The following is a 72,089-nucleotide window of genomic DNA, read 5'->3' as shown; positions in this document are numbered from 1 at the left end:
GACATGTGAAGCTAGAGACACCGGCAACCATAGTCAATTGTCTTCCAGGGCCCAGAGCAGGCGACATTGAAGGAAATTTAAAACTGCTGGCTAAGGGTAAACGTAAATACAGTAAGATCATAATTCACGTCGGCAGTAATGACACCCGTTCGCCAATCGGAGGTCACTAAAATCAATATTGAATCGGTGTGTAACTTTGCCAAAACAATGTCGGACTCTGTAGTTTTCTCTGGTCCCTCCCAATCAGACCAGGAGTGACATGTTTAGCTGCATGTTCTCCTTACATTGCTGGCTGTCTGAGTGGTGTCCCAGAAACGATGTGGGCTTCATAGATAATTGGCAAACCTTCTGGAGGAAACCTGGTCTTGTTAGGAGGCGGCATCCATCCCACTTTGGATGGAGCAGCTCTCATTTCTAGAAATATGGACCAATTTATTAAAGCCCCCAAAATATGACTATCCAGAGTTGGGACCAGGAAGCAGAGTTGCAGTCTTACACGCCTCTCTGCAGCTTCTCTCCTCCTGCTACCCCCCCAAAAACCCATCTCCATTGAGACTGTGTCAGCTCCCAAAAAGACAAAAAAGAAACTAAAAACCAGCAATAAACAACTTAAACATAAAAAAATCACAAAGAAAGAACAATACAGTATCCACATCTGAACCAAAGAGTAAAACAGTGAAATGTGGATTATTAAATATTAGGTCTCTTGATCTTTTTGTTGTTGAATCGATTGATCAACAAATCGATTTACTCTGCCTTACAGAAACCTGGTTGCAGCAGGATGAGTATGTTAGTTTAAATGAATCAACACCCCTGAGTCATTCTAACTACCAGAAATCTCGAAGCACAGGCCGAGGGGCGGTGTGGCAGCAATTTTTCACACCAGTCTATTAATTAACGAAAGACCAAGACAGACTTTTAATTCATTTGAAAGCCTGATGCTTAGCCTCGTCCACCCCAGCTGTAAAACTAAGAAACCAGTCTTACTTGTTATTATCTATCGTCCACCTGGGCCTTACACAGAGTTTCTCTCTGATTTCTCAGACTTTTTATCCGATTTAGTGCTCAGCTCAGATAAAATAATTATTGTGGGTGATTTTAACATCCATGTAGATGCTAAAAAATGACAGCCTCAACATGGCATTTAATCTGTTATTAGACTCAATTGGCTTCTCTCAAAATGTAAAAGAACCCACCCACCACTTTAATCACACTCTAGATCTTGTTTTAGCATATGGCATAGAAACTGAACATTTAACAGTGTTTCCTGAAAACCCTCTGCTGTCTGATCATTTCCTGATAACATTTACATTTACAATAATTGATTACACAGCAGTGGACTTTATCAAAGTAGATGTCTTTCTGAAAGTGCTGTAACTAAGTTTAAGAATATAATCCACCCACTGTTATCATCTTCAATGCCCTGTACCAACATAGAGCAGAGCAGCTATCTGAACGCTACTCCAACAGAGGTCGATTATCTTGTTAATAATTTTACCTCCTCACTACGTACGACTCTGGATACTGTAGCTCCTGTGAAAACTCATCATTTAGCCTGGGGAAATAGTTTGCTGCTTTATAAGAAAGCCCTCCGCAAAGCCAGAACATCTTACTATTCGTCACTGACTGAAGAAAATAAGAACAACCCCAGGTTTCTCTTCAGCATTGTAGCCAGGCTGACAAAAAGTCAGAGCTCTACTCAGCCAACAATCCCTTTAACGTTAACTAGTAATGACTTCATGAACTTCTTCACAAATAAAATTTTTATCATTAGAGAAAAAAATTACCAATAATCATCCCACAGATGTAATATCGTCTGCAGCTACTTTTAGTACCATCGATGTTAAGTTAGACTCTTTTTCTCCAATTGATCTTTCTGAGTTAACTTCAATAATTAATTCCTCCAATCCATCAACGTGTTTTTTAGACCCCATTCCTACAAAACTGCTCAAAGAAGTCCTGCCATTAATTAATTCTTCGATCTTAAATATGATCAACCTGTCTCTAATAATCGGCTATGTACCACAGGCCTTCAAGGTGGCTGTAGTTAAACCTTTACTTTAAAAGCCATCTCTAGACCCAGCTGTCTTAGCTAATTATACGCCAATCTCCAACCTTCCTTTCATATCAAACATCCTTGAAAGAACAGTTGTCAAACAGCTAACAGATCATCTGCAGAGCAATGGCTTATTTGAAGCGTTTCAGTCAGGTTTCAGAGCTCATCACAGCACAGAAACAGCTTTAGTGAAGGTTACAAATGATCTTCTTATGGCCTCTGACAGTGGACTCATCTCTGTGCTTGTCCTGCTAGACCTCAGTGCTGCGTTCGATACTGTTGACCATAATATCCTATTAGAGCGATTAGAACATGCTGTAGGTATTACAGGTACTGCACTGCAGTGGTTTGTATCATATCTATCTAATAGACTCCAATTTGTACATGTAAATGGAGAGTCCTCTTCACCCACTAAGGTCAATTATGGTGTTCCACAGGGTTCAGTGCTAGGACCAATTCTATTTACATTATACATGCTTCCCTTAGGCAACATCATTAGAAGACAGAGCATAAATTTTCACTGCTATGCAGATGACACGCAGCTCTATCTATCCATGAAGCCAGGTGTCACAGACCAATTAGTTAAACTGCAGGAATGTCTTAAAGACATAAAGACCTGGATGGCCGCTAACTTTCTGCTTCTTAATTCAGATCAAACTGAGGTTATTGTACTCGGCCCTGAAAATCTTAGAAATATGGTGTCTAACCAGATTCTTACTCTGGATGGCATTACCTTGGCCTCCAGTAATGCTGTGAGGAATCTTGGAGTCATTTTTGACCAGGACATGTCCTTCAATGCACATATTAAACAAATATGTAAGACTGTTTTCTTCCATTTGCGCAACATCTCTAAAATTAGAAATATCCTGTCTTAGAGTGACGCTGAAAAACTAGTTCTTGCATTTATTACTTCCAGGCTGGACTACTGTAATTCATAATTATCAGGATGTCCTAAAAACTCGCTGAAAAGCCTTCAGCTGATCCAAAATGCTGCAGCAAGAGTCCTGACAGGGACTAGAAAGAGAGAGCATATTTCTCCTGTTTTGGCTTCCCTTCATTGGCTTCCTGTTAAATCCAGAATTGAATTCAAAATCCTGCTCCTCACATACAAGGTCTTAAATAATCAGGCCCCATCTTATCTTAATGACCTTGTAGTACCATATCACCCTATTAGAGCACTTCGCTCTCGCACTGCAGGCCTACTTGTTGTTCCTAGAGTATTTAAAAGTAGAATGGGAGGCAGAGCTTTCAGTTTTCAGGCCCCTCTTCTGTGGAACCAGCTTCCAGTTTGGATTCGGGAGACAGACACTATCTCTACTTTCAAGATTAGGCTTAAAACTTTCCTTTTTGTTAAAGCATATAGTTAGGGCTGGACCAGGTGACCCTGAATGCTCCCTTAGTTATGCTGCAATAGATGTAGGCTGCCGGGGATTCCCATGATGCATTGAGTTTTTCCTTTCCAGTCACCTTTCTCACTCACTATATGTTAATAGACCTCTCTGCATCGAATGATATCTGTTATTAATCTCTGTCTCTCTTCCACAGCACGTCTTTCATCCTGTTTTCCTTCTCTCACCCCAACCGGTCGCAGCAGATGGCCGCCCCTCCCTGAGCCTGATTCTGCCGGAGGTTTCTTCCTGTTAAAAGGGAGTTTTTCCTTCCCACTGTCGCCAAAGTGCTTGCTCATAGGGGGTCATATGATTGTTGGGTTTTTCTCTGTATTTATTATTTTGCTATCTACTGTACAATATAAAGCGCCTTGAGGCGACTTTTGTTGTGATTTGGCGCTATATAAATAAAATTGAATTGAATTGAATTTTGAATTGAATTGAATTGAATTATTAATAGTATCACATCCTCACTCTGTATGACTCTTGATTCAGTGGCTCTTCTGAAAAAGAAACCCTCAAAACAGAAGCACAACTCTCAAACGCACACCTTAAAGCAGAAGACATAAGCTGGAGAGGAAATGGTACGTCACTAATTCAGAAGATGTTCATTGAGCTTGGAAAAAGAGTTTGTTGCTCTATGAAAACACTCTCAGTAAAGCTAGAACATCTTACTATTTATCAATGATAAGAAAGTAAGACAAGAAAATAAGAACATCTCCAGGGTTTTTCTTCACTGCTGTAGACATCCTGACAGAGTCAGAGCACTTTTGAACAAACTATTCCTAGGTAGTAATGAATTCATAAATTTCAGAAGCCGCATCGGTGAAAGTTAGAAATGATCTTATGGCCTCTGACAGTGGACTCATCTCCTGCCTCAGTGCAGGATTCAATACTGTTGACCATAATATTGTATTACAGATATTAGAGCATGCTGTAGGTAGGTATTAAATGTACTGTACAGTAGTGGTTTGAATAATATATATCTAATAAGCTCCGATTTTTGGTTTTTACCACATTATAAGCTTAATTATGGAATTCCACAGGGTCCAATGCCCGGACCAATTCTATTTACATCATACATGGAGTATGCAACTTAGGCAGAATCAGTAGAAGGCATGCTATGTAGTTGATACCCAGGTTTATCTGTCCATGAAACCAGATGACACACACCAATTAGTTATTACTCATTACTACTACAGAACACATAAAGACCTGGGTGACTTCTAATTTCCTGCTTCAAAATTCATATAAGACTGAGGTTATTGTACTCTCCTCTTAAACTCTTGGTTTGTGAAAAGAATACAATGATGTCTAACCATGGTATCTAGTTACTCTGGATGGCATTGCATTGATCTCCATTAATATTGTAAGCAATCTTGGACTAATTTTTGACCAGAGTGTGTGCTTGCTGTCACGCTGTCCTTGTTGGCTGTGTTTCTCTGTGCTTTCTCGTTCCTGGTTTTTTCCTGGCAAGTTTTTGTATGTTTTAGTTTGAGTGTTTAATGCTAGAGCAATAACGCTGCCTCACTGAGTTCATCCCCCTCTCTCTGAGTCCTGCATGTAGGTCCTGTATTGCCTGCCACACAGCCGGATATGACAAAAAATGGTGTTCCACAGGGTTCGGTGCTAGGACCAATTCTGTTTACATTATACATGCTTCCCCTAGGCAGCATCATTAGAAGACAGCATAAATTTTCACTGCTATGCAGATGACACCCAGCTCTATCTATCCATGAAGCCAGGTAACACACACCAATTAGTTAAACTGCAGGAATGTCTTAAAGACATAAAGACCTGGATGGCCGCTAACTTTCTGCTTCTTAATTCAGATAAAACTGAGGTTATTGTACTCGGCCCTGAAAATCTTAGAAATATGGTATCTCACCAGATTCTTACACTGGATGGCATTACCTTGGCCTCCAGTAATGCTGTGAGGAACCTTGAGTCATTTTGACCAGGACATGTCCTTCAACGCACATATTAAACAAATATGTAAGGCTGTTTTCTTCCATTTGCGCAACATCTCTAAAATTAGAAATATCCTGTCTCAGAGTGACGCTGAAAAACTAGTTCATGCATTTATTACTTCCAGGCTGGACTACTGTAATTCATAATTATCAGGATGTCCTAAAAACTCGCTGAAAAGCCTTCAGCTGATCCAAAATGCTGCAGCAAGAGTCCTGACAGGGACTAGAAAGAGAGAGCATATTTCTCCTGTTTTGGCTTCCCTTCATTGGCTTCCTGTTAAATCCAGAATTGAATTCAAAATCCTGCTCCTCACATACAAGGTCTTAAATAATCAGGCCCCATCTTATCTTAATGACCTTGTAGTACCATATTACCCTATTAGAGCACTTCGCTCTCGCACTGCAGGCCTACTTCTTGTTCCTAGAGTATTTAAAAGTAGAATCGGAGGGACAGCCTTCAGTTTTCAGGCCCCTCTTCTGTGGAACCAGCTTCCAGTTTGGATTCGGGAGACAGACACTATCTCTACTTTCACGATTAGGCTTAAAACTTTCCTTTTTGTTAAAGCATATAGTTAGGGCTGGACCAGGCGACCCTGAATGCTCCCTTAGTTATGCTGCAATAGACGTGAGCTGCCGGGATTCCCATGATGCATTGAGTTTTTCCCTTCCAGTCACCTTTCTCACTCACTATGTGCTAATAGACCTCTCTGCATCGAATCATATCTGTTATTAATCTCTGTCTCTCTTCCACAGCATGTCTTTCATCCTGTTTTCCTTCTTTCACCCCAACCGGTCGCAGCAGATGGCCGCCCCCCTGAGCCTGGTTCTGCCGGAGGTTTCTTCCTGTTAAAGGGAGTTTTCCTTCCCACTGTCGCCAAAGTGCTTGCTCATAGGGGTCATATGATTGTTGGGTTTTCTCTGTATTTATTATTGTGCTATCTACTGTACAATATAAAAGCGCCTTGAGGCGACTTTTGTTGTGATTTGGCGCTATATAAATAAAATTGAATTGAATTGAATTGAATTCCCAGGCATGGTGTCAGGCCAGGTGGGGTTCTCCCTGATTATTGACAGAGCATCTCGATTACTTGAGCTGCCCTACCAAAGGTCCCTGTTAAAGGAACCTCAAGGATTGATGATGTCATGCAGCCAAAGCACCTTCAATTGCAGGTGCAGCTGCTGCCTGATTTTCAAGGCGTGGTATGCAGTTCGGGGCTCCTGCCACCCTGCACAAACCGATATAGCAAAATTGGTATGGCCCCGATCTGGCCCATACAATGTGCTTCCACATGGCCCACATACCGCAAAGAATGACGGCCCTTTGGTGGCCCAGATCTGGTTTCCCAGATGTGGCCCACACATGGGCCAGCATAAGGCCAGTTGCAGGCACACTGGTGGTCCTGTGCTGGCCCATGTGTTGCTTACCTCTGGCAAACCTGATCTGGACCAGCAAAGGGCCGTCTTTCTTTGCGGTATGTGAGCCATGTGTAAGTTGTGTGCAGCCACGGGCCAGTTGCAGACACAGTGGTGGCCCAGTGCTGGCACAGATGTCAGCCTAATGTGTACCTTAATCAAGCCATGTAATAACAACATGTGCCGGAACATAATAGTGCAAAAGTAACATGACCGAACTTTGTTCAGATAGTGAATGGACTGACTCTTTTATAGCACTTCTCTACTCCCCAGTTTACTCACTGTGCTCTATACAACATGCCAGATTCACCCAATCAGACACTTTCTTTAAACTGAGTGCTTCCTAACTACATTTATACTCTTGACATGCAGACTGGAGGAACCAGGGGTCGAACCACTAACCTTCCAATCAGTAGATGACCTGCTCTACCGCCTGAGTTACAGCCACCCAGTGGCAAAGGCGAGTAAATTGTCACGAGGTTTTGGATAAAGTGTACACTCACAAACCTGTCAAATCTGCATTTGAAACGTTAGCTACTATAGCAGCATAGTATTGCAACATGGCATTTGGGTCTTCTAACTAAAATAGGGAAATAGGAACATAAATACTGCCATCATTGCTAGACCTGGCCCATATCTGGTTGACATACACCCTGCCATGACACCAGTCAGTCAGAAGTGCCAGTTTGATGCCAGATCCAGGGAAGACCTGTTTTCTATGACCCTGGGCCACATAACCCAAATTGAAATCGGGCCAGATGCGGCATGCCATCACGTAGACAGTGCCATCTATGCCAGGCCTGGCCCACATCTGGATGACATACGTCTTGTCATGCCAGACGTCAACCAGCAGTGCTGACTTGATACCAGATCCGGGCCAGACCTGCTTGCTATGTAGGAATGGTCCGCTGCCTGAACACGGTTTACTGCCATGCATGGCTGGGAGCAGATTGCCTGTGGCCCCCTCCACCCTGGCCCCTCTGGACACCCCCTTGGGCTCCCTCCTGGGGAGGGCTGCATGTCCTAACAGGGATGTTAAGGTGATGAACCTGTTTGCAAAGCTGCACAGGGCCATGGCAACCCAGGCTTGTATATAAAAAGAATAGAACAAAATGTACATCTGTCACCATACATATGTACGATGAGTGTGAGTGTATGTGAGTTCATGGTGGTTATGGCTTTTGGGAAGAAACTGTTCTTGAGTCTGTTGGTCTTTGTGCTGATGCACCTGTAGTGCCTCCCTGAGGGAAGCAGTTTGAACAGGTCAAAACCAGGGCGGGAGCTGTTCTTGGTGATGTTTGTTGCTCTGCTAAAGCAGCGAGAGGAATAAATGTCCATCAGGGAGGGGACAGGGCAGCCCGTGATCTTCTGGTCTGTGATGGTGATGTTGTCTGTCCAGGAGATGTCAGTGGAGGTGTAAGGTGTGGACCCTCTCCACACACTCCCTGCTGATGTCTGCCTGTCAGTCTGTCTGTTCAACTCGACGGCCATCTTGTTACTTTACTTGCGGCACTTGGCTTGTCAGTTGCAGGCAAGCTCTGGGGACCTAGACGGTGCAGGGGAGCTACTGACTGCTTCCTTGCACCCACCCTCACTCATGAAGGAGCAAGCCATATCTAACAGTGCTCCTTAGCCTCATTCTGGGTGGCATGTCACCACCTCTGGCTGTCCTTGTCCTGGCTCCGGCAGGATGACCGGGACTGCCTAATGAGGCTGCTGGTTGACCGTACAGCCAAGTTGGGCCTAGGGGCAGCTGATACTCCATACATATGGAATATGTATTGGAGTGGAGAGAAAGTCTCAACATGATAGAGAATATATGGTTACACTGTATCCTTGGTTATCTGAGTGAGAGACTTCTGGCTGCTCGGCCAATCAGACTATCACCGGTTTCATGTCTGCACAGCTGTTTTATACGTAAGCTGTGGGGCATGGCCGGCTAGCCGAAGTGTCTTAAGGAAGTATCCACATGCTACGACCAAGCATGTCAGGTATGTATCGGAGTGGAGAGACAGTCTCTCACTCAGAGAACAAAGGTAACAGTGCAGTACCAGTACAATGGCTAAGGAATTATCTTCTATTTTTCATTAACCAATATTCATGAATATTGGTCCATAGCGCCAAATCACAATAACATTCGCCTCAAGGTGCTTTATATTGTACAGTAGATTGTACAATAAGAAATACAGAGAAAAACCCAGTGTTACGAAATAAATATATATTCTTAGTGCTTATTTTCTGTTTATATTGTTTTATACAGGCCAGTGTAGGAAAACGCCCCTGTGAGTTAGAATGTGTGCCAAAAGTCACAGAGTACTAACAGATATGATTTAATGCAGAGAGGTCTATTAACACATAGTGAGTGAGAAAGGTGACTGGAAAGGAAAAACTCAATGCATCATGGGAATCCCCCGGCAGCCTACGTCTATTGCAACATAACTAAGGGAGGATTCAGGGTCACCTGGTCCAGCCCTAAGTATATGCTTTACCAAAAGCATATAGTTAGTTATAGTTAGTTAGCTGTGGCTCAGGTGGTAGAGCAGATCAGCTACTAATTGGAAGGTTGGTGGTTCGATTCCTTCCTCCAGTCTGCATGCCAAATATCCTCGGGCAAGATACTAACCCCAAATTGCCCTCCGATGAGTTCATCGGAATGTGTGTGAATGCTTATTAGTTGCACTTGAGTTTAGAAGTGCTTATATGATTGGGTGAATGAGGCATGTTCTATAGAGCACTTTGAGTACTCTGGGAGAGTAGAAAAGCACTATATAAGAATCAGTCCATTTACCAAAAAGGAAAGTTTTAAGCCTAATCTTAAAAGTAGAGATAGTGTCTGTCTCCTGAATCCAAACTGGAAGCTAGTTCTACAGAAGAGGGGCCTGAAAACTGAAGGCTCTCCCTCCCATTCTACTTTTAAATACTCTAGGAACAACAAGTAAGCCTGCAGTGTGAGAGCGAAGTGCTCTAATAGGTTGATATGGTACTAAAGGGTCATTAAGATAAAATGGGGCCTGATTATTTAAGACCTTGTATGCGAGGAGCACGATTTTGAATTAATCTTGATGCATTCTCAATCATCCAGGAAAATAAATCTCCAAAAGTTGATTCTGTTCATCTGGATGTAGCGTTTTGTGGGAGAAACGTTTCGTCACTCATCCAAGTGACTTCTTCAGTCTCAGCTGACTGCAGGTTTCCCCAATCTTATAAACAGTACATTTGCATAATGACTGAAACCAGCCCACTGAAAGAACAATGTCTGAAGCAGTTAGAACAAGACAAGGCTATTGACCGGACCTCATACCACAGGCTATACCCAGGGGAGTCTACACCAAGTCTGTATGGTTTACCGAAAATACATAAACAGGGTGCACCTTTAAGACCAATTGTCTGCATGATCAACTCTGTCACCTATAACATCTCCAAGTTTCTGGTTTCGATCCTCAACCCACTGGTGGGCAGCTCTGAACACCACATCCAGAACACCCTGGATTTTGTTGAGAAGGTTAGAGATGTCATTATGGAGGCAGATGAAACCATGGTCTCGTACAACGTTACATCTCTCTTCACTTGCATCCCAGTCACGGAAGCGTTGGAGGTAGTCCGTAAGAGATTACAGGATGACACCAACCTCAGCAACAGGACCACTCTCAGCATTGACCAAGTGTGTTTGCTTTTGGAACTGTGTCTTCATTCCACCTACTTCACATACAAGGGTCAGTTCTACAGGCAGAAACATGGGTGTGCCATGGGCTCCCCAGTTTCACCCATCGTGGCCAATTTGTACATGGAAGAAGTGGAAAAGAGGGCTTTGCTATCCTACCCTGGAACACCACCAAGCCATTGGTTCAGATATGTGGATGACACCTGGGTGAAAATCACATCTCAGGACATACTACATTTCACGGATCACATTAACTCGGTGGACCAACACATCAAATTCACCAGAGAGGATATGAAAAGTGGCAGGTTAGCCTTCTTAGACTGTGAGATTTCCATCAGTAATGGGGGACATCTAAAAGCTGACATGTACCGTAAACCTACAAATACGGATCAGTACCTAAGGTTTGACTCTCATCATCCACTGGAGCACAAACTGGGCATCATCAGGACGCTACAACACAGAGCGAACACCATCCCCACAGACACAGCGGCCAGGGAGGCAGAAGAACAGCACATCAAGAAGGCCCTGAGTAAATGTGGTTATCCCAGCTGGACTTTTGTCAAAGCTAGAAAGGCTCCTAAAGAAAGCTCCAGCCAATTCAGGAGAGAAGGACAACCGCTGCCCAAGCGAAACCTGTAGTGATCCCATATGTGTCAGGAGTATCGGAACAGTTGAGACGCATTTTTTCTAAACACCGGGTCTCTGTGGCTTTTAAACCCCAAAACACGCTGCGCCAAAAATTGGTCAACCCAAGGATCGGGTCCCCCGACACAAACAGAGTAACATAGTGTATGCTGTTAAGTGCCAGGAGGATTGCCAGGATTTATACATCGGGGAAACCAAACAACCACTGGCGAAGCGGATGGCACAACACAAAAGAGCTACCTTGTCAGGCCAGGACTCTGCTGTCTATTTACACCTACAGGCCAGTGGACACTCTTTCAATGATGAGGATGTACACATCCTGGACAGGGAAGAATGCTGGTTTGCGCGCAGAGTCAAGGAGGCCATTTACGTGAAAAGGGAAAGACCATCACTGAATCGAGGAGGGGACCTAAGGATACATATATTGCCATCTTACAGTGCTGTGATTGCAGCCATTCCCCAACTCTCTGTGAATAGTGCTCATTGCCATTGATCAGTGGTCTTTGATCAGTGGATTTTGGTCAGTAGTTGTTGATCAACTATCATGAGAATTTGCATAATTATGATTAAGGAACTGACCTCCCAGCCCATTGTTCTTTCAGTGGGCTGGTTTCAGTCATTATGCAAATGTACTGTTTATAAGATCTGGGGAAACCTGCAGTCAGCTGAGACTGAAGAAGTCATTTGGATGAGTGACGAAACGTTTCTCCCACAAAACGCTACGTCCAGATGAACAGAATCAAGTTTTGGAGATTTTGATTTCAATTCTGGATTTAACAGGAAGCCAGTAAAGGGAAGCCAATAAGGGAGAAATCTGCTTTCTTTTTCTAGTCCCTGTCAGTACTCTTCCTGCAGCATTGTGCATTAACTGAAGGCCTTTCAGTGAGTTTTTAGGACATCCTGATAATAACGAATTACAGTAGTCCAGCCTGGAAGTAATAAATGCATGAACTAGTTTTTCAACATCACTCTGAGACAGGATATTTCTCATTTTAGAGATGTTGTGCAAATGGAAGAAAGCGGTCTTACATATTTGTTTAATATGTGCATTGAAGGACATGTCTTGGTCAAAAATGACTCCAAGGTTCCTCACAGTGTTACTGGAGGGCAAGGTAATGCCATCCAGAGTAAGAATCTGGTTAGATACCATATTTCTAAGATTTTCAGGGCCAAGTACAATAACCTCAGTTTGATCTGAATTAAGAAGCAGAAAGTTAGCGGCCATCCAGGTCTTTATGTCTTTAAGGCATTCCTGCAGTTTAACTAATTGGTGTGTGTTATCTGGCTTCATGGATAGATAGAGCTGGGTGTCATCCAAATAGCAGTGAAAATGTATGCTATGTCTTCTAATGATACTGCCTAAGAGAAGCATGTATAATGTAAACAGAATTGGTCCTAGCACTGAACCCTGTGGAACTCCATAATTAATCTCAACGTGGGAAGAGGACTCTCCATTTACATGCACAAATTGGAGTCTATTATATAGATATGATACAAACCACTGCAGCACAGTACTTGTAATACCTACAGCATGTTCTTATCGCTCTAATAGGATATTATGGTCGACAGTATCGAACGCTGCACTGAGATGTAGCAGGACAAGCAGAGATGAGTCCACTGTCAGAGGCCATAAGAAGATCATTTGTAACCTTCACTAAAGCTGTTTCTGTGCTGTGATGAGCTCTGAAACCTGACTGAAACTCTTCCAATAAGCCATTCCTCTGCAGATGATCTGTTAGCTGTTTGACAACTGTTCTTTCAAGGATGTTTGATATGAAAGGAAGGTTGGAGATTGGCGTATAATTAGCTAAGACAGCTGGGTCTAGAGATGGCTTTTAAAGTAAAGGATTAACTACAGCCAGCTTGAAGGCCTGTGGTACATACCTGATTATTAGAGATAGGTTGATCATATTTAAGATCGAAGCATTAATTAATGGCAGGACTTCTTTGAGCAGTTTTGTAGGAATGGGGTCTAAAAGACACGTTGATGGATTGGAGGAAGTAATTATTGAAGTTAACTCAGAAAGATCAATTGGAGAAAAAGAGGCTAAATGAATATCAATGGTACTGAAAGCAGCTGTAGATAATACTTTTTCTCTAATGATAAAAATTTTATTTGTGAAGAAGTTCATGAAGTCATTACTAGTTAACGTTAAAGGGATGGTTGGCTCAAAAGAGCTCTGAGTTTGTCAGCCTGGCTACAGTGCTGAAGAGAAACCTAGGGTTGTTCATATTTTCTTCAATCAGTGACGAATAGTAAGATGTTCTGGCTTTGCGGAGGGCTTTCTTATAAAGCAGCAAACTATTTCTCCAGGCTAAATGATGATCTTCTAAATTTGTGACACGCCATTTCCTCTCCAGCTTACAAGTTATCTGTTTTCGGCTACATGTTTGAGAATTATACCACGGAGTCAGGTACTTCGGATTTGAGGCCTTAGTTTTCACAGGAGCTACAGTATCCAGAGTCGTACGTAGTGAGGAGGTAAAATTTTTAGATAATCGACCTCTGTTGGAGTACCGTTCAGGTAGCTGCTCTGCTCTATGTTGGTACAGGGCATTGAAGATGATAACAGTGGGTGGATTATATTCTTAAACTTAGTTACAGCGCTTTCAGAAAGACATCTACTGTGATAAAGTCTACTCCCCACTGCTGAATAAACAATTATTGTAAAGTCTCACTTTGTATACTTTAACACAATCATATTTTGGCGTACCCTCCGTATCCATCTCCTCTTCCTTCTTGTTTTCTCTTTTGATGTAGCTTATTATCCCAGCAATGGTCCCCATGTTGGAAGTTCCAGATGTAGTTCACAAGGAGAACCAACAAATAGGTCTGGTTGGGGTGGCTGTAGTGTGGAGATCAGGGAAATATTTTGCTGCTATTGTTCATAATCATCATCATTACCATTGCATTAATAACATAATCTACAGCATTGATATTGTATTCAGATTAAACATACTGGCATCATATTAACCTTTATTACAGGTGCAGTGATAACCACTTTAAACTGTTGAGTTGAATTTATAATCTTAAACGCTTTTGAATGCTTTTTATAATCTTAAATGTGTATATGCTGATTAGGTTGGGTTATAAAAGAAAGGCTCAACTCTGTGTATAGCTCATGCCGAAGTCCTGACAGGAAACGCATGCTTTTGCAGAGCGTGCTTGTGAAAGTGAAACTAAAGCAGAGTGTAAGTGTAAGTTATTTTGAGGAGCTGTTTGAATGATGCTATTTGAATAACCAGGTTATTCATTTATATCTTTTGATTAAGCTTTTAGTAGAGGTTCTTTATTAAAACATTTATTCAACATATTACATATATATAGTTTTAGTTAGGTTGTTAGGTACATGAGAATTGGCCTCTCTTCTCACAAGACAGAGTTCGTGTGAGGTCGAGACACCCCCCCCCCCACACACACACACAGTAGATAGACTCATTTATAGGTGAAAGTTTAATCCTATTTTGCTTGTGACTGCAAAATTGTGCCTGCAAAAGAACAGTTTGTTGCAGAACTGCGCCTGATGTTCCGGGCGATAAGCGGGTGTCCGGCAGCGACAGGAAGCACCTGGCGTGTAGACGGAGAAAATGTTCTTTTCTAACTGTGTTAAAAGTTGTCAACAGAACATTTGTGGTTTTGAAACTGATGCATGTGATGACGTATGAGGGGGCGTCAGTAAACATACCCTGATGATATAAAACCATTCCTGTGTAATTACTGGGCGGAGATCTACAGCTGATGTTTTGCAGTGTACATCTCCCCACGCTGCGTGTGTTCATTAAAATCAATTGTTTGACCAAGATCTTCTGGACTTCGTTGTTTTGTTCTCATCCTCAATATTCTGAACACATGACAGTTTTGGTGACCCGACGTGATATTGAGGAGGGGATTTTGGAGGTGTAGACAGAGAATTCCGGGGTCCAAAGTGGTCAAACGGGCAGGCATGATCCGGCAATCGAACTGAGTGGATAGGCGCCTTTATAAAAGAGGTAGGCACAGGCCCGTTGATTTTATCTGAAGTGTGCTGAATTGGACGATAAAATTAAATGTCTATTCAGTAAAAGTTGCCGGTAAATGTCTGTTTTGATTTTTGGTGAAAATCTCATGAGAATTTAAGTTGAAGTAATGACAATGAAACGTTGAAAGTGACAGTACTGAGTTAAAGAGATAAAGAAATGAGAAGAGAAAACAGAGAAATGTTTAAGAGAATATAGAGTAATAGGTAATTGGTGAAGTGTTTGTGACTGTAAAGTCTCAATTGAATATGAAGCCGGGCTTGGACATCAATAGAATAGCTTGTGTGATTTTATGGGGTGTCTTCAAAGTAATTAAATTATTTTAGGACGGAACTCGGGGAGTTCTAGGAAGCGCATTGCCCAGAGGTAATGCTTGCCAATGCCACGGACGCGTAGGCATTGTCCTCTACGAGGGATAGTCAGTTGGTCACTGTGGAGCTTGGGGCACTCCAGAATAGCTAGTGATTTGATCACTTTTTAGTGTCTGGGACAGTAGGTTGCGCTTTTTTGGTCAGTAGAAACCGGGTTTTGGGCGTCTAACCTTAACTTAGAACTTCGGGAAAGCCTTGGCTGTCGAAGGCCAAAATAGAGCTTCAGGCAAAGTTTGGGTTGGTTGATGCTTTTAAATTGTGTTAGGGCAGTAGATATGAGGCCACGGTCCGGGACCGAGACTGGTGTAATTGATCGTAAAAAACCTGGGGTTTATCCGCTGGGCGGTTATCGTAAATTTGTCGAAATTGTGTAGGTGTTAAAAGCCCTGATACTGCAGTTGTAATTAAAAGACATCTGTGTAATATAAAAAGAGACTGTGTGTGTGTGTGTGTGTGTGTGTGTGTGTGTGTGTGAGAGAAAACGCAAATTAGGAAGCTGTGAACTGCTTAAACCACCGTTGGTTTCACGAATACTGCTGCAAACAGGGTTGAATGCATGTGCTTAAGACACCATTTATGTTTATTAGAGGGCTATAAATAAAGTTTTGAGTTGCTGTAGTGGATGTATAGTAATTGATTGAGTTTTGATATATATATATTGAGTGCATTGTATATACCTAGGATTAACATATTACTTTCAGTAGTAACCTCTCTTGAGCAATAAATGCTGGTGTGTTTTATTTTTTTCCATTTTATGTGTGTGCTGTGAGAATTAGTAGAGGTTTCAATTGTTTTTCTTAGACTTGCTCTTTCTGATTATGAAAAGCATGTCTAAAATACTCTTAGGAAAGAGTATTTTGAGTTATTTTAAGTGTGTGAATGCTGTGAGTAGTAGGTTTTGAGTGATTGGGTGAGATTTGTACAAAAATAATAAATAAGTAATAATAACACTACGACGGTTCATAGTAGAGTGAGTGAAAAAGTGGAAATCTAAGAGAAAAGGTGGTGTGTGTGAGACGATTCCTGATGTCTGAAAGACTGTGATGTGAATGTTGACAAATGCAAAGAATTTAGTATAGTTAAAAGTGTGTGTGCGTGAAATTAAGGTGTATTGTTTTTAGATCAAGACTTAGTAGAACTAAAGAGGGTTTGTAGACTGTAAATACAAAGAAAAAACAAGAGCTTGATTTGCCTGTAAAACAGGAAAGATAGAAACAGAAAATATGGCTCTGAGTAGCTGTGTGTGTGACAGGAAGGTGTGTGTGTGACAGGAACTTTACATGCCCATAAAAGGAACTGACTGTGTCAAGGGAGCACCCAGAGAGACAAACAGACGAGTTAAACTCTAGGCATATGAAGCAAATGGAGGTTTTAAGAAAAGAAATGAAAAGGATATTAATTGTATGTTTTAGTGTGTCAATACAGGTGGACTTCTCTCAACATGGAACCTTGAGTACAGCGGCAAAAGGATAGATTAACAGAATTGGGAGGAAAACAGGCCAGGTTTTGGCTAAAATTTTACAGCTTGACCTCTCACTTTGTCCCTACCCTGAGAAGAAGCTCAAAGGACAGTTAATCTCCTGATGAAGACCGACAGAACATCGTGGACTTGAAGAATTAACAGCAGGCAAAAGACAGTGCAACTGAAACATAACACTGACGATTCCAGAAGCAGCATGAAAGAAAGCACGTGATGAAAACATGCACTGTGAATTACAGGCTGGGCAGTTGAACAGTGGGATAAAGAACTGTGGAAAAGCACTGGACACTGAGCTTCATATTTGCCATTGTCAGGAGATTTCCTGTATTGCAACTCAGGTCAGAATAAAAACGCTCAGACAGGTTTAACGTGTACACGGGTGAGATTCAGGGAGACTCGCACCCTGCAGTAAAAGAAGCCTTTATTCATAGCTATTTGTCATAGCACGTACAGGAAGAGATAAAATAGAACTGTGCTGCGTGCAGGCTTCCTGTGGACTCTGCACAGAGTGTAACTTCCCCATTTAAGCTGAATACTGAAAGAGCAAACACATTTAGATAATGAAATGTACTTTTAAGCATAACATAATAAAAATCCCAAAATCCTGAAATCCTTTGACATTCCCACCTGTTGTTTGATCTTTCCTTCTATATATGTACATAGCAACCACTAACATTGTATCAGTCTATGGCCACTTGTAAACATTTTTAGCCAAGACATCATAAAATAGTGGGTTTTGTAAGCATGTTATATCCAAGTGTCTATCTCATTTTCTTCATTCTGTGATAGGGTGATGTAAGCATGAATTGAAGCAGTTACCATTTTTGATACCATGTTCTTCAAACAAGGTATGACACATGAAGTGAAAAGACACAATAACAGTAAAAGAACACCAACAAAAACAAGTCCTTTAATCAGCAGGGACTTCCATGAGCCGCTTAAAAGACACGTAAGCCAGTCTTCTGTGTTTGTGGCATAGTCCCGTTGTTGTGCATCCCGAAGTTGCCTGAGTGTTTTCAGAGCATCAGTCATGTTCGGTGAGTGCACATTATCTGGAATGTATGTGCAACATGTGTTGTTAAAGAGGACACATAGTCCTCCTTTCTCGGCGACAATCATGTCCAATGCTACCCTGTGTTGCATTACTGCAATGCGCAGAGCGTCAATTTCCTGATCCTGTTCGTCGTCGATTTTACATGAAGCATTCAGAAAAAGCCCAAAACGGTAGTTTAGAGTCTCTATCCTTAAAGCGTGTTTTCCTACCCCCACTCATGGGAAGAGTGCGTGAGTAACTTTTTGTCTGTCAGTCCAAAGTTTGAATTCCTCTGGGACATCGGAACCCCACACGGAATCATGCTGCTTGAGGTCTGGGGTGCTTCGTCTTTTCCTTGTTGTTGACGTTGAAGTTGACGTGGCGTCCATGGTTATCTTGAAAGTGTGGTCAGATATGAAAATGGGAGCGCACTGACCTGTCCAATTCCCAGGAAGGATAAAATAGGCCCATTGGCCACAGATCCAGGTCATCCCTTGCACCCAGAAGGTGCCATTTGAGATGTTGTTGCTCTTCACGGCCCCTCCAGGAGCGTGTGTCTGTACTGCTTTGCAGTTGGTGGTGTTTCCCATTGGCGTGGATCCGTTCTCTTGGCGGTAGCATAGGCTGTGGCTTAAATTCCCATTGTTTTCAAGAAAGACTGGGAATGATTTGGCCTTACTTCTGTGCTTCACTTTCAGGTCAACCCAGAACCATTCGTCACATGTGCCATTTTGTAGTCCTATCTGGAGAGGTTCCTCATGGTTGACCACGATTCCCTGGAATTGATACCCAAGGCTGGCGTAGCTTGTGGCACACTTTGCCTGAATTATGTCCATTGCCTTGTCGTTGGGGGCATATAGGAGCAAACATAGCAGTCTTTTCTGGGTGTGCTGTCATGTATATATCGATACCATGCGTTGTTCATCCATGGGTGAATGTGGTCTTGTGTCATGTCACGAAGATGTGAGTTGTCATGTGTCCATCTTGTCTGCAGGTGGTGTTGTTCATCTTTTTCTTTCGGTGAGTGTTAATAAACTCACCAGGAGTGCAACATTAGCCACTAGGAGGACGAGTGTCTTCATGATGACCAGACACACCTGTGACCTCTGATGAGTAGACTACCGGCAAGAAGAAGAAGGCGGGTGTACCGATCAGCCCTCCTCCACCAATAGATCACCAGGAGTTAGGTGTGTCGGCGTCTAAACGTTTAGGTTGTCACTCACTTTTTGCAGTGGCTTTGATGGATCCAAGACGGTATTTCTGCTATTTTGCAGGCAGTAGGTGTTTAGAACAATCTCTTTATTCTCAAGTAATTTGGTCATCCATTCGGCTAGTGTAGTTCTAATTCAAAAGGTGTGAGTTTCTGAGAACTTTGTGTCAGTCTCATCCGCAATTTTACCAGGCCTATACACTCAGGTCTCCCTGTTTCTTCCATGCATTTTCTCAGTCTCTGTTTTATTGTGCCGTTAGTTCTTTCCACTAGTCCAGCACTTCGCACTTCCAACAGTGCACAGTGATGTTTGATGCTAAATCCTAGTGCTTCAGAGACCTTACTGATTACTTCATTAACAAAATGTGTCCCATTGTCTGATCTTATCAGAGTGGGGATGCCATATGTTGGAATGAATAGAATAGAATAGAATAGAATAGAATAGAATTCAACTTTATTGTCATTGCACATGCACAGGTACAGGGCAACGAAATGCAGTTTGCATCCATCCAGAAGTGCTTTAGTGATATAGATATATTACAATATATATTAGCAATAATATAGATATGCAAGTATATTACAGAAATGGGTCTATTGTGGTATGTTATAATGTACACGGTATGAAGTATGTTGTGAATATTCTATAACTATAGGTATGTACAGGCTGTAGTGAGTACAAGCTATGTACAGGATATGAACAGGATATAAATATGAAAAACTATACAGAATATGAAATAAATAACTTTACAGAAATATGAGATATACAGTTATACAGAAATGGGAACTATGCAAGTTGTAAACAGTTGTAAGGTTAAAATTATTGTATGTACAGAATGATTATTTACACAGAGCTATACAGTAGTGCAGTTAAGATAAGTGAGGGTGTGGATAATTTCTACAGAGGCTGTCAGATGTCAGGAGGCAGAGTTCAGGAGTCTGACAGCTGTGGGGAAGAAGCTGTTCCGGTACCTGGTGGTCTTAGTCCGGGGCTCCTGTAGCGCCTCCCAGAGGGCAGGAGGGTGAAGAGTCCATGTGATGGGTGACTGGGGTCTCTGATGATTTTCCCAGCCCTTTTCAGACACCGCTTCCTGTAGATGTCTTTTATGGCAGGAAGTGGTGCTCCGGCGATGCGCTGGGCAGTTTTCACGACCCTCTGCAACGCCTTCCGGTCCGAGGCAGAGCAGTTCCGTACCAGACTGTTATACAGTTGGTCAGGATGCTCTCGATGGTGCAGCGATAGAAGTTCACCAGGATGTCTGAGGAAAGGTGGTTCTTCCTCAGAGTCCTCAAGAAGAAGAGGCGCTGGTGAGCCTTCTTGACCAGCTTGGAGCAGTTGGTCGTCCAGGTGAGATCCTGTGGACTCCCAGGAACTTGAAGCTGCTCACACGCTCCACAGCCGTCCCCTTAATGTGGATGGGTGGATGTGGGTCAGCATTCCTCCTGTAGTCCACGATGAGCTCCTTGGTCTTCTCGGTGTTAAGCAGCAGGTTGTTTGTGTCGCACCACTCAGCCAGACGATCCACCTCCTCCCTGTAGGCGAAGGAGAAATGGTTGCACAAACATTTTGCTACTGAGATGGTGTCTGCTTTTTTTACTGGATAGAGTTCTGGCCATTTTGAGAATACGTCTATGATCACTAGAGCGTATTTTGAGCCTTGGAATTCATTTAGCTCAATAAAATCCATGTGGATTGTATGAAAAAGATGAGGTGGTGTGGGAAAGTTACCTCTTCTCGGTCTGAGGTTTCCCTGTGCATTATGTTTTTGGCAAATCATGCATGTTCTGACAAATATTTTTGCTGAAGTTTCGAAATCTTGGGTGTAGAAATGTTTAGAGAGTATATCTACCATTCCTCCTGTCGACACATGAGTAGAACCGTGTGTCACTAATGCTGCTGTTTTGTGTAGGGATTTTGGTAGTACTGGTTTGCCATTACAAGTCATCAAATCATTTTCTAGCCGTGCTCCACATTTTAACCACTTCTTTTGTTCTCTAGTTGGTGCGGCTTTCTGTCATTATTTTGCCTTCTTTTGTTTATGACATGGCGGACATCTCTAAACAATCATGAGTTCAGCCTTCAGTTTCAACCCAATTATACCCTGTATTCTCTTTTCGCACTTTCCCAATTAATCTATGCTTTTGACGCTGTACTCAAGGTTCCAGGTTGAGAGAAATCCACCTGTATTGACACACTAAAGCATACAATTAATATCATTATCATTACTTTTCATAAAACCTTCATTCGCTTCATCTTCTTAGAGTTTAACTCGTCTGTTTCTCTCTGTCTTGACACACCACAGGCACACATATTTCCTGTTCCTGCAGACTAATCGAACTCTTTTGTTTTTCTTTGTATTCATAGTCTATAAACCCTCTTTAGTTCTACTAAATCTTGATCTAAAACCAATACACCTTTATGTCACGCTCACACTTCTAAATAGAGCCCTTTCAGACATCAGGAATCATCACACACACTGCCTTTTCTCTCAAACTTCCACTTGTTCACTCACTCTACTATGAACCTTTGTAGTGTTATTATTACTTTTTTTTTATTATTATTTTTGTACAAATCACACCGAATCACTCAAAACCTACTACTCACAGCATTTACACAGTTAGAATCACTCAAAATATGCTTTCATATTGTAATGAATTCAAACTCTATTTATACAATTGTAGTGAGCAAAACCAGCATCTCAGTCACAGGCATTTAGCAACATTTGCAAACAATAGTTATAAAGCTCAATAGCACTCTAAACCGAAAGCAACAATCTCCATGCACGTCACCGCTCCTCATTAGCTTGGTAGTGTCCACATATTTAATTCAGCTTCTCAATCTTGTAGCTTTAGCTGTTGTATACAGGGTTTGGCTCATTAGTTGATAGTATAGGTTTGCTCTTCATCTTAACAAAGTCTCATCTAAGGTGACAGGTTTACAAGCAGGTCAAGTGTCTCTATGCACCTGATTAGTTATTTAGTAGTTATTTTCCTTATTTTCTTCATCTCATATATCATTGTACTGAGTTTGAGCAAACTTGATACTTTTAACAATCATCCACCTCACATCATAACTGACTGAGGTGCCTCTTCTTATTAATAGTATGTCATTATTAATGTTATCATTGTATTGTTTTTCCTTTTTTATAACAGCAATAGTATATTACAATACACTACTTTACTACTAATATACAATAGTATATTAGTTTATATTTTATTATGTATCCATCACGGGTCTGTTTGAATCTGCAGCTTCACACCTTCCCAAGCTGGAGACATTTGCTTTTCCTTGGCTGAACAATGACACAGCCGTAATATACCTTATGCATCTCTTTAATTGTTTAATATATTTTGTGTGAATTATCTGGTTTCATGCATTCCATTCATTCAGCTTGGTTGTCTTCCCAATTTTGTTTCATTTGTTAGTACCAATTTACAGGTTGTTATCCTTCCTATTATCATGTTGAATACACTAGATAAGCTCTACTTTAATTTAAGTTAACCTTAATTTAACCTTTTGTTTATTCCACTTCATTCCTCTTTCCATGCTTTAAAATATTACAACTCTTCTGTACGCTTTGTTTTCTTTTTAGGTTTTTTGTTTCTGCTATTTCTTTCAAAAGAGCTTCCCTTAGTTGTGTTAACGCTGATGGGCTACATTTTCCTTCCCATGTGGGACATTTTGTTTTCTTAGGATATCTCCATCTACATGCACTAATTTGTCCGGCGCCTGGACATTTTTTCTCTAACCACTGCTCGTCAGCAGTGAGTTTTGAAGCTTCGTTACCCATTATAATCCTTTACAACTTCCTTTACATCCTTTACAACTACACAACTGCGGCACCTTCTCTGGCACGAGAATCGAGAGAGGTAGTTGACACGGCCTTCTACTTTCAAGCTATTCTTGAAAGCGGTGTCAGCTTTACGTGATGAAACACGACCTGTTTCTCTCTTTTCACCAGTACTTGGGTGGCCAACAGTAAACAAAATAGTGGAATAGTTCAGCCTCCTTATCGTGCTGTAAAATCAACTTATTCCACCAACATAAATAAAACAATACAAAAACAAAACAATACCTTTATACGCGCGCTACCTTTACCCACTACGGGGGAGCTACCAGTCCCAGACAAGCTCTATCTTTATTTTAAAACGCTACCAGCCCCTCTCGGGCGAGCCTACTTTACCCACTACAGGGGAGCTACCAGTCCCAGACGAGCTCTATTTTATTTTAAAATGCTACCAGCCCCTCTGGGCGAGCCTATACGTTTTACGCGAGGTGTCTCAGAGTGTTAATATTCACCTGGTTGCTGATTCACTGCCGGTCTCTCAGGTTTACCTCATCGACCCCCACCGCCGTGGACCACTTTTTAAAAACGCTGGCCAGAACCCGACCACGCTTCTGGTCTTTATCCTGTACCTGGACAGGAGCTGTCGACAGACTTCAGCGCGGGCTTCTCACGATGGCAGGACTCGATGAGGTTTTCCTGTGGGGTCACACAAAAGTGCTGTATCCCATCCGGCTCGAAGGACCAAGAAATGTCAGGAGATTTGCTGTATTGCAACTCAGGTCAGAATAAAGACGCTCAGACAGGTTTAACGTGTACACGGGTGAGACTCAGGGAGACTCGCACCCTGCAGTAAAAGAAGCCTTTATTCATAGCTATTTGTCATAGCATGTACAGGAAGAGATAAAATAGAACTGTGCTGCGTGCAGGCTTCCTGTGGAGTCTGCACAGAGTGTAACTTCCCCATTTAAGCTGAATACTGAAAGAGCAAACACATTTAGATAATGAAATGTACTTTTAAGCATAACATAATAAAAATCAAAGGGTTTGCAAAGAAAAGCGTCTGGACTTCTTTGAGTTGCTTGAAGACGTTTCACCTCTCATCCGAGAAGCTGGTGAAACGTCTTCAAGCAACTCAAAGAAGTCCAGACGCTTTTCTTTGCAAACTCCTTTGACTACGATGACCTGGATGACTGAGAACCTTCACAGACACATAATAAAAATCCCAAAATCCTGAAATCCTTTGACAGCCATGCTTGGAGTAATCTTGAAAGAGAAGACTGAAAAGATCAACAGAGAAGAAGACACAGCTGACTGTGTTTGTTGGAGATTTCAAGACAACACAGAAGGACACTGTGAAGGGAGGGACAGGGACCAGTCACAGGTCAAGCTCGGACGAGTTCAACTGCGAGAATACAGGATATAATTGGATTGAAATTGAAGCTGGAACTCATGATTGTTTAGGGATGTCCACCACATCACAACAAAAAGTAAGCAAAAGAATAGGTAAAATAAAGAGAGGAAATAACTGACAATTATATTAATGAATAGAAAACACACATACACAAATTGTTACATGTGAAATTATTTTTGGAAAGAATCAGAAGTGAGACAGTTTGAATCCACAGCTCAGTGAAAAGATGCATGAATTAAACCTGATTGTAATATACACATGCAATGAAGAAAGCAGCTTACACTCCGTTAACATGACCACATATCATGAAAGCAAGGAAGAACACGCTTACACTTATACAATTATACATGACATATATTGGTATTTTTTACCGTAAAGAGAGGGAAACGGGTCGCTTAAGCACTCATGATAATAATGAAAATGTCTCAGTTGTGTTATTTTCAGGGGCAAAGCAGACCTGGATCAATTTTCCACATGCAGCGGTCAGAAGAAAGTTATAGGCTAACATCACTGGAAACGTTCAGGCCAAGTTTTTGGTTGAATTGTTCGCAGCGCCATGTGTCCCTGAACCTCACAAGCAAGTTCTAACTCCTGGCTGAGGACAAGGAATGGTGTTACTTAAGGTGGGAAATTAAAATTTGGGTTAGCAAATCGGGGAAAGAGAAAACTGACTGTTTAAGTGGAGAATTGTGAAGGGGTCTGAAACACTGCAAAAAGGAACATATACAAAATCACACACAAAAACAGAAAATGCATTAACCTTACAAAGACAAGAGTATATATATATAAATAAAAGTCAAAGAGTCACAAACGTAATTAGGTTGATGCTCTTGAGTAGAAAGTGCCAAACATGATAGCTTGACCGAGTTTGAATAAAGAGAACAATTGGCAAACATGATAGGTTAGGGAAGCGTAGTAGGGAGAAGGTGTTTTCTATCCTTTACAGGAGAAGATTTCCATGAGAGAGGGACCCAGGAAAAGGACAGACCACTAGAGATTCACAAGTGTAAGGGGCGTCTCACCCTGGTTCAGGGAGTTCTTGGCGAGGGAGGAGTGCTAATTGAGCTCAGCTCGCACTCTCATTCTCTCCGGCCACTGACCAACTTTAGGCTTGCTGATACATTGGGTGTGACTAACCCTGAGCATGGAGTGTTCTCAGGTGGAGAGACTGGCGTGTTACTATGACCCTGGAACGGTGACCCAGATGTCCATGATGTCATTGATGGACATGGAAGCAGCTGAGTGGGCCGAGGAGTGACACAACACAATGTATGGCGACCTCTGGTGTTCCAGAGGTCGAGGGAGGGAGTGTGGGGATCAGGGAAATATTTTGCTGCTATTGTTCATAATCATCATCATTACCATTGTATTAATAACATAATCTACAGCATTGATATTGTATTCAGATTAAACATACTGGCATCATATTAACCTTTATTACAGGTGCAGTGATAACCACTTTAAACTGTTGAGTTGAATTTATAATCTTAAACGCTTTTGAATGCTTTTTATAATCTTAAATGTGTATATGCTGATTAGGTTGGGTTATAAAAGAAGGGCTCAACTCTGTGTATAGCTCATGCCGAAGTCCTGACAGGAAACGCATGCTTTTGCAGAGCGTGCTTGTGAAAGTGAAACTAAAGCAGAGCGTAAGTGTAAGTTATTTTGAGGAGCTGTTTGAATGATGCTATTTGAATAACCAGGTTATTCATTTATATCTTTTGATTAAGCTTTTAGTAGAGGTTCTTTATTAAAACATTTATTCAACATATTACATATATATAGTTTTAGTTAGGTTGTTAGGTACATGAGAATTGGCCTCTCTTCTCACAAGACAGAGTTCGTGTGAGGTCGAGACACCCACACACACATACACACACACACACAGTAGATACACTCATTTATAGGTGAAAGTTTAATCATATTTTGCTTGTGACTGCAAAATTGTGCCTGCAAAAGAACAGTTTGTTGCAGAACTGCGCCTGATGTTCCAGGCGATAAGCGGGTGTCCGGCAGCGACAGGAAGCACCTGGCATGTAGACGGAGAAAATGTTCTTTTCTAACTGTGTTAAAAGTTGTCAACAGAACATTTGTGGTTTTGAAACTGATGCATGTGACGACGTATGAGGGGGCGTCAGTAAACATACCCTGATGATATAAAACCATTCCTGTGTAATTATTGGGTGGAGATCTACAGCTGATGTTTTGCAGTGTACATCTCCCCACGCTGCGTGTGTTCATTAAAATCAATTGTTTGACCAAGCTCTTCTGGACTTCGTTGTTTTGTTCTCATCCTCAATATTCTGAACACATGACAGTAGCTCAGGAGGTAGAGCAGGTCATCTGCTGATCGGAAGGTTGGTGGTTTGATTCCTGGCTCCCCCAGTCTGCATGCCAAATATTCTTGGGCAAGATACTAACCCCCACTTGCTCTCCGATGCATTCATTGGAGTATGAATGTATGTTAGTTAGTTCTGGAATTTGGGTTGCTCTTTTAGTTGGTGCTTGGGAGGGTAGAATCAATAAATGTCCAGTTCATGATCTTTGTGACAATTACAGTACAATATAAGTTTAAACTGTAAATTAGTTATGTGCTTAAATTTTTCAAATTTTCAATTTCATCTACTAAACCAGGGGTCGGCAACCCTAGGCACACGTGCCACAGTTGGCACGCGAAGGGTTAACTGATGGCACGATCAATGCTGGACTGGCCATCGGGCATACTGGGCATTTGCTCGGTGGCCCGATGATTTTTTTTTTTTTTTTTTTGTAACGGTATAAACAATGAAAGGTGGTGGATTGGCCAGATGCTGCCAGATGTGTAAAAATGACTCAGTTGGAGGCCAGCAGGAGGGGGAGAGACCCAAGGCAGCCGCCGGTCCGAGTGTCAGCTCAACTGAAATTCAGGTAAGAAGTTATGACCTGCAGTCTATCTGGGTCAGATATAAACCAAGTTTAGGTTAGTTTATTTTCGTTGTGCTGACTTTTTACAGTCAGTTACAATAACTCGTACTGCGTACTAGCTAGCATGACGGAGTTTCTATACAGCTGGGCGGGTGCTGTGATGTTAGTGATACCATAGTGAACTGTATTTTATTCATAAGTTTAGTTAGTAGAGTTGCCTGTAAAAAGACGGAATCGTCCCTCATTCAGAGAAAATATTACGCGTTTCATATTGAGGTGAAAAGGAACACAGTTTGTCCCGGACTTCAGCAAAATTGAAAAAAAGACACAACACTGGATTTATTCTGTCGTTACGCTGCACAGCTGCCTCTTCTCCTCTCATTCTCCCCCCTCCCTCTCCTGTTGCTACTTCAATCATGAAACGATCAATGATCAGCTGATCGGCTTTCCTCTCGTGTTTGTTTATTTGCGCCAGAAAGAGGAAACCAGCGGATGTCGCGCTAAACAACAGCAGCACGTTTAAGCTTGATCAGCTGTTGTTAGAATTTATTTAATATTACTTTCTAGTATCAGCTGATGTTTGCTGGAGCCACAGCTGTAAAGCTGCTGGTCATGATGGTTTGTATATCTGGTGAGTGGGAAACATGAAGATGAAACCAGGAGATGTCCTTACTGAATCATCAGAGCTGAACAGGTGATGGAGAAACAGGTTTACCTTTTAGGTGACATGAATGAGTTGAAGGGAAGTTATGAACTGTTTCTAAGAGACAAATAACACCAGGATCCTTTTCTAAGTAGCGGACAGCTGGTAACTGTGCAGGGGCGGGTCTAGCAAAGTTTTGCCAGGGTGCCAGGTAGGGCATTAACAGGGAAAGGGGGGCACAAAGATATACTTTCTTATTCTCATTTAAAATTTCTGGCTGTCATTAAATAATTATCTGAAGCTTACAACCAAAGTTTTTATATGACATAAAATGTATAGAAATCATACATATAACATTGAAGTAGCTGGAATCCATAGATGTGCGTGTTCATGGAGCTTGCATTTTCACCTGCTGGACATCACTACCTGACAAGTTTAACTGTCTTCAGGACACTTTGGCTCTACATATCTGTGTGAGCAGATTTTCTCTCACATGAGTGTCCTCAGGTAGCCGTCTGAATGCTGGACACTCGGAGACCTGTGTCTCTGAGTGGGAGACCAGAGATCACATTTACATGTGTGTCTCTGTATTAACAAACATGCCATATTGGCCCAGTTTATTTTTCTTATCATTGTTGTGAGGAGACCATAAATAGCATTTGTATTTTCTGTATTTGTTGTTATGGAGTTCTTGTTATGGATAAAAAGTGTCTTTTTTTTTGTTTCAAAATAGCTGATAACTATTCACTGATAGCTGCCAACACCTGCGAATAAATATGATTCTATAAAGTTGTTCTATATAGTGTGTAACTGTTAATATAGAGCGTTATTAAATTTATTGCTAATGCAATCATATGGCACACTGACTTCTGAGAAAATTTTAAATGGCACTCGCCATCAGAAAGGTTGCCTACCCCTGTACTAAACTAAGGAGATGGAAAGAAAAGGGACTCACCACCATTTGGTTTAGAACTGAAGAAACGTCTTGGATGAGAGGCGAAACGTCTTCAAGAAACTTAAATCAAAAAAATTGTTATTACTGTTCAAAAATAGGTCAGCTGTTCAAGAGTCTGATGGAAGATGGAGGCAGCTCTCCTCTGGACTCTGCAATGGTAGGGTTGGCTGTAGCTCAGGTGGTAGAGCAGGTCACCTACTGATCGGAAGGTGGTTCGATTCCTGGCTTCCCCTAGTCTGCATGGCAAATATCCTTGGGCAAGATACTAACCCCAAATTGCTCTCCGATGCATCCATCGGAGTATGAGTGTGTGTGTGTGTGAATGTTACTTAGAAAGCACCTAGAAAGATGTGCTTGTGTGAATGGGTGTGAATGGGTGAATGCACAAGTTGTGTAAAGTGCTTTGAGTGCTCAGAAGAGTAGAAAAGCGCTATATAAGAACCAGTCCATTTACCATTTAGATGCTCTGCAGAGAGGGCAGCGTACTTCTGGTGATCTTCTCTGCAGTTGTTATCACTCTCTGCAGGCGTTTGCGGTCCATGTCAGTAGTGCTACCGTACCATGCAGTGATGCAGCTGGTCAGTGTGGGCTCCACAATGCAGCTGTAGAAGCTGCTGAGGATTTTGGCCGACATGCCAAATTTCCTCAGCCTCCTCAGGTATTACAGCCGCTGCTGAGCCTTCTTGACTTTCAAGGTAAAGACCCTATAAGGATACACATAAGCTCCAACAATCACACAAACACCTATGTGCAAGCACGTGCCTACAATGGGAAGGAAAAACACCATTTAACTGGAAAAAACCTCCAGTAGAACAAGGCTCAGGGAGGGGCAGCCGTATTGTATACTCCTGAATCTCCTCTGAACCCTCAGAAAGAAAACAGAGTGGCAGCACATTATAACTTCTTAGCCAGTTTTAGGGCTTAGTCACTCTGGTTGCAGTGACCTTCCAGCTCTCAGAGGACTTTCAGAGCAGGTCAAGGGAACCGATTAGGTCCAACTGTCAAGCCTTAACCACTCAGCCTTCCCTTTCAGGATAAATGACAGTTTGCCATCATCCACTCAATGGTACTCACCTAACATTCATATCACTGGACTATGGAAGTAAGTAAGAACACATGAGAAAAAAAATGCACCACACAGAAAAGCCCCAGTGGACCAGAAATTGAGAACTGTTTTACTATGAGGTGACAGTATGTTGTCACACATTATATTACAGGAATAGAAAAACCACACCACCAACAACAACAGAGGTGTGGAAGGAGGGGAGGATGAATATAAAGACGACAGACACATTTTAGCTCAGTTTGCCGTTCTTCCAGCAGTGATGGAGGAAACTGAACTCTGCTTTCAACAACTCTTTAACACCTCCTGCATGAGGCCCAGGCGTCCATACTTTGAGATCATGCTGACTTATATTCTGCTGTCCTTCATTTCTCTGCTTACTGCAATTCTTAACCTGTTGGTCATCATCTCTGTCTCACATTTCAGGTAGAAAGATATCGAACTGAATTGATCTCAAACAATAAGAAAGACGGTTTTTTTCACAGATAGTATTTCTTTTCTTTTTAAGCCTCTGCTTAAATCTGAATGACACTTGATAGAGAAAACTAAATATAAAATATTGTGTTTTCTCTCCCTATTCAGGCAGCTCCACACCCCCACCAACCTCCTGCTCCTTTCTCTGGCTGTTGCTGATTTCTGTGTGGGCCTCCTCTTGTTCTTCCAAATTGTGCTCATAGATGGATGCTGGTTCCTCGGTGACATCATGTGCACTCTGTATCAATACCTAGCATATGTCATCACCTCGGCCTCAATAGGAACCATGGTGATCATATGTGTTGATCGATATTTGGCTATTTGTTACCCTCTACATTACTCCACCAAGATCACACAACAAAGAGTTAAAATTGTTGTCTGTTTGTGTTGGATCTGTTCTGTCATCTTTCAAAGTCTGATTCTGATGGATAACCTGAAGCAACCAGGCAGGTATAACTCTTGCATTGGAGAGTGTGTCTTTGTCATTAATTACATCGCAGGACTTGTTGATGTTACTTTTTCCTTTATTGTTCCCATTACTGTGATTGTAGTTTTGTATCTGAGAGTGTTTGTGGTGGCTGTGTCTCAGGCTCGTGCTATGAGGTCTCAGCTTGCAGTCACTCACCAGCGATCAGTTACAGTTACTGCAAAGAAATCGGAGCTGAAAGCAGCCTGGACACTTGGTATTGTTGTTGTTGTGTTTCTCATATGTATGTGTCCATATTACTGTGTGGCTCTCACAGGCCAAGACAGCTTGCCAAGTGCTTCATCACTGACATTTGTTCTATGTTTAGCCTACTTTAACTCATGTCTGAACCCCATTATATATGTCTTTTTCTACCCCTGGTTCAGAAAATCTATAAAAGTCATTGTTACTCTTCAGATACTGCAGCCTGACTCTTCTAAAGCCACCATGCGCTAGACCAAGATTTTGAAACTCTTCATCACACACACACACACACACACATGCACACACACACACAAATAAATAAATAAACTACTCACAACTCATAAAGTACTCATTGGTTTTCTTATATGTTTTGAAAAGACCCAAAGTCCAAGTCCTTTACAATCACAGCTGCACTTTTTCTTGTTGATGATTCTTTAAATAACAGATGAAGTAATGTGAACGGAGTGGAAAAAAGCCTTTGTAGTGCATATGTAGTATGTCTTTACAATTTTTTATGTTAGCCTAACATACATAGGGTACTGTTCATTTTCACTTGTTTGCCCAAAGCACAAAATGTTTACTTAATGTGAAGTTAACAAATTTTTACTGTTTTACTGTGCACTACTTTTTGTAGTCACAGCAGAAAAAAATGTGTGCACATTTAACCAGTGTGTTCCTGCGTTGTGTCTGACAATGAAAGGCAAAAAGATAGACCTCCAAGCAAATAACTTGCCCACTCCAGCTCCCAAAACCAAATATAAACAGGTGGGACAAGAGTTAGCTCGGCCCACTACAACTTCCAAGCTAGCAGGACTTATCTGTTCATGCTAGCATTAGCAGTGCCTATACACATCCGTGGCAGACATTCAATTCAATTTTCAATTCAATTTTATTTATATAGCACCAAATCACAACAACAGTCGCCTTAAGGCGCTTTATATTGTACAGTAGATAGCACAATAATAAATACAGAGAAAAACCCAACAATCATATGACCCCCTATGAGCAAGCACTTTGGCGACAGTGGGAAGGAAAAACTCCCTTTTAACAGGAAGAAAACTCCAGAAGAACCAGGCTCAGGGAGGGGCGGTGAAGCGAGATCGATCAACTGGAGACCAGACAACAAACGACGGAGGCACCAGACGAATGCAATCAAACGATGAGTTTATTAACACAGGAGAGGCAACATCTGCATATGTCTTCCTCTGACAAAATTTCATCAAAAACTGGTTTTATACCATAGAACATTAACGCCCACACATACACGTCAATACAAGTCAAAAAATACATTGTTGGCAGACATGAGCGCATCTTATACATTTTAATAACTATAAACAGTCATATAACTTCTCTTTCTATAACACCTGCCTTTTAAGGTAATAAACTTCAAGCTTCGGGATCGTTAAAAGCTAATAATTGACCCTCGTCACCAATCACTAAGTAGACTGAATTGGCGCAGGTCTCAAAAAGAGAGCAGAAGACACTTGGGCCTTCGCTCAGGCCTGCCACTAAATTAATAAGTGTATTGTAAGCATGCATGCAATTAACCTGCTATGTTCTCATCTTCCCTCAACATGTATCACCTGGACACTCTCACCAGTGAAGCTTAAAAACCCTCTTGGATGGAACATCAGCTCTAAACAAGCACAGTTATGCATTGTGTATAAAATGAACTCAACCTGTGAATAGAAAGGTCAATGTAATGACAAACATATTCAATGCATTATGAACCCCATAAGAAATATTACTGATAAAATAATACTGTAGAACATGTTATTAATGCATTTATCATAAGGCAGATTATATGGTTACAATAAAAGAATCTCTGAATCCCAACATTCCCTCTTTTGACATTCCTACAAGGAATGTCACCACACTTCATGTTGTATCACTCCCTGCCCCACTCTATGGGTTCTAAGTTCATCTGGTAGATGCCCTCAACCCAGCCAGGGTTAGCAACCCTCGCCATTACTCTTACCAACAATCCTCTGATACAAGGAATGATACAACACCCCACAATGACCAGTATCCCCAAAAATACACCCAAGGAGCATATCACTGACATCGCCACACCTTTCCATCGTCCGAACACGGATGTCATCCAGGACTCCAGCGGGTTTTCGATACCTGAGTGCTCATGCATAGTTTTAGACAAAGTTTTCAGGCCCTCCAGAGCTCGGGTTACTGAGCCATCTGGGGCAGTATTATTGGGAATAAAGGTGCAGCACATGTCTCCGAACATGGCACATACACCTCCCTTCTCTGCCAGCAACATGTCAAGGACCATTCGATTCTGCACGCCCATCAGCGAACTTGGACCCAATTGTTCTGCGAACCCCACCATGGCGTCTCTAGTTAGGTTAGAGAGTCTCAGCAGATTGTAATGAACATAGTTAATGCGATCAACATTCTTATTAGGCGTTATCCAAATTAATATACTCTCAAATCCTGCAGCTACCTGATTTACCAGCTTGTACTCATTAGGAACTCCCTGGGCACTCCTATGGAGTCTATCCAGGTCGGCGAGTCCAAACGAGGATCATAAGCATGTGTACCCTGGGTCCCTCTTTTGGCCAAAATATGTCTCTTCGTCCTTGCAGCTAAAGTGCGTGTGTTGTGTTGTGGAATAGCCTTTACCTGATTCCCAATAAGCATGAGCGGAGCTCCCAATCGCACTCATTGCACATGTCCCTCACGCTTCCCATAGGAACACGAGCCAACAGAGTGCTCTCCCACAGTAATAATAGAGCCCACTTCTTGCCCACGTTCCAATTACCGTGTTTGGGTCGCTTACATTATTGGTGGTTCGTCCCTGAGTGTGACAGCACACCAAGTTGGGTCGATCTCTCCCACCTTGTACTTTTCATTATCTGTAGAGAACTTAAAACATGTATAGTTATCTTGTTTTGGCATAAATGGTCCCACTGTCGTCTGCTTTGAAACGGGAGGGAAAAGCCTGGACAACAAAGTACAGTTGCCAGTGGTCACTGCACTTCTGGTTAACTGTAACATACACTCATAGCCCCACTTATCTTCTAAATGCAATGGGGCGGGCTCTGTAAACAAACGTGGCCTAGCTGACGCACAGGCAACACAGTCAGATACATGTTGTTCTCTAGCATTTTGAGCCACCCAATCAAGCCAGAGGTTACTGTCCTTGAAACCGGTGGCCCGCTCAATCAAATCCTGCGGCTTCAATCTAGTGTAATCTGATGTCACAAGTAATCTCTCTTTTGGTTCCTGTTCCTTTTGAGCGACTGTCCCTGAGGTTATTGTTTGGTCAGCTAAAGTGATAATTGGTTCAACTAAGTTTACCCTAATTACCCCTGATGGATCTGTCCCGATCACATCCACCCCAATTACCAAATAGAACACACCTCCCGGGATCCCAGATTTTGGGAGCGTATCCCACGGTCCTAGGGAAAGAGTGACAGGGTTCTGCGAAACAGAATAATCTCCTTGAATGGCTATCCCTTTCAATCCCTGCGGCACATCTGGCTGCCATCCTACTCCTGTCCAACCTACCACGTCTTGCCAAGCACACCACTGATCTGTTACATAGGTGTAAACGTGTTTCCCCCACGAGGGGCCCCAAACAGCCTTACGGAAGCATATCATGGGATGATTGCAAACCCATACATCATATGCTCTCCAGCTACTACTAGCTCCTGTACACTTAATAACATCACACAAATCAAACGTGAAAGAGCTGGTAGAGCCTTTAACATAATTCAACTCTATGCCATTATTCATGCTGAGACACTCATCACCTTTACCTGACACCTCGCGCTTTTGTCTTTTTACCGATCCCGTTTTGGGAACTACAGTCTCAGGAAGTGCTGTGTTGGACTGGCCTCCGTGTTCAGACGAGTGGTTCGGAGTGCCCTGCAAAATATAAACAATAAACAACACAGCCATCGTTAATATCACAGTATACAATAGACATGTGGTTGTAAGAAACATTTTAATCAGTTTTTTCTCATTACGTGTCTCTGACTCGTGTGTCTGCATCATGTTAGGTAAACTTTGTGTTCTGGACTGAAACTCCCCTGCTTCTGGAGTTCTCAACTGGTCACTGCTCCTTTCTTCTGACGTGGTGACCTTCTCAGCTGCTGCTCTTTTCTCTTCGGCCTCCCAGGTAGACTACTGGTTGGCCCGTTGCACAGGTGAGAGGATTTATTTTGCCTCTGCTCGTTATCGTTGACACCTGTGTTGGGTGTAGAGGAGTTTTCCTCTAGCAAGCTCTCATGTGCTGGCGCACACTGCGACCAATGATACCAGGTATCGCCTTTCCCTTTCAGTTGAACTGCTGTAGTTGTCCTGGCAACGACCTCATAAGGACCCGTCCAGCGTGGCTCCTTCCACTTGCGTTTGATAACCTTCAGCCAGACCGCCTTCGCCTCTGGGGTCACCTGGTCCGCCACATGCAGTCCAGAAGTAACCTGTTTTGTGAAACTGGAGACACTTCAATTCATCCCAATATTCTGCATGAGACCTGTTACCTCTTGTGGTGTGTTCATTGGGACCTCTGTCCAAGGTGCTGGAAATGGCCTTCCGTCTGCAACTCATGCGGAGTGAATCCTGTTGACTTATTAACAGAACATCTTATAGTCATTAAAGCAATTGGTAAAGCTGAAACCCAGTTTAACCCGTCGCTGCGCAGAGATTTTAGATAACTTGTTTTTCAAATTCAGGTTCATTCTTTCTACCTTCCTTGAGACTGAGAATGGTAGACAGTCCCAAACCTGTGTTTTACTCCCAACATCTTCTCTACTTCCTCCAGGTCTCGATTTTTAAAGTGGGTTCCATTATCTGATCTAATGCACCTTGAAACCCATGCCTGGGGATATAATGATTGATTAAGCACTTAATCACGCTTTTGGCGTCCTCCTTTCGGGTGGGCCACGCTTCTGGCCACCCTGTCAAAGCATCTACACACACTAACAGATATCTGACTCCCCTGGGCCCACATCAATCATATCAGTATAATCAATCACAATTTCTTCTCCTGGCCTCTCTGGCAGGAGAAACTTACCTGGTTCTGGTTTTACCACTGGTTTTGGATTGTGAGCTCCACAAATTAAATATGTTTGGGCTTTTTCCTTTATCATAGCTGTTAGTCCTGGGTGCCACCAGTGACACAAATTTCTCTCCATCTGTGCCACTCCCACATGGCCAAGCCCATGTGCCTCAGTTATCTTCTGTCTGGCCAGTTTGTCAGTTAAGACTGGTCGTCCATCAACTCCTCTCCAAAGACCACCCTCTTTTCGGGCTCCTTTGCTCTGCCACACCTCTTTCTCCTCCAGAGAAGCCTCCTCTTGGGCCTGTCTGGCCTCCTCCAACATATTGATGCCTGCCTCCTCTTCAGCAATTACCTGCACCATTTGCTGTCGTCCTTTATAGCCTGCTGCTTCCTTTGCGGCTTCATCCGCTTTCTGATTTCCTCTTGCAACCATGGTATTTGCCTGAGAGTGTCCTTTACATTTGATAATGCTCACCTCACTTGGGTCGTGCAGGGCCCTCTCCAGTTCCTCCATTTCCTTCCTGTGGCAAATAGGAGCATTTGTTGCTGTTCGGAAGCCTGCTCTCTTCCACTGCTGGAGTTCCACGTGGGCTGCTCCAAAAGCATAGGCTGAATTAGTATAAATGTTCACTCTTTTGTCTTTGGCCAATCTCAAGGCCCTACTCAATGCAATGACTTCTGCTCTCTGAGCAGACTGTTGTCCCTCAATTCTCCCTGCTTCTTTTACCTCAAATTCAGTTCCTTGTTTGCAGACTATGGCATAGCCTGCTTTCAGTCCCTCTTCATCCCGATGGCAGCAGCCATCTGTGAACCAATCCTCAGCTCCAGGAATAGGTTCTGCTTTTAAGTCTTCCCTGACTTTCCCTTCAAGTTCTGCTTTCTTAGTACAATCATGAGGTTCCCCTGCTACCATTAAATCTGCCATATTAATTCCTTCATGTGTAAATGTCAGATTTGGAGCATCTAGAACTTTACTCAACCTCTGTTGTGCTAATGAGGTCATGGTGAACGCCTGCGAGTTCACATATGCCACCACACTATGTGTAGTCAGAACTTTTAGTGGGTGTTGTCTCACCACATGTGCTGTTTTCTGTATTATTTTGGCAACCCCTGCTGCATGCTGTGTGCATGTAGGATGCCTTGCTTCTGTTGGGCTCAATCTTATGCTGACATACATAAGTACCTGTCTTCCTCCCTCTTTTTTCTGAAACAACACACCATTTATTATTCCAAGTGTTTCAGAAATATCCAAGTAAAATGGCTCATCATAATTAGGTGTGGCCAAATCTGAGGCCCTTGACAAGTCTTGTTTCAATGAAATGAACGTGGCTTCAGTGTCGAGCGTCCATGGCAATTCAGCCTTAAGGATTCGAACGCCCACCTGTTTAATCAGATCCCGTAAGGAAGCCGTTCTTCCTGCATAGTTTGGAATAAACTGTCTGCTGTAGTCCGTCAGGCCAAGAAAAGAAAGAAGTTCTTTCACCGTTCTTGGTTTTGGGTGTGTCAAAATTTGGTCTCTGTGTGCATTCATTAGTCCCAATGATTTATGGGCTATTACACGGCCCAGAAATGTGACTTCTGGTCGAACCAACTGTAGTTTCTCTTTACTTACTTTGAAGCCGCATTCAGACAGTCTTTTGAGCACTGTGAGTGATGCTGTACTGATCTTACGTGGTCAGTACACATAAACAAGACAGTGAAGAAGGCGCAGCAGCGCCTCTTCTTTCTCAGGAGACTGAAAAGATGCGGCATGAGCCCCCGCATCCTCAGGACCTTCTATCGCGGTGCCATTGAGAGCATCCTCACCGGATGCATCACCACCTGGTATGGCAACAGCACCGCTTACAACCGCAAAAAGCTCTCCAGAGAGTAGTGCGGTGTGCTGAACGGATAATTGGAGGTGAGCTTCCCTCCTCCAAGACATCTACAGGAAGCGGTGCCTGAGGAAAGCGGGGAGGATCATCAAGGACTCCAGTCACCCCAGCCATAAACTCTTCAGACTACTTCCATCAGGAAGGAGGTTCTGCAGCATCCGGTCCCGAACCAGCAGACTGAGAGACAGCTTTTTCCACCAGGCCATCAGACTGCTGAACACGTCATAGACACCTCACCCTCACTACTGGAACTTCAACATTATGCACTCCATACTGTACATTAATGCCACTGTTTTGCACATACATACCTCTGTATATTTTATATTTTATATATCTTATTTTATTGTTTACTCTATTTCATTTGTAAAACATGTATATACACACTCACACACACACACACACACACGTAGAAAAACATATTTAGTACACACATTCAGTAATGTATATATCTTTATATATGGTACATATATTTATTACTTTTTAGATTAACCATTTTTATATTTTGCTTGTTGCACGTTATTGTATTTTGCACAACTCTGTTGCTTGTGAAGCTTGCACACAAGAATTTCACTCGCATGTACTGTACCAGTGTACCTGCACATGTGACGTGACAATAAAGGTGATTTGATTTGATTTGCCGTACAAGCCGCTGCTGAAGTAGCCGCGATAAGTAGGTCGTCTACATACTGTATTAATGTACACCCTTCAGGCAACTGACAGGGTGACAGGGCTTCTTTAAGCACCTGATTGAAAATGCCTGGGGACAGGGCAAAGCCTTGTGGCAAGCGTGTGTATCTAAACTGACGACCTCTGTATGTGAAAGAGAAAATGTCTCTGAGTGAATGATGTAATGGGAGACAAAAGAACGCGTTTGCTAGATCAATGCATGTAAACCACTTTTGGTCGCAGGTTATTTCAGTTAAGGCTGTGTATGGATTAGGTACAGGCACCGTATCGGTACGTAGTATGGCATTAATAAGTCTTAAATCATGTGCCATACGGTACTTCCCTGTCCCATGTTTCTCCACCGGCAAAATTGGTGTGTTCCAAAGGGATTGCGAGGGCTCAAGCACTCCTGCTTTCAACAACCCTTCAATCGTCTCCATGATCCCTTCTTCTGCTTCAGGCTTGTGTCTATATTGTGGTCATGAGATTGGCGTGTCCGATTTCAGCTGGAACAAAACCGGCGCACAATGGGCTAAGCCAACATCAGTGGGTCCTGTAGACCACAGAGTGTCAGGCAATTTTGAAAGTTCTACCACTGCATCTGGATGATCTGTTCTCTCACTAACATGTATTCTTGATACTTGCTGATGCTCTAATATCACTGCGTCACTGGACACACATGTGATACGATATATTTTACATTTTGGTGCATAACAAACGTCTGGAATTTGGGTGGGTTGCCACCAAGCGTTATCCAGCGCTCGCCTCACCATCGTCCCCCCACTCTTTAGCCTGGTGTCCCTCATGGACTGCCAATGTGATGTGTGGGGCCGAATCTGATCCCATGTTATACCAAGACAACTGTTCATCTGTTAATTTAACAACCGCTGCTACCCCTTCTGGCCCCACATAAATATTTTGTGTTTGAACGTTCCAGGTCTGACCCTCAAGTTCAGACTGGAAGGCTTCTTAAACATCATCATCATCCCTATCATAAAAGAGAGTGACATGGAATGGATCTCTAGGCGAGGAGTACACCGCAAGACTCATGATCCAGGGTCTCCACTGTTGATATTGTTCCAAAATGCCTTCTTCTACCAAGCGCCCCAGTAAATGTCAGCAGGGGTGGTTCACAGTTCTGCAGCAAGTATTGATTCTTTGAATTGATTTCCAGGCACGGTAGCGACATTCCACCGGGCAGAGAGACCGTCAGTCCATCCGCGGAACACATAATGGTGGCTCCCAGTTTGATGAGTAAATCTCGGCCCATCAAGTTCACAGGCACTTGTGGAGATACCACATATCGGTGCCTCAAAGTCTGTTTGCCCAGCTTGGTCAGAGCTGGGTCTGTGAGTGGCAGAGTCATTGGTACCCCAGAGAAACCCACCACACTGACAGTGTGGTTAGAGATGGTTGCACTATTTGGTGTCGTTCTCGAAGTTGAGTACGTTGCCCCAGTGTCCACCAGGAAGGGCAATTCTGCACCTTCCACTGTCATTGACAGCATGGGATCTGCCATTCCCCTGCTGCCTGGGTCCTGTGGGCTCCATCAGTACTGTTCCTCCCAGCTCCAGTCTCCCACTGGATACTGAGACCATGCGCGCAACACTTGGATTGGGAGCTTGATGTCTGTCTTGGTAACCGCCTCTGCCTCTCTGAGTTCCCCATGCCTGGTAATCTCTTTGTTCATAGCTTCGGGCAACTCACGGCATTCTCGAGCCCAGTGCGCCTCTCTTCCACATTGGTAACAGACATTCCATGAATTCATTCTGGGATTCCCCGGACCACGAGCTCTAGGGTCTGGTCGCCAGAGTCCACCACGTCCCCTCTGTAAACGGTTGGCCCCCCGATTTCTACCTGTGCGTCTTTGCCTTGGTATTTCATGGTCACCAGGATAAGAACTGGGAGCACGCTCTGGTTGCTCGGGCGCTGGATCAGCCTGGGGCTGAACCACCATCATAGGTTTACTACCCTCTTTCTCCTTTTTCCTAACACTAAAATTCTCACGAGCTTCATTCAACTGTAATTTTAACAGTTGCACCTGTGCGTCTTCTAACTCCTTCTTTTGTTTGTTTACCGTATCTTGTTCCAACTGTAACCGATGTGTTACATGCCGCTCCCACTGGGTGGAGTCTGCTACTGCAAAATCTGGATTCTTTTCTAAATCAGTTGTTACTTTATCTGGCAGCCCCTTCAGTACCATGCGGTGAAACCAAGCTCTATTCTCACCTTCTTGACCTGGATGTATGCCAGTTTGTGACATCCACTGTTCCTTAGCTTTTTCTAAAAATTCTCTGGGAGTGTCTTTTGAATCCCAAATTATTTTTGGTATTGACCCTACATTCGGAGTTATGTATTTTTCATGAACTGCGTCAGCTAGCTTATCTTCTACTCTACTAGATGTCACATCATTTGGAAGAGTGGTAGTCTTAGCAATTTCTTCCACATCAGCTAAACCTCCCGCAATCATAGTCCTTCCTGCGATGGCTCTAAAGTCTCCAATCCCAAGCTCGTCTCCTTCTGTTAAGGTTCTTAACTTCCTTAACCAAGCTGCTCCTCCCTCTGTTATAGGGGGCAGCTGCTGAACTAGGGCCTCCAGATCCCTCATCTTGTATGAACGATACACTGGTTCCTGCTTTGCTCCACACATTAAGGGCATCTCCCATTCTAAGTTATCTAAGCTATTCTTAAAGTGCACTTTCTTTTCTTCAGGCTTCAACAAATTATATTTTCTAAACATAGACTGTCGTTTTTCTCGCCCTGGTATAGTCTTATCCTGGCTCACCAGCTTTTGTTTTGGTTTTTCCGTCCGATACACAGTTTTCTGTGATCGCAACTTCATTCCTGCCATTTTGGTGTCTGGTCGAGCTTCACAACCTTCCACACAGTCTGGCTCATTCTCTTCCTCTATCTCATCTTCTTCATCAAAGACAGCCAAGTTTTCTTTCTTTACTCTCTCTTCTACTTTGATTACTCTTTGCAGAATTTCTGCCAGAGCATCTTTATCAGCTTGCACTTCTCCATAAACTTCCCCTATCCACTGAGGCTTCTCCATCCCAGCTGTCTTTACTGGCTGGGAGTGTTCTTTTCTAGCTGGGGTAGGCAGTGGAGTAAACTCCAGCCTCCGAACCTCATCGGCTGGTGAGGCCGTCCCACCTGTTGAGGGGTAACAGAGATTCCTTTTTCAACTTTTCCTGACCGGTAGCTAAGTTCACACTTAGGTGATCCTCAGCTCCAGGTTCCCCTGTGTTTTTAATGGATCAAACTCCATAAAATCTACAGACTTGGGAGATGAAGTTGAGGGTCCAGCTTTAGCTGAAGCTGCTTCTCCCATACCCATAGGCTGTGTACCGCCTGGGCTGTGCACTAGGTGGCTGACCTGCTCCTGCTGCAGGAGTAAGGTGTACAACATCTGCAAAACCTCCAATTACTGCGCCCTGTTGTCCTTGTGGCCCTCTAATCTCTCCTCCTGCTAAAGACATTATGGGGAAAACATAAGGAGGGGTGGAGCAGATGGCGCCTGAACGACCCAAGGATGGAACGGTTGCAAAGAGTCTACTGGTGATTGAGATGGGTGTGGTGGCAATGTGTCTTCCGGTAATTCAGGAGAGGTGGGAGAGGGTTGGAAGGCAGTGCTAGCTTCGCATGCGCATGCTCCAGTTTCTCCTTTGCTGTGTTTAGCAAATATATTTGTCCTTCCAGTTTCTTATTTTCCTGCTGCAATTCCTGAAAAGATTTCATCAAGGTGCGCACCTGTTGCATTTTCTGGTTTCTTTTCCTGTTGTGAGAGAAGTGAACTTACCTCTTGAGCTTGAGCCTCATCCTCTTTCATCCAACCTGAAATCCTTTTACACATTATTATCCATTTACAGAGTTTTATGTGAGTTTCCTTTAAGAGTTTTATTTCTGCTTTGGTGTGTCTGTTTATTGCATGTGTTAATGTTTCCTGCTGCAATTGCTGTAATCTCTTTGCACAGTTCTCCCTTTCTTCTTCAAAAATAAGATGAAGAGGTTGTCTATCCTGCAAAGTTCTTTGCTGAGCAGCACATAATTTCTCAACATGTTTCCTTACAGCCTTAAATTCTTTATCTGCTACTTTAGTTGTTTTTGTGCAAGCCATGTGGATGGCTTTGTTTAACTCTTCAAGCTGATCATTTAGTGGCTTATAGACTTTTTGTCCACTAGATGTCCCGGTTGAACTTTCCGCCATCTTGCTTTCAAAATGGCTGCTGTATGTGCCCGCCCTTGGAAGTTCCTTGACGTGACTTCCTATTTCTCTATCAGAAGCTCTGGGGCCAGAGAACAGACACTTCCTCCTTTCCGTCAGAAGTACGGTGAGTCGGCCACCCAGACACTTCCTCTTTATACCTGCTTGATATACACAGTGACCAACACGGGGCCAGACAGCACAGCTTTTATTTCACAAACTTCTTAGAACAGCCACAGTTTTCAACACTTTAAAATAAGCACCCAACCGGCTGCAAATCTTGCTTTAAACACCAAACACAATTAATCCCACCACTTTCTATGCCAAATTCTAGTTCGTGGTAGTTATAGACAAGGCCTCAGTAAAAAGAAGAAATGAAGGCCGAGCAAAATACTGCATAATTCTAAACTTCAACTATTTTAACATGAACAATATCAAAACACTTCTCTGCTCTTTCAACTTAAAGTCAAAATCACACTGTTCAACAAAACGGGCTGTTTTAAAATCAGTGAGGGGCATACAGCATTATTTCTTACTCTTACAGGGACCTACAGTGCGTATTTCTCTTCTTGTAAATAAGACAGTAAAAGAAAAAATTGACTGCACCCAATAGCTTCTTAACTGGCCAACTCACTCTCAAAAAGGGCGACAAGGCGTTGAACTAAATCTACACAACCCCGCAAAAACAGGGAAATCTGTGAGTCAACCAAAACTGCCTGTACAACCAACTGGTGATCTGTATCCTCAGTCTCACAATATATATACAATTCCAAATATGTCAGCTCACCCACGAATGTTAAGTTGGCCGACACTGAAAAATAATGAATCATCTCCTTTCAATAGACTGAGGTAATATAACACACCGATAACTCTTAACTAAATCAATATCTGGTGGTATGACTTTGATAAAAAACCCCAAGGGATTTTACTGGTACAGAAACTCAACTTTGGCCTTCAGAGGCGGATTCCCTCTCAGCCATTTCAGTCAGCACTCTAAACTGCCTTAAACAATAACCAAAAAACTCAGGGAGATACTCCTCAATCATAAATGCCGAGAGTATAAGGATATAATAATTATCCTGTGTTTCCCCCTGAGCTACACCTATCACAAGGATTCCTTCGGGGAAATTAATCAACTCAAATCTTATAGACGTACAATATACCATGCCTTGTTATCGGCAGGGAAATTAAGCCTCCTCCAATAATAAAATCTGCTTCTGGGGAGGCAAGGAACAACCACATAAGTTATTCCATAAATTCTCTCGGTATCTGCTGAGAGCAAAATAATATGACACAATATCAGTTATTGCTGAACCTCTCTTCTCTCTTCACTGTTCTGTTTCACCAGTTGGTCTAGGGCTTCTACTAAACACAAACAATTATCCAGAAAACTGGGGAACTCTATTTCAGTTAGACACACTGTTTTATAAAAATGATACTCTAAGTCTGCTGTCTCACAGCAAACAAACATCTCCACTTGCACCTGTGCCGGCTCGCCTTGGATTACTGGCGTCAGCAAAACGGTGAAAGTAAACCCAGTTATGTCTCTCTGATCCAATGTGAAAACTCCAGTGTCTGTCTCGCCCATTCAATACACAGATCCCTTCAAAACAATATTAAAATTAAAAGGGAAGTAACCGCACCCAAATTTTAACTGCGCACTTTTCCCCAGCAAGAAAAGAACGGAAAAGAGACTTTTACAGCCTCTCACACACCCGAGCTGCAGCCGGCTGGCACTTTAAATCATTTCAGACAGTTTCTTACGTCACGGTTTCCAGCTGTATGCGTGGGTCCCAACAACCCGGATATACACACCGCGGCTCGTCTTTAAGAGACGTCAACAGGTCTGCAAATTCTCCAGATATATCAACAGAAACACAGCTTTTCATGGACCACGGCGGGTCCACAAATCTTCGCTGACCACGGCGGGTCCACAAATCTTCACTGACCACGGTGGGTCCACAAATGCACAGGTAATACTTTTAATCGTCTCTCATAACACACAATAACTCAATAACTCAAAAGTTTAGTTTCAGTTTCACTGCTCGGCTCGGCTTGCTGCAAAACCTCAAGCTCACGGCTGGCTTGAGTTTCTCTTAGCTCATATATCAACTCCTCGGACCTTCGTGTCCGGTATTTATCCTTTTTTCTCTTATTTAAGTGTCTCCCTAACAATGATCCTCTGCGATCACCAGGGCTATATCTGAGGCCACAAAATCTCAGCGGGGCCCCCCCCATAGTTTAATACCCAGGAAACGTCTTTCACGGGGGTGGAGTCCTTCGGCTCCGTGACTTTTAAACACTTATAATCTCTTTATTCCTTAATCACAACTCAATCTCTAGTTACTTTTAGCTCAGTACTGCTTTTTCCGAGCGACCGTGAATGCAACACTACTCTTAAGTTTCACTTTTGTTGCAAACAAAGATTTTCATTTCAAACAAAACTCAAAACAGAGATCTACGGAAAACCACTTGACTACATATTTTAGAATTATGTCCCAATCCAGCACAATTTCCGTTTAAGAGGTTTGTGCCTTACCTTTTTATATGTGGGCCCAGTAGTAGTCAAGCAATCACCCCGTGACGTCTGCCGTCCGATCACCCGATCTGGTCTCAACCTCCGCCGACAACAAACACCTGTAGCTCTTTCTACTGGTCTTCAGATTGCCCGCATCCTCCACCAAAAATGAAGCGAGATCGATCAACTGGAGACCAGACAACAAACGACGGAGGCACCAGACGAATGCAATCAAACGATGAGTTTATTAACACAGGAGAGGCAACATCTGCATATGTCTTCCTCTGACAAAATTTCATCAAAAACTGGTTTTATACCATAGAACATTAACGCCCACACATACACGTCAATACAAGTCAAAAAATACATTGTTGGCAGACATGAGCGCATCTTATACATTTTAATAACTATAAACAGTCATATAACTTCTCTTTCTATAACACCTGCCTTTTAAGGTAATAAACTTCAAGCTTCGGGATCGTTAAAAGCTAATAATTGACCCTCGTCACCAATCACTAAGTAGACTGAATTGGCGCAGGTCTCAAAAAGAGAGCAGAAGACACTTGGGCCTTCGCTCAGGCCTGCCACTAAATTAATAAATGTATTGTAAGCATGCATGCAATTAACCTGCTATGTTCTCATCTTCCCTCAACATGTATCACCTGGACACTCTCACCAGTGAAGCTTAAAACCCTCTTGGATGGAACATCAGCTCTAAACAAGCACAGTTATGCATTGTGTATAAAATGAACTCAACCTGTGAATAGAAAGGTCAATGTAATGACAAACATATTCAATGCATTATGAACCCCATAAGAAATATTACTGATAAAATAATACTGTAGAACATGTTATTAATGCATTTATCATAAGGCAGATTATATGGTTACAATAAAAGAATCTCTGAATCCCAACAGCGGCCATCTGCTGCGACCAGTTGGGGTGAGAGAAGGAAGACAGGATAAAGACATGCTGTGGAAGAGAGACAGAGATTAATAACAGATATGATTCGATGCAGAGAGGTCTATTAACACATAGTGAGTGAGAAAGGTGACTGGAAAGTAAAAACTCAAACTAACTGAAGGCTTTTGAGGGAGTTTTTAGGACTTCCTGATAATGATGAATTACAGTAGTCCAGCCTGGAAGTAATAAATGCATAAACTAGTTTTTCAGCGTTACTCTGAGACAGGATATTTCTAATTTTCGAGATGTTGCGCAAATGGAAGAAAGCAGTCTTTCATACAGTGGCTTGCAAAAGTATTGGACCCCTTGAACTTTTCCACATTTTGTCACATTACAGCCACAAACATGAATCAATTTTATTGGAATTCCACGTGAAAGACCAATACAAAGTGGTGTACACGTGATAAGTGGAACGAAAATCATACATGATTCCAAACATTTTTTACAAATAAATAACTGAAAAGTGGGGTGTGCGTAATTATTCAGCCCCCTTAGTCAATACTGTGTTGAACCACCTTTTGCTGCAATTACAGCTGCCAGTCTTTTAGGGTATGTCTCTACCAGCTGAAAACTGCTGTTCACAAACACTGTCCATTTAATCTAACTGAGCTGGAGCTGTTTTGCAAAGAAGAATGGGCAAGACTTTCAGTCTCTAGATGTGCAAAGCTGGTAGACACATATCGAGAGGTAATGGTGACAATAATGAACTAAAAACACACAATAAGAAACATCAGGGTGGATAAAGATATAATTAGTGTGTAGTCTTCTTCACAGGTTAATTATGGAGTTCCACAGGGTTCAGTGCTAGGACCAATTCTGTTTACATTATACATGGTTCCTTTAGACAGTATCACCAGAAGACATATTTTACAGTTTCACTGCTATGCTGATGACACCCAGCTCTATCTATGGTTACGTGAAGCAGTTTCACCCCAGTTCTTTTTATTCTTCGGGCCACCAGAGACGACACCGAAACTCAGTAGCTATTTCACAAAACCTTTATTCATCTTCAGTCACGCATGCACCATCCAGAAGGGGAGATGTACAGGGCCCGATGTCCCTCTGCAAATTTCAACTTCTTTGTCCGTTACAACCAGTTTTGTAGAAGCAACCCCCCATCGTAAAACCCACATTTTGTTTTGTAAACTCAAAACACTGTTTTTGTGTATGTATGTGTGAACACGTGAGTGCTTGCGTGTACACGTACCTGTGTGCGCGTGTGTATGTGTGCATGTGAGTGAGTGTGTGTGTGTGGGTGTGTGTGTGTGTGTGTCTGTATATGTGACTTCCTGCCGGTCATAAAAGTCCATCTCCCCTTACCCAAGCTACACGAAACTCCTCCTCAAAACATGGTTATCAGGTCACAAGCACTGAGACCCCCACTCTACTTCCATTTGGCAGTTTCCACTGGGCCATTGGCCTCTTGTTGTCTTACTTTACAGCTAAGCATGAGGAGGGTCTCCTGCAAACCTACTTCTAAGTTGTGACAGTTATGAGCCTTTATTACATTCAAGGACAAGGGTAACAGACTTCTCCTCTTTCCTATCTGTTTCATACAGTCCTAGCTTCCTACTTCTTTTTATGGCAGTGTTACGTCCCCCCCGAAAGGGTCTAGGCAGGCGAGTGAGGGGACCAGTAACAGATGAGTCCAGAACAGAATGAAAGGAGAACAGACAGGTGTTTTTAGTAAATAAAATAGTCTTAACATAAAGAGCCGGCAATGCCGTTTTACCAATAACACTTTGAAAAAGGAAAAAAGGTTGCAACAACAAGGAACACAACCAAACAAAAACTCCACACCACGAGGTGGCACTTCCAGGGGCCCACAAGCTCACCCTCTCACTAGCAGCAGCTAGCTTTACTGCTGCCGAGGCCCACAAGCCCACACTACTCACGTAAAGCAGCTATACTGCTTCCGCAACTCCACACTTCAGGCAGGATAACCACACACCAAGAACACAAAACAGAGACACCAGAGAACACCACCCTGCTCACAGCTAACCCCCAGCTTAAATAGCCTCAGAGGTGATTGCTGAATGGATTCAGGTGGCAAACAAGGCTAACCAAGAGCAGCTGTGTCCTGGGGAGAGAGGAGAGTGAGAGAAACAGAGGGGGTAGGAGTGGCAAGAGAGGAGGCGGCGGAGAAAAACACCATGCCCACACAAGGGCAGTTTCAGGAGGCCCAGCTAGGGCCGTAACAGGCAGGCAGACAACCAGTGTCAATAAATTCCTCTCCCTCTACACAATTGCACACACACTCAGGCCTATAGCTAAACCAACCTAAAACATGCAGACATTCACAAATCCTTTCCTATTACTCTGATCTACAGCTGGACCTTCTCGTCTAACTAACCTTAAGCACATTGTATTCTAATAATTGTTTTCTTGTACTCACACTATCTATGAAGCCAGATAACATACACCACTTAGTTAAACTGCAGGAATGTCTTAAAGACATAAAGACCTGGATGGCCGCTAACTTTCTGCTTCTTAATTCAGATCAAACTGAGGTTATTGTACTCGGCCCTGAAAATCTTAGAAATATGGTATTGTCACGAGTTCAAACTATTGGGGATGGATACAGGAGGAAAACCAAAATAACAACACTGGTCCGGCCGGGTCAAGTCAAACGATGATTTTAATGCACACGTGTGGGAGATGAATACTGCACGCAGACAGCACCAGATCTCTCTCCGAAAACCACACGACAATAGTTTTTATGAACATCAGGGTATTAGAACGCCCCCTAATGCGTAAAGTAGGTACAATACAATCAATGTTGACAACTTTTAACACATTAAAAGAACATCTTCTTCTTCCCAAGGCCAGATCCTTCCCAGTAATCTTCTAACTCTGCTTATCCCCTGGAACAAACAGTCTCTCCTGCCAGCATAATCAAACAGCTACAAGGCCTTGCAAACTATTATTTAAATGTTTGAACTCTCCCCTCTACATGAGTTTAACTACTGCTTGTGTGTGTGCGTGTGTAACTCGACCTCAGCATTCACTCTGTCTATAAGGACAGACGCCAACTCTTCATGTGTGTAATAACCTAACCGAAACCATACATGTAGTCTGTTGAATAAATGTTCTAATCAAATGCCACTACTCAAAGCTTAATAAAACAATATAAATGACTAAAGGATAATGATGAATAACATGATATCTGTGTTTTGTAAGCGTGTTCTTTCTATAGCTCAAGATCCTTAACACAATAGATTGTTCAGTCCTCGCGCCGAACAAAGCTTCCGACCCTCCACTAGCTGACCGAGCCCCCCTCATTGGCAAGCACAAAAATACAATGCATGTGTATACAAAAGGATTATCACTGCACCTGTAATAGAAAATGTTAATATGGAATCATGACAATACCTGTAATACAAGTTGTAACATAAGGCCGACATATGGGCAGAAATCTGTGCCATCAGAAACTGAATTTGAATAAGTTAAATTTGAATTTGAATTACTCGGATTGAATCTGAATTGTAACTTGAATGAAAGCTTTTGAAAACTGAATTTGAATTAGTCTAATTTGAAATTGAATTTATGGTTTGAAAATGAATTGATTTGCTTTGAAACTGCATTTTATCCTTTAAAAATTCAGCTCTCGAATAATTTCAGATTCACTTCTCACCATTCAGTTTCAGTTCTACAATTCAATTTCAGTTCCAAAATTCAGGTTTTTGGGACTTACATCCGGTTCCGGTTCAAGCGCAGATTAATAGAACTACAGACTGATAGCGTTACTGACGGAATCTACAGCGTCTTGAGCTGAATTAAGACTTCAGAAGTCATTCGTCACGCCGAATGACCAGCGGATAAACTCTCAGGTTGGTAATAAATGTATTACATGTATAAGAACAAGCGTCATGTTAACAATTGATAGCCGTACAGTAACCTTTATGCTTATTGTAGCTGCTAGCTAAAAACGCTAATTTAGCGTAGTTTGCCCTAAATTCAGCTTTGACAAACAAATATGATCGACTGTTTCTAGTAGAATTCCAAAGTTGTCATCTTGTACCCTGTCAGAGCCCTGTATGCTTGCAGAGACCCCTACAGTAAGGAAACATGCAAAACGGTGTCCAAACCTTTGTATTTGAGCTTTATTTATGTCTTACACAGCATCCCAACTCTTTAGCTAACTTAATAACTTTAGCTAAAGTGAATAGTTCGTCTAATTCATTAGTGCAGCTTTACTGGATCACCTCTGTTTGAAGTAATATAATATGATATACAACTATCACTGTGTTTAACTACCATAATAATTCTTAGGGTACTGAGTGCATGCTTAATTAGATTTTTTTTTTTTTTACATACTGCTCCATTGCTATGTTTGACAGGCTGAAGTTGTCGGGTCACCTCCTAAATTGACCATCTTTTACAGGTGTTTTGTGCCAGAAATGGAGTGTCCACTGAAGACTGAAGATACTGAATCTCTACGCCGTGCCATTGATCCCTCCTGTGCCTTCATCTAGACAAAAGACATTAACTTAACCACTCTCACATGCTCTGTACCTACATCACCTTCCCTGACAGTCGTAGCTTGGCTCATCTGAGGGTGAAATTATAAGAATGTGTTATTTTGCAAAGTGCTCTCTAGGGTTCCTAAATAAAATATGGCATTGAGGTCATTTCTTTTGAATTAATCCCTTCTTCTGAAATATAAGAACCTCTCCTGGTTTAAATGGCACTTTCTGTTCCTTACTTCCTGTTCCACCCCAACCCCAAATAGATGCTGACAAGCTGACACAGTAATATGGAAGAGGGAGAGAAGCTGGAAAGGACTACTACAAATAAACCCAATGCCTAACTTGAAAAATGTAAAATAAGAACAATAATAATAATAAAGATAAAAGATGAAGTAACAAGTTTTTTGTTTATTCCAAATGATCATCCAGATGTCTGTGACATGTGATGACAAACACCATAATGGAAGGCCTTTGTCATCACATGCTTAAACTCATATTTTGCATATGCTGAACAGGCAGTCAGACATGCTGTAACTGTGGGGTAGAAACTGCATGAACACCATACAGCAGGGGTCTCAAACTCCAGTCCTCGAGGGCATGGAAAAGTTGCATGACACCGGCCTTTGAGGAATGGAGTTTGAGACCCCTGTCATATTCCATATGACAGGTGTGGTTGAACTTCATGAAGACTCTGAAGTTTCTCTTCTTTCTGGCAGGACAGGAATGTCGCCTTGTCCTGTGAGCCACCGTAAGGATGTACTTAGAGTAGAACTGGAGTGTCACTGGCCTCAGGCTCTTCACCTTTTCAAAGACAAAGCAGTCATTTAGATAAAATATTAGCTATTGTTTACCTGTAAATGCACAAAGAGAATTTAGAAATGTAATTATTGTCAAGAGTGAAAAAGCACTGATAGTGTAATTTACAGCTGTGGCCAAACGTTTAGAGAATGAGAAGTGTTGTTTATTTACAAAGTTCGCTGTTTCAGTGATAGTTGTATATCATATTATATTACTTCAAACAGAGGTGATCCAGTAATGCTGCACTAATGAATTAGACTAACTATTCACTTTAGCTAAAGTTATTAAGTTAGCTAAAGAGTTGGGATGCTGTGTAAGACATAAATAAAGCTCAAATACAAAGGTTTGGACACCGTTTTGCATGTTTCCTTACTGTAGGGGTCTCTGCAAGCATACAGGGCTCTGACAGGGTACAAGATGACAACTTTGGAATTCTACTAGAAACAGTCGATCATATTTGTTTGTCAAAGCTGAATTCAGGGCAAACTACGCTAAATTAGCGTTTTTAGCTAGCAGCTACAATAAGCATAAAGGTTACTGTACGGCTATCATTTGTTAACATGACGCTTGTTCTTATACATGTAATACATTTATTACCAACCTGAGAGTTTATCCGCTGGTCATTCGACGTGACGAATGACTTCTGAAGTCTTAATTCAGCTCAAGACGCTGTAGATTCCGTCAGTAACGCTATCAGTCTGTAGTTCTATTAATCTGCGCTTGAACCGAACCGGATGTAAGTCCCAAAAACTGAATTTTGGAACTGAAATTGAATTGTAGAACTGAAACTGAATGGTGAGAAGTGAATCTGAAATTATTCGAGAGCTGAATTTTTAAAGGATAAAATGCAGTTTCAAAGCAAATCAATTCATTTTCAAACCATAAATTCAATTTCAAATTAGACTAATTCAAATTCAGTTTTCAAAAGCTTTCATTCAAGTTACAATTCAGATTCAATCCGAGTAATTCAAATTCAAATTTAACTTATTCAAATTCAGTTTCTGATGGCACAGATTTCTGCCCATACCGACAGCCTAAAGAAATTCTCTAATGAAGTAACAATTAATGATGATACATAAATGAACTAATGAATAATTATTGCCAATACACACTACTTAAAGGTTAACAAAAGATATATCTAAATAAAGGATCATAAAATAACATGATGTAAGTGTCTTGTAAGCATGTGCGGCCTTCTACGCTCTACGTCACTTCCCTCAATAGATCAGCCAGACATCCCGCTGACTGTAGCTTTTAACCCTTACTGACGTGAGCACAACTCCATAATAAGCACCAAGCGGCAATATGTATAAAGATGATCATGGTTACACCTGTAATGAAAGATTATATGATTATACCAACACCTGTAAATAGAAGATTAACATGAGGTTATAACAATCACTGTAATACAAACGTTAATGTAATGTCAATAGCTTCAATAAATGCTTTAATGCAATGCTTATTATATGATTCTAATGTAATGATAAAATAACAGTAAAATATCTCTTCTCAGTATCTAACCAGATTCTTACTCTGGATGGCATTACCTTGGCCTCCATTAACGCTGTGAGGAACCTTGCAATCATTTTTGGCCAGGACATGTCCTTCAATGCACATATTAAACAAATATGTAAGACTGCTTTCTTCCATTTGTGCAACAAATGGATCTCTAAACTTAGAAATATCCTGTCTCAGAGTGATGCTGAAAAACTAGTTCATGCATTTATTACTTCCAGGCTGGACTACTGTAATTCATTATTATCAGGATGTCCTAAAAACTGCCTGAAAGGCCTTCAGTTAATGCACAATGCTGCAGGAAGAGTACTGACAGGGACTCGAAAAAGAGAGCAGATTTCTCCCTTATTGGCTTCCAGAATTGAAATCAAAATCTCCAAAACTTGATTCTGTTCATCTGGACGTAGCGTTTTGTGGGAGAAACGTCACTCATCCAAGTGACTTCTTCAGTCTCAGCTGACTGCAGGTTTCCCCAGATCTTATAAACAGTACATTTGCATAATGACTGAAACCAGCCCACTGAAAGAACAATGGGCTGGGAGGTCAGTTCCTTAATCATAATTATGCAAATTCTCATGACCATTGATCAACAACCACTGACCAAAACCCACTGATCAAAGACCACTGATCAATGGCAATGAGCACTATTCAGAGAGAGTTGGGGAATGGCTGCAATCACAGCATTGTAAGATGGCAAAAGATGTACCCTTAGGCCCCCTCTTCTATTCAGAGATGGTCTTTCCCTTTTCACGTAAATGGCCTCCTTGACTCTGCGCTCAAACCAGCATTCTTCCCTGTCCAGGATGTGTACATCTCCATCATTGAAAGAGTGTCCACTGGCCTGTAGGTGTAAATAAACTGCAGAGTCCTGTCCTGACGAGGTAGCTCTTCTGTGTTGTGCCATCCGCTTCGCCAGAGGTTGTTTGGTTTCCCCGATGCATAAATCCTGGCAATCCTCCTGGCACTTAACAACGTACACTATGTTACTCTGTTTGTGTTGAGGGAACCCGATCCTTGGGGTGGACCAATTTTTGGCGCAGCGTGTTTTGGGGTTTAAAAGCCACAGAGACCCGGTGTTTAGAAAAAATGCGTCTCAACTGTTCCGATACTCCTGACACATATGGGATCACTACAGGTTTTCGCTTGGGCAGCGGTTGTCCTTCTCTCCTGGATTGGCTGGAGCTTTCTTTAGGAGCCCTTCCAGCTTTGACAAAAGTCCAGCTGGGATAACCACATTTACTCAGGGCCTTCTTGATGTGCTGTTCTTCTGCCTCCCTGGCCACTGTGTCAGTGGGGATGGTGTTCGCTCTGTGTTGTAGCGTCCTGATGATGCCCAGTTTGTGCTCCAGTGGATGATGAGAGTCAGATTAGTTCATGCATTTATTCCTTGTAGGCTGGACTACTGTAATTCATTATTATCAGGATGTCCTAAAAACTCCCTGAAAAGCCTTCAGTCAATGCACAATGCTGCAGCAAATCTGGATGTTCTGACAGGGACTAGAAAGAGAGAGCATATTTCTCATTGGCTTTCCTTCATTGGCTTCCTGTTAAATTCAGATTCGAATTTAAAATCCTGCTCCTCACATACAAAGTCTTAAATAATCAGGCCCCATCTTATCTTAATGACCTTGTAGTACCATATCACCCCGTTAGAGCACTTCACTCTCACACTGCAGACTTTCTTGTTGTTCCTAGAGTATTTAAAAGTAGAATGGGAGGCCGAGCTTTCAATTTTCAGGCCCCTTTTCTGTGGAACCAGCTTCCAGTTTGGATTCCGGAGACAGACACTATCTCTACTTTTAAGATTAGGCTTCCCATTCCCATGATGCATTGAGTTTTTCCTTTCAGTCACCTTTTTCACACACTATGTGTTAATAGACCTCTCTGCATTGAATCGTACACTGTTATTAATCTCTGTCTCTCTTCCACAGCATGCCTTTATCCTGTCTTCCTTCTCTCACCTCAACCGGTCGCAGCAGATGGCCCCGCCCCTTCCTGACCGTGGTTCTGCCGGAGGTTTCTTCCTGTTAAAAGGATTTAATTAATCGTTATCGCTTTACTCAAGCTACTCACATCTCTCTTTCCACCTGCACTTACAAACATACACACGAAGACCTACAGGAATATCTGGACCACGGCCAATCAGAGAGGTCCCGCCCCATGAGGTCCAATGAATAGCATTGTCTTGTTCTAACTGCTTCAGACTGTCTATCACCCTCTTCCTGTAACCACTTCCTGGGTTTCGTTTCAGGGGCTCATAAAAATTTTCGTCTCTGAGCAGTGACATTTTTTTTCTCATTATAGTGATTGCAGCTATTCCCCAACTTTCTGTGAATGGTACTCATGTTCATTGATCAGTGGGCTTTGATCAGTGGGCTCTGATCAGTGGTTGTTCATCAGTGGTCATGTTTGAATCTTCATAATTACGATGAAGGAACTGACCTCCCAGCCCACTGTTCCCTCAGTGGGCCTAATTTCAGTCATTATGCAAATGTACTGTTTATAAGATTTGGGGAAACCTGCAGTCAGCTGAGACTGAAGAAGTCACCTGGATGAGTGACGAAACGTTTCTCCCACTGAAAATGCTGCGTCCACATTAAGAGAATTAACTTTTGGAGATTTACTTTCCTGGATGATTGAGCATGCATCAAGACATCACTGAGGGAAAAGTTTACCCTGTCTGGGATAGGGTTACTGGGGGCCCCGCCCTTGAGCTAGGCCTGGGGATGGCAAGCGTGTGGTGGCTGGGCTTTAGTCCATGGGGCCCGGCCAGGCACAGCCCGAAAAGGGGACATGGGCCCATCCTCCTGCAGGCCCACCACCCGCAGGAGACGCCGTAGGGGTCGGGTGCATTTTCAAGATTCAAGATTCTTTATTTGTCACGTCCATGGTTATACAGGTATAACACGCAGTGAAATGTGACCTGATACGCTCCTCGACTGTTCAAAGAAAACAAAGAGAGAGACAGACAGAACTTTATATACAGTGAATGAGTATACACAAAGAGGGCATTATGTGCAGCAAGTGGGTGAGTTATGTACATTATATAAATAGAAATAAAATGAAATAAAACAATCTGGAAATTTAAATCTTGTGTACATTGCGTGGGAAGGGTGTTAAAGTGTCTTGTGCTATAGCGAGGCCAGAAGGATCAGGATGATATGAGAAAGTGGTAATGAGTCCTGTCTCAGTCACTTAAGGATGATGGGGGGAGGGGGAGCTGATTCAACACACGAATGGCCTGAGGATAAAAACTCCTCTTGAACCTCTCTGTTTTTGTTCGGATGGTGCGGAACCTTCTGCCTGATTTCAGAAGCTGGAAAGCTGGGGTGGCTGTAGCTCAGGTGGCAGAGCAGGTCAGCCACTAATCAGAAGGTCGGTGGTTCGATCCCAGGCTGCATCCTGGCTGCATGCCAAATATCCTTGGGCAAGATACTAACCCCATGTTTGCCTACTGGTGGTGGTCAGAGGGCCCGGTGGCGCCTGTGTCCGGCAGCCTCGCCTCTGTCAGTGCGCCCCAGGGCAGCTGTGGCTACAATGTAGCTTGCTATCGCCAGTGTGTGAATGTGTGTGTGACTGGGTGAATGACTGAATGTAGTGTGAAGCGCTTTGGGGTCCTATGGACCAGAAAAGCGCTATACAAATGCAGGCCATTTACCATTGCCGGTATGGGACGGGTCCTTCAAAATCTGAGTTGCTCTAGTCCAGCATCTCCTGACATACATGTCCTGTAGGGAAGGGAGAGCAGTCCTGCAGCAGCGTTCTGCCATATGGATCACTCTCTGAAGAGCTTTTTTATCCTTGACACAGCTGTTTCCATACCAGGATGTGATGTTCTGTGCGAGGATGCTCTCCACAGTGCACAGCTGGCAATAAGTCGGACTCCCCGTGGGTGATAAGCTCTGCCAGGGCTGCCCTTTCTCACCGATTCTGTTCATAGCTCGGACTGAAACAGTTCGCAGCCAAGTGTGAAGCAGCGGGAATGAGGATCAGCACCTTCAAACTTGAGGCCATGGTTCTCAGCCGGAAAAGAGTGGAGTGCCCACTCCGGGTCAGGGACAAGTTCCCCAAGTGGAGGAATTTAAGTTTTTTCAGGCTCTTGTTTACGAGATGGTGCTGCGGCTGAAGTGATGTGGGCGCTGTACCAGTCCGTCGGGGTGAAGAGTGAGCTGAGTGTAAAGCGAAGCTCTCAATTTAATGGTCGATCTACGTCCCTACCCTCACGCGAAGCTCCCAATTTAATGGTCGATCTACGTCCCTACCCTCACCTACGGTCACGAACTGTGGGTAGTGACCGAAAAGATCGCAAATACAAACGGCGGAAATGAGCTTCCTCCGAAGGTGGCTGGCCTCTCCCTTAGAGATGGGGTGAGAAGTTCAGGCATCCGGGAGGGGCTCAGAGTAGAGCCGCTGCTCCTCCACATCGAAAGGAGCCAGTTGAGGTGGTTCGGGCATCTGACAAGGATGCCACCTGGGCGAGGTTTTCCGGGCATGTCGCACCGGGAGGAGGCCCCGGGGCAGACCCAGGACACGCTGGAGAGATTATATCTCTCGGCTGGCCTGGGAACGCCTTGGCGTTCCCCCGGACGAGCTAGAGGAGATGGCTGGGGAGAGGGAGGTCTGGGCTTCTCTGCTTAGGCTGCTGCCCCTGCAACCCGGCCCCGGATAAGTGGAAGCAAATGGATGGATGAATGGATGGAGTGTGGGGGGGCAGTCAGTAGTATCAACTCCTTTATCAGGCAGCAACTATGTGCACACTCTGGCCATATGAGGCTGAACATTGTTGTGCACCAGGAGGAACCCATGACCCACTGCGGCAGTGTAGGGTCTGACAATGGGTCCAAGGACATCATCATGATAAGTAATTGCTGTCAGGGTGCTAGCCTGTAGAGGTTTGTGCCTCTCTTTCAGTAAATACCTTTCCAAAACACAACCATAATAACCTAAAAGCCTGGTCATATTGTAATGTTACACATAGCATACAGTTCCCTATGTCTTCTCCAGACCTTTTCACGTCTGTCACATGTGCTCAAAGTGAGCCTGCTCTCATCTGTGAAAAGCATAGGGTACCAGTGGTGAACCTGCCGATTTGGATACTCTATGGCAAGTGAAAATCAGGTTACATGGTGCCAGATAGTGAGGTCAATACAAGACGTCAGCCCGTCTAATAAAAAGATATGAAGATAAATGGTTGTGGTTGGGATTAAACTAATAACGAAGTAATATTTGGGTTTGAGCAGGATAAGCGCATGAAGTGTACTATATTGTTTAGCTTTTACAGGGAGGGAAGGTAAAGGTGTGGGATAAGGTTGGTGTGTGCGTGTGTTGGTAACTATGGGGGTGGGGGGATACTAACTCACCTAAAACATGTTGCACAAACACTGGGTTCAGCAGTTTCACCTACCTGCAGTGATGGAGGAAACTGAACTCTGCTTTCCAAAACTTCTTAACACCTCCTGCATGAGGCTGAGGCGTCCCCACTTTGAGATCATGCTGACTTATATTCTGCTGTCTTCAATCGCTCTGTTAACTGTGACTCTTAATCTGTTTGTCATCATCTCCATCTCACACTTCAGGTAGACACACATTACACTGACTTGATGTTAAAATTGTAAAGATTTTTCCATGTGTTGTTTTTTTTAATGTTATTTCAGCTTTTCCTCTACAATGAATGATAACTGAAACATTACACTAGTAAGACGTATTACCATTCTTCCTCTTCAGGCAGCTCCACACCCGCAACAACGTCCTCCTTCTGTCACTCTCCGCAGCTGATTTTGGTGTAGGTCTTGTCATGTTCTTCCAAATTGTGCTCATAGATGGCTGCTGGTTCCTCGGTGACATCATGTGCACTCTGTATCAATACCTAGCATATGTCATCACCTCGGCCTCAATAGGAACCATGGTGATCATATCTGTTGATCGATATTTGGCTATTTGTTACCCTCTACATTACTCCACCAAGATCACACAACAAAGAGTTGAAATTGTTGTCTGTTTGTGTTGGATCTGTTCTGTCATCTTTCAAAGTCTGATTCTGATGGATAACCTGAAGCAACCAGGCAGGTATAACTCTTGCATTGGAGAGTGTGTCTTTGTCATTAATTACATCGCAGGACTTGTTGATGTTACTTTTTCCTTTATTGTTCCCATTACTGTAATTGTAGTTTTGTATCTGAGAGTGTTTGTGGTGGCTGTGTCTCAGGCTCATGCCATGAGGTCTCAGCTTGCAGTCACTCACCAGCAATCAGTTACAGTTACTGCAAAGAAATCGGAGCTGAAAGCAGCCTGGACTCTTGGTATTGTTGTCGTTGTGTTTCTCATATGTATGTGTCCATATTACTGTGTGGCTCTCACAGTGAAAGACAATGCACTGAGTGCTTCTTCTGCTGCTTTTGTGATATATTTATTCTTCTTTAACTCGTGTCTGAACCCCATCTTATATGTCTTTTTTTACTCGTGGTTCAGAAAATCCATAAAAGTCATTGTTACTCTTCAGATACTGCAGCCTGACTCTTCTAAGGCCAACATGCTTTAGAACACAATTTCTCAAAGTTTTGACACATGTATTTAAGGAGCCAGATTGAGGGAAACAAACACACTGACATAGATATTATTTGTAATGTCTCAGGTCAGGAGATGTTTATATTGGCAATGGTTCCTTGTAGTCGCATTTTGTATCTTTTTGAACCACTGTTGAGGTTGTACTGTATGACTTTAATATTTTCAGTGTTAGAAAAATTTAATATATGAAAAGCTGAAAGTGAAGTTGGGTTGTTTGCACAGATTTCTTTTATTATTTTCATATATATGCCTTGGCATGTATGTCATGACCTCATAATTAGGACACAAAGAACTGCATTCTTTTATAATCAGGCACTGCATAAAATGCTATCATTGCCATCAAGTGCCACATTTTAAGAACTTCGGCTACAGGCCATGAGGTGAGGCCTTCACCGTGAACACAACATTACTTGTTTGTGGTCATGTTACACTGAATAACATGAAGAAAATTTAGTGTGAAATGGAAATATATAACGTTTTTAGAAATATCTTATGTCTACATTGTGTATATTACCCTATAATGTTATCTAAGAGGAAAGTGAAAGTATAACGAGGCTTGTTAATTTACATTGGTATGGAAACTGTTATGTTGTTGCCACCGTTTTATTGTTTTGGTTGTGTACTGTTAATTAAAACATGCTTTTGAGAAGTTGTTTGGGCCACTGGGCTTGGCTTCATATGTAAAATGAATTCTGTTATGTATTTATAGTTAAAGGACTCACAGATTATAAAACTGCTTTTAAATATACAGGGTGATGGAAAAAGGTGTGCTACATCTGGCATTAGCAAATATTCTAGGAAAACTAACATTTGGATCAAGTGTTTTAAAGACGCTGTAGCAACTATTTCTAGAAACTGTCAAGAACACCTCAAACGTGTAACTGCACTATTTACCAGCAAACATCCCACTTTGGATGCAGCAGCTCTCATTTCTAGAAATTTGGTTGAATTTAATAAACCCCTAAAAACCAGGGTTTTAATTTAATCATTCAATTATGTTTTAATTAAACTACTTTTTTGTCGATTCTGGACATATCTCAGCAACAGTTACACAGGCATATGCGCTTTTAAAAGTAATTCGTTGTTTTACCGATACCTTGACAACCCTGAAATCGCAATCTGACTTTTTAAATTTATTTCCAACTGGTCAGAAAAAATGTGTTTACAAATCCTGGTTCTAACGACGTGTCACCAGTCATTTTATTTTAAAAATGTAATTAATTTAATTTAACCACACCTCATTTTACAGATCTACGTGGGTTTTCCATCTCTACGTGATTCAATCATTTTAAATGGTAAATGGCCTGTATTTGTATTGCGCTTTACTATATTTTATTTATTTATTTTATTTAAAAATGAATAAATGAATAAATAAATAAATAAACGCTTCTAATAGGACTTTCTTCTTCTTTATGGGAAAAATCGTGTATTTAACTACACACCATTATACGGATCTACGTGGGTTTCCTAGGCGATTCGATCATTTTATTTAAAAAATAATAATAAGTAAACGGGTCTAATAGGACTTTCTTCTGTATGGGAAAATTTGTGTTTCATGGCTGTTCATAATAATTTAAAAATCTTTATTTTGGATTTGTGATCAATAGGTAGACAGAACACGTCCGTTTTTAAAAAGAGTACACAAAACATTCAGTCTTTAGACACCTCTAAAAAACCCTTCATCATTCTGCTCAGCTACCGGTGTGTGTGTGTGTGTGTGTGTGTGTGTGTGTGCGTATGCATGCTCACAGAAGGAAGATCATGGCAGAAGCCTTTTTTGAATGTACTTACACACAGCTTTTTCTTTTTCTTTTTTTTTTTTACAAGTGTTGCTCCTACATTGGAATAAATGTATTCTTTTCAATACTTTATGAATATGAAACTCATATTCAAGATTTTGAGTTCATGCACATTGTGAAACGAGAATCTAAATATTTGTGTCACAAAGATGTCTATAAAAACATGTTGTTTATGGGGATAATGTGACAAATCCTTTGTGGTCCCTATTAATGATCAATGGTAATTGAAGATGAACCTTGAACCCAGGCTCTGGACATTTTTATGACAAGTGACAGCACAGACATCGAGAGAACATGTTTTTTCATCATAAAGACTGTGATATGAAGCATCGTTAAAGTATCACTTGAGTAATGCTACTGAGAGAAACAAGTGTTGACTCATTTTTTTAAATAGATGCCTTAAAACACTAAACTCTAATTTCAGGGGTTTATTTTAAGTTTACAGAATAGAACATCTGGTAAGACAATGAGTTTTACTTCTCACTTTCCGTGTTATGTTGTAGTATCCATTTATCATGTATGCTACTTTGCTCTGTGGACAGTAAAATGTTTCATTGTATTCATGAAATAAATTTCAAATTTCAGAATTTCAATGTCTGAATCTTTTACTGGTTTTCTGTTTCAGTTCACCCCAAGTTGACAAAACCCACAGACATCCAGAGTTAACTCACTAACAATGTGGAGCAATCTCAATGCATTTAGCTGCTTTTTCCCTAAACATAATCAGTTGACTGAGAGAAATGCCTGTAGTCCTCACTTTGGTCATTTTGAATGTTGAAGGAGTTTTGTTCCATAGACACCTTATACTAGTGTTTCCTACACTTAATCCAACACTACAATGGTCTATTTAAATCCAGATTCCTTTTATAGTTTGCAGTGAAATTTGTTAAAGCATTGCTTAATGGGACAGAAGTGCAAGTCGCTCTTTACTAACACATTTTAGATGAGTTTATTGCTGAACGACACAGCTAGCAGTCTCACACACTCTTTAGATTTTTGAAGTTTTGTGTGTAACGGTTGTATAGGAATTTCTTTTACTTATGTATTAATCACATTATTTTATTGTATAATGCCTTGGTGCCACTGGATTTTAACAAGTCTCACACTCATATAGTAAGACAAATGGTGGGGGTCTAGTTAGGAAGTTGGGGGAAGCAGACAATTCCACAGGAATAATCTTTTGTCTCTTCGAGGACTCTGGGAGGTAGCAAGGGAATGTGAATCTTAAGGTGTGAAACAGCTGTGTACTGCCTTTTGTTCCTGGAGAAGGTATTTAACTGAGAGCCATGTTAGGCTCAGAGAGACTCTGCTGACCGTCTGCCCCGCGATCATGCAGGTTCTCCACCAGGCCTGGTTGTCTGTTCTTTGTGTGTTTTGATTAAAGAATGTTAGCTACCGCTCACCGCTCGTCTGCAGGCTTTATTTAAATGGAAGACTTCCACAACAAAATGGCGTCACAAACAGGGTGGTCCGTGTGGTCACTGAACAACAGTTCCGTGGACGGGCTAATCACCCCTGAGGGAAAAGGTACCTTTGTCCTACCAGCTGTTGAAACGAAGGAAATGGAGGAGTCACGGGGCCATGTGTTTCAGTCACCACCGAGACCATCGACTTTGAGGGGACTCCTGCAGATGGGTGAGTTGTAGCTAACGAGAGCTTTGTGTTTGGCCAAGGAGGTGAGCGTGTTGCAGCCTTCGGGGAGCTCAAGAAGGAAGGTGAACGTGTTACGACCTTCCAGGACAAGAGCTCCGAAGGAGTCTTCGTGTAGAATCACGGATGAAATCCCTAGCATCTTCTAAAAGATCCTAACTTCTTCAAAGGAGACTGGGGGTGGCAGTGTTTGTTTCTTGGTCCGTAAGGCAAGGAACCTCACGAGAGACGTCTCGTGCAGTAAAAGAGAATCTATATTCCAGGGGCAGCGAGCGGAGCCGGATTAGCGGCTCGAGAGGCGGCTGCGGCAAGCGCTCCACCGGGCGGCCAGAGACAAAACTCAATGCGTGACTGTATGGTAAGAACTGAGTAAATGTGTGGTGTGTAAGATTGTAGAGAATGGTTGTGTGGGAAAAGTTGATGTGTGTGTAAAAACAGTGAAAAATGGGGTTCCAAACGTTGAAAATGGGGAACAAAAAACAAGAGAAGAAAAAAAAAGAGAGGAGTGTAGAAATGTGTGTAAAATTAATTGTCTCCAACTAGCGGAAGGTGGTGGTACTGCAGGCCACCACACGGAAAATTTCTTTTTAACAGAATTGTTGATAAAAAGAAACAAAAAAAAAAATAGGAAGAGGATTTGGTGTTTATCAACATAGGGCAACTACAGTCTCACCTTCTGGGTTTTAAGAAAGGAGAGTGTTAGGTAATAAATGTATCATCTTAAATGTTTATTTTGCTGATTATATTGTTTTAGGTATAAAAGAAGGCCAGCTTTGAGACAAGGTCACAGGCTGACAGGAAACTACAGGTTTTCGCAGAAGTATGGGCAACAGACAGAGTGAAACTAAGTTCAGACAGGTTGCCCTGGCAACAGACCTTAGAAAGGGGAAGTTATTGCAAGCTGCACAGGAAGTTTTAGTGCACAGCCATATTAATAAACCAGACACAGAAAAGAGGAACTGAGTAGAAGGAGTTTGTTTGTAATGAAACTGTGTGTGATGTGTGTAACATCAAGATGGAGTATATAAATATAACTAGGCTTCCTGTTTGTTTTTTAGACCTGGGGTTGTGTGTGATGTGTTCAGGTCTCCATATCCGGATTGTAAAATAAAGATCATTTTTTAAAGTTAAAAGACCACTTGGAGCCCTGTGTCTTTCTTGGCCCTAAAAATCCAAAGAACCGGATTTACAGGGAGTGCAGAATTATTAGGCAAGTTGCATTTTTGAGGAATAATTTTATTATTGAACAACAACCATGTTCTCAATGAACCCAAAAACTCATTAATATCAAAGCTGAATGTTTTTGGAAGTAGTTTTTAGTTTGTTTTAGTTTTAGCTATTTTAAGGGGATATCTGTGTGTGCAGGTGACTATTACTGTGCATAATTATTAGGCAACTTAACAAAAACAAATATATACCCATTTCAATTATTTATTTTTACCAGTGAAACCAATATAACACCTCCACATTCACAAATATACATTTCTGACATTCAAAAACAAAACAAAACAAATCAGCGACCAATATAGCCACCTTTCTTTGCAAGGACACTCAAAAGCCTGCCATCCATGGATTCTGTCAGTGTTTTGATCTGTTCACCATCAACATTGCGTGCAGCAGCAACCACAGCCTCCCAGACACTGTTCAGAGAGGTGTACTGTTTTCCCTCCTTGGAAATCTCACATTTGATGATGGACCACAGGTTCTCAATGGGGTTCAGATCAGGTGAACAAGGAGGCCATGTCATTAGTTTTTCTTCTTTTATACCCTTTCTTGCCAGCCACGCTGTGGAGTACTTGGACGCGTGTGATGGAGCATTGTCCTGCATGAAAATCATGTTTTTCTTGAAGGATGCAGACTTCTTCCTGTACCACTGCTTGAAGAAGGTGTCTTCCAGAAACTGGCAGTAGGACTGGGAGTTGAGCTTGACTCCATCCTCAACCCGAAAAGGCCCCACAAGCTCATCTTTGATGATACCAGCCCAAACCAGTACTCCACCTCCACCTTGCTGGTGTCTGAGTAGGACTGGAGCTCTCTGCCCTTACCAATCCAGCCACGGGCCCATCCATCTGGCCCATCAAGACTCACTCTCATTTCATCAGTCCATAAAACCTTAGAAAAATCAGTCTTGAGATATTTCTTGGCCCAGTCTTGACGTTTCAGCTTGTGTGTCTTGTTCAGTGGTGGTCGTCTTTCAGCCTTTCTTACCTTGGCCATGTCTCTGAGTATTGCACACCTTGTGCTTTTGGGCACTCCAGTGATGTTGCAGCTCTGAAATATGGCCAAACTGGTGGCAAGTGGCATCTTGGCAGCTGCACGCTTGACTTTTCTCAGTTCATGGGCAGTTATTTTGCGCCTTGGTTTTTCCACACGCTTCTTGCGACCCTGTTGACTATTTTGAATGAAACGCTTGTTCGATGATCACGCTTCAGAAGCTTTGCAGTTTTAAGACTGCTGCATCTCTCTGCAAGATATCTCACTATTTTTGACTTTTCTGAGCCTGTCAAGTCCTTCTTTTGACCCATTTTGCCAAAGGAAAGGAAGTTGCCTAATAATTATGCACACCTGATATAGGGTGTTGTCATTACACCACACCCCTTCTCATTACAGAGATGCACATCACCTAATATGCTTAATTGGTAGTAGGCTTTCGAGCCTATACAGCTTGAAGTAAGACAACATGCATGAAGAGGATGATGTGGACAAAATACTCATTTGCCTAATAATTCTGCACTCCCTGTATATGCTGCAATAAATGCACTGCCCAAGTGTCCCCTCTCCCCACTGCCTTTCAGCAGCATGCAACAGCAAACAGGTTGTCAGGCCAAGATGATGATTAAGTTTAACATTTTCTACAATATTGACAAAGCACTTTAAGCACAAGATTGTTAGTTAATAATTTAGAAATGAATATTGTCTGTATGGACTGCAATTTTCCCCTCAAAAAAGTGCACATGTAAAACTGCGGTGCGATGCGATTGAAAACTCTGAGTGCACCTAACTTTTGTGCCAGTGCGCCTAACCGGTGCGCCCATGGCAAAAAGTTAGTCTAGAGCCCTGAGGATTCGTAAACACATTTTTTCTGATCAGTTGTAGATAAATTTAAAAAGTCGGATTGCCATTTCAGGGTTGTCAGGGTATCGATAAAACAACGAATTACTTTTAAGAGCGCATATGCCTGTGTAATTGTTGCTGAGACACGTCCAGAATCCACAAAAAAGTAGTTTAATTAAAACATAACCGACTGATTAAATTAAAACCCTGGTTAAACATATATCAACTGAAGTGAACCCAGAAATCACATGAACGAGCAAAAGTGCCTTGTACAGGGGTAGGCGCACGTATACACGCACGCACATGAACCCGCACAGTGGGGTGAGGGTGGGCAACAAAAGTGGCTTCTTATTAATACTAAGCCATCTACAAATCAACTAGTTAAACTAGAATTTTAAGACATAACAACCTAGATGACCTCTATTTTAATTAGGTTTTTCTACTCCATCCTTAGAGTCTTAAAAACATGGTGGCTAACCAGTTATTTGCTTTAAATGGTATCACCTGGCCTCCAGTAACACTTGGAAGACGCTTTGAGTCAATTTTGACCAGGATATATCTTTCACTAAGCGCATAAAACAAATATGCTTTCATCACAAAGTCTTCCTCAATAAACTTGCTTGCAACCTCATGCAGTTGTTACTCCTCCAAAAACATCTGAATTTCCTCTCTGAGCTCAGAGTTGTGTCAGCACTTTACCTTGTGAAAGCTGCTGTGGTGGGGTGTGGTTTGTGGCTCAGCTGCAGGGGAGGGGTGGAGCAGTGGGTTCGGTGTGTGTTGTCAGGGAAGACTGACTCACACACCTGACCACATCATCTAATCATGTCTCCCCTGTTAAAGATGTTGCTGGGACCTGAGGAGAGGACTGTGTGTGCTACAGAAGAGGGCAGCTGGAAAGCTGCACCTTGGAAAGCCTTGCCAGCTGCGCGTGAAAAAACATGGCTACTTGACCCCCATCTCTTCACAAAGTGGGTTAAACAGTTTCCCTTTTAGGGTCTTGTTTTAATAAAATTCACCATGGCAATAACGCTGGTCAAAACAGTCTTGAGTGTTGGTCTCGATGGGAGTCTTCTCGAGACTCTCTTAATGAGTGTCTGCATCCCCTTCTTTTTCCCTGCCATAGTTTGTGCACCATCTGTACTGTCAGCTGCCGGAGTTTTCTAACAAAATACACCTGTCTCTCCTCATCTCGTATCACATTCACCATGAAACTAATAGCAAGATTGGCTTCATCATATTCCTTTTTGGCTTATTTTTGGGGTTATTATCAGCACTTGCTTCGTTTGTCTCAGACTTAAACACCTGTTTTTCTTTGGTAACTGTCAAATATCTCTCCATTTTGACAACCATCTAAAGCTGTAATAACAGCGAATGCACTGACTATTAACTGAGGCAAATTTCTTTATTCCTAAAACTGATTCCAATGTTAAACATTAGTTCTGCATGAATTTTCTGCCAGGTAAGGGTTAGGGTGACTCTGCACCCTACCAGTGGGGCGCGCCACACACTTTGAGAAATTATGGTAACAGATCTAAGGTGGACTCCGGACTACTGGCATTGTTGTAGCTAATGTAGCTTTGTTTTTCTTGGATGTGCAGGCCATAATGACTTAATCACTGCATCCTCTGTTGCCTTTGTTTTACAGTGGTGTGAAAAAGTGTATGGGGTCTGTTTTATACAGAAAAGCAGAGACAGGAGACATGATGTCATGGTCCTGAGTCTGCCGACTCAGTGTTTTGTGTTTCTTTATGCTTTTGTGTATTCTGAGTATGTATTCTGTTATGATTTGCCATCTGTTAGGTTTCTGTTCTGTGCCTGCCCTGGTCCCACTTCTGTGTTCTGTCTATGGTGTCACACTGTCTGTTTGTGAATCTGTCTGTTTAGTTCAGTGCCTTGTCTGGTTCTCTGTGTCTGAATTTCCTGTTTTATTCTGAAGGTCCCCATCTCATGTGAGTGTTCAGTTTACGTTTACCCGTCCCGTCAGTTCTGATTTCTCCCAGTGTGTTGCCCTCCTGTCTCTCATCCCCTGATTACTGCTGTGTGTATTTAAGCCCTGTGTGTTCTCCTGCTTGTTGCTGGTTCGTCTGTGTTCCACGGTGCCCTGTTCCTCATCTGCGTCTCTCTGCCTCTCACCCCGTTTGGTATCATCTCAGGTTTGTTATTTAGTTTTCCCAGTTTAGGTTTCTTTAGTTTATTGTCCTCCCTCATTGCCTGTTTTGCCACTACTCCACTGTGTAAATAAACATACATAGATAGATAGATATAATTTTATTTTGAACATGCAAATATAATTGAAATAACAACAGAAAAAACCCCCCCAAAAAACCAAAACTTAATCATCAAGTTTTCATGTATATATCTTTGTCTACAGAATGCGTGTGCTCGAAAAGGAGTAGGATGAAGTTTACACTTTTCTTGTTCCTACCCCCTTATTTCAAATTTCATTGCTTACAAATTCATATCCAGGATTCAACATTATTTGATCATATATGGTTAACTATGTACAAGTGTAACACATTGAAAATACACAAATAAAAACCATTTTCAGCACGTAAACCAGAACAACCACAAACTACATTTTTACATAAACTAATCACCCTGTCTATAACACCCGCTTAATCTCTGAGCTTGTTTTATATCTATGTGACAAACACCTTAATGAACACTTAAGGTTGGGTTACTCAGGCCTTGATCTATTAAATAAAAATGAGGACACAATGAGACAACTCAGTCACTGAGAGGAAGATTTCCTATATTCATGCAATTTATTATTTTTGAACAATCGTGTGAATTTTTGTATTGATGTACTTGTCTTGATTTCATCTGTAAAGGTGTTCCACACACTAACTCCTCTGACTGTAATGCTCTGATATTTTACATTTGTCCTTACTACTGGCTTGCTGAACATAAGGATTCCTCTCAGGTCAGGAGTATTTGGTCTTATTTGGAACAAGTTCTGAATGTTGTGGGGCAAAGATTTATTTGCTGCTTTGTACATTGTTTGCGCAGTTCTGATGTCAACCAAATCTTTAAATTTGAGAATATTTAATTTGATAAAAAGTGGATTTGATGGTTCTCTTGAAGTAGTTTTATTTATTATGTGTGCCTATGCCAAGAGGCACACATATTACTATTCGTCGGATTTATTATGTGTGCCTATGCCAAGAGGCACACATATTACTATTCCTCGGATTTATTATTCTTATTATTCTTCTTATTATTATGTGTGCCTATGCCAAGAGGCACACATATTACTATTCCTCGGATTTATTATTCTTCTTCTTATTATTATTATTTTCCTTTTTCCGCCTGAAATTTTGCAGCGAAACTCGCCCCGCAGTTTTGAGACAAGCTTCATATATGTTACCTCATTTTGTGCGGCTGGATCTGGAATGGTGTGCTATGACTTTTGGTGTTTATGACTATTATAGTTTTTTAAATATTAATATTTTAGTGAAAATTTTCCCAGCTCCCTCTGCCAAACAGTTTTGACAATAGGGTTACATATGTTACATCATTTTGTGCGGCTGGAGCTGGGCTAGTATGGTACGACTTTTGGTGTTCATGACTTTTATAGTTTTTGAAATATTTAGATTTTAGTGCAAATTTAGGCCAATTTCGAGGCTCCTGAGAAAGATTCTGCTTTTGGCACCATAGAAACAGACTTCATTTGTGGTGTGTTGGCTCTCTCTAGTGGTATACCAGGAGTAGTATGGCCTAAAGGGTGCAATGCTTGGTGAAAACTACATATCCCACAATTCATAGCATGCCTTTGCCGAGTTAAACAATAGCGGCCACCACTTCGTTTTATATGTCTTTTATTAGTGTTTCTGGGTCACAAAATACACTTTTAAGATATTTTCAGGCGAGAATGTAGGTGTGTAAACTTCAAATATCTGCTTGTTTTATCAAGACATCCCATATTAGCGACAGTGCTCTGACGACGTCGGTCCTGCCTGACAGCTAGCCGGCTACCTAGCTAGCTGCCGCGACTTGGCTGCAAATGGACAGAGAGGGGACTCTCTCGCTTTCACCTCCCGGTCTCTCGCAAATGCTCGCACAGAATCGGAGTTACAGCTGGATGTGGAAAAAATAACTGAGTTGTTTGGTGGTGCTATAATGCGGAGCTACAACAGTGGGCAGCTATCCACCGGTGTATGCCAGAAAGGACATGCCGCGAACGAGACATACGAGGCGGGGCAGGCGACCGACGATCGACCGGTGGTTGCCTGATAGCCGGCTAGCTAGCTAGCGCCGCTAGCGACCCTTCGTGAAAAAGCACCCAGGCTTGGCTTATAGTGACGCGGCTGAAACGCGTTTCAACACCCGATCGCTCGGCAACAGTCTGTGTTTTAGCTGGACTTATTTTTCGTTTATATGGGCCGATGATGCTGGAAACCGAAGGCAGGAGCGTGAGGTGAACTGAATTTCAGGTAAGAAGTTATGAACTGCACTTTCTTTGGGTCAGATATAAACCGAGTTTAGGTGTAGTTTGTTTTCATTGTGCTGACTTTTTACAATCGTACTGCGTGCTAGCTAGCACGACGGGAGTTTGTATACAGCTGTGTCGCGCTAAGTTACTGACGTTGGACTTTATTTTATTCATAAGGGTTAGTTCGTAGAGTTGCCGTATAAAAACGGAATCGTGCCACATTCAAGGAAAATATTACGATTTATTCTGTCGTTACGAAGCCTCCCCTGTCATTCTCTGCCTGTTGCAACTTCAATCATGAAACTGATCAATGATCGGCTTTTCGCTCGTTTGTTTATCGTGCTAAACAACAGCTGCACGTTTAAGCTTGATCAGCTGTTGTTAGAATTCATTTGCTTTTAATTTCTAGTATCAGCTGATGTTTGCTGGAGCCACAGCTGTAGAAGCGGCTGGTCGAAACCAGGAGATGTCCTTACTGAATCATCAGAGCTGAACTGGTGATGGAGAAACAGGTTTACCCTTTAGGTGACATGAATGAGTTGAAGGGAAGTTATGAACTGTTTCTGAGAGACAAATAAACACCAAGCTCCTGTTTTTGTGTAGCTGACAGCTGGTAACTGTGCAGGGGCGGATCTAGCAAAGCTTTTGCCAGGGGGCCAGGTAGGGCATTAACAGGGAAAGGGGGACACAAAGATAAACTTTTCTTTCTTACTCTCATATAAAATATTTAGCTTTTTATTAAATAGTTATCTGCATCTTACAACCACAGTTTGTATAATAATACACAAGATTGGCTGTAGACCATTGTTAATCATTCAGAACACTGTGTAAAAATAACAAAAACAAAAGTGAATGCACAGCCGGCTGTGTGGGTAAACCAACCATGTGTGAAAAGTTGTCCATAATGTAATGCTTCAAAGCGTGTTCATGCAAAATTGTCGGGTCTGCCGTGGTACAATGGGACTTCTGCTCATGAACCTGTGTGCACAGCGCCTGCAAATCGGCGCTGTACTGCAGTAACTTCATCTTTACACAAAACTGTAAGCTGTCATCTGTGAAGCGTGAGCGGTGTTTGTTTTACCATAGTTCATGGTGGAGAATGGCTGCTCTTCTGAGTTTTGCTCTGTAGCCGTATGAATGGCAAACTACAGTGATTAGCAGCGGCATAGGCACACTTAAAATTTCTTCTGAAATTTTCGCTTTCTAGTTATTATTATTATTCTTCAGTTTCCGCCTGAAATTTTGCAGCGAATCTCGCCCCGCAGTTTTGAGACAAGCTTCATATATGTTACCTCATTTTGTGCGGCTGGATCAGGAATGGTGTGCTATGACTTTTGGTGTTTATGACTATTATAGTTTTTTAAATATTAATATTTTAGTGAAAATTTTCCCGCGCTCCTCTGCCGAA

The 72,089-nt window shown here is 42.2% G+C and overlaps 2 protein-coding genes across 2 annotated transcripts; both read left to right on the top strand.

Annotated features, from left to right (window-relative positions):
* Positions 1-30,267: 30,267 nt before the first annotated feature.
* LOC116321074 (trace amine-associated receptor 13c-like) lies at positions 30,268-31,401 on the top strand. Its single transcript, XM_039599825.1, has 2 exons — positions 30,268-30,431; positions 30,588-31,401. Exons 1-2 carry the CDS (start codon positions 30,268-30,270, stop codon positions 31,399-31,401), a joined length of 978 nt encoding a protein of 325 aa, XP_039455759.1.
* A 26,990-nt stretch (positions 31,402-58,391) lies between these two features.
* LOC120433535 (trace amine-associated receptor 13c-like) lies at positions 58,392-59,720 on the top strand. Its single transcript, XM_039599824.1, has 2 exons — positions 58,392-58,758; positions 58,907-59,720. The coding sequence occupies exons 1-2, from the start codon at positions 58,550-58,552 to the stop codon at positions 59,718-59,720; spliced, it is 1,023 nt and encodes a 340-aa protein (XP_039455758.1). The 5' UTR covers positions 58,392-58,549.
* The last annotated feature ends 12,369 nt before the right edge of the window (positions 59,721-72,089 follow it).

Source organism: Oreochromis aureus, linkage group 16 (assembly GCF_013358895.1).
Source record: "Oreochromis aureus strain Israel breed Guangdong linkage group 16, ZZ_aureus, whole genome shotgun sequence".
Classification (NCBI taxonomy): domain Eukaryota; kingdom Metazoa; phylum Chordata; class Actinopteri; order Cichliformes; family Cichlidae; genus Oreochromis; species Oreochromis aureus.
The sequence above is the reverse complement of the archived record's forward strand: the minus strand, read 5'-3'. Positions and strand labels throughout refer to the sequence as shown.

Bases quoted from the DNA above. Each gene is read 5' to 3' on its own strand.
- LOC116321074 (XM_039599825.1), top strand. From the start codon at position 30,268: ATGGAGGAAACTGAACTCTGCTTTCAACAACTCTTTAACACCTCCTGC. The intron at 30,432-30,587 runs GTAGAAAGATAT...CTCCCTATTCAG, and splicing joins ATCTCTGTCTCACATTTCAG to GCAGCTCCACACCCCCACCA.
- LOC120433535 (XM_039599824.1), top strand. From the start codon at position 58,550: ATGTTGCACAAACACTGGGTTCAGCAGTTTCACCTACCTGCAGTGATG. The intron at 58,759-58,906 runs GTAGACACACAT...CTTCCTCTTCAG, and splicing joins ATCTCCATCTCACACTTCAG to GCAGCTCCACACCCGCAACA.